Source organism: Dasypus novemcinctus, unplaced genomic scaffold, assembly GCF_030445035.2.
Source record: "Dasypus novemcinctus isolate mDasNov1 unplaced genomic scaffold, mDasNov1.1.hap2 scaffold_101, whole genome shotgun sequence".
Taxonomy (NCBI): Eukaryota; Metazoa; Chordata; class Mammalia; order Cingulata; family Dasypodidae; genus Dasypus; species Dasypus novemcinctus.
This window is the reverse complement of record NW_026688143.1, coordinates 1,964,518-2,036,606: the sequence shown is the minus strand read 5'-3', so window position 1 is coordinate 2,036,606 and position 72,089 is coordinate 1,964,518.

Here is a 72,089-nt window from a genome sequence, read left to right as displayed (position 1 = left end):
TCTTTGTCTTGAGCATTGGATAATTTGACAAGTATATGTCTTGGGGTGGGCCTGTTGGGGTTTATGATGTTTGGGGTGTGTTGTGCTTCTTGGATATGTACATCTGTCTCTTTCAGTAGATTTGGGAAGTTTTCAGCCATTATTTCCTGCAACACCCCTTCTGACCCCTTTCCCTTCTTTTCTCCTTCTGGGATGCCTATAATACGTATGTTTGTGCATTTTGCATTGTCATTCAGGTCCCTAAGTCCTAGCTGGATTTTTTCTATCTTTTTATTGATCAATTCTACCATCTGTTTGATTTCTGATGTACTGTCTTCCAAATCGCTAATTCTCTCCTCTGCCTCTTCTAATCTGCTCCTATTTCCTGCGAGTGTATTTTTGATTTCTTGAACTGTGGTGTTCATTCCCATCATGTCTGTTATCTTTTTGTATATGTCTGCAATTTTCTCTCCAAGTGTTGTCTTCATATTGTGAACCTCTTCCTTTACTTCATTAAATTTGTCTGTGATATATGTTCTGAGATCTTTAGTTACTTGTGCGAAGTTCTGCTCCCCTTCCTGGTTTTTAGTTTGTTCATTGGATTTAGACATGTTTTCCTGATTACTGGTTTGGTTTGTAGATTTTTGTTGCTGTCTTGTCATCATTTTATCTTGATGGTTTTAATCAGTTCCTTAGCTTCTTTGTCTAGTCTTGGGGATTGATTAGCTGTTGTTTTTGCGTAAGTGTTACATCTTTTCTTGTCACTTTGTTCTTCTTATTCTAATTTCTTGTTGCTGGTTGAGTTCACTTTGAAGGAAAGTATTAGGGCCAGGGAAAGGCAATTGTGTAAGAAAGAAAAATGTGTAAAGTAGTATTGGTAATAAATGTTAACAGAGCAACAATATGATATCTGGGAGTATGGATATTAGATTCACGTAAGTTGTGTAGAGTTATAGCAGTAAGTAGAGTACCTATAATGAGGTAGTCGACTGATATGGGAGGAATATGGTATGAATTAAAAAGCTAGTGTTTTCATGAGAGAGGGAAAGAAAAAAGAAAGGCAATAGTTTCAAGAGTTTATAAAAGACAGAAAACAAAACAAAGGTATTAGAAATTAAAAGTTAGACAATTTGGGGATCAAAGAAAGGGAAGTGGAATATAGGAGAGATAGTAGATGATGGAGGATATCAAGATGTGGGGGAAAGGGGATAGTGTAGGTAGCCAAAATCAATTCACACCAAAATGAGGCAATGGAGGATGAGGAAACCCAGCAAATGTGAGGTGTTCCCTGCAGCACGTGTTGTATAATTAAGATAAAATAAAATAAGAAGAAAATGAAGGACAAGAGAAAAAAAAGAGAAGAAATAAAGTAAGAAAAAGGGGGTGGGTAAAGGGTGGGGAACACGGAAGGAAAAGAGAAGAAGATATAGAACAACAACAGCAGCAACAGCAAAAAAAAAAAAAAAACCTTAAATAAATGAAAAAAAAAAAGACCTTAGGGGATACAATGGGAGGACAGACTAGGAGATAATGCAATATTTGCAACTGGGACAATAAAAAATGAAAAATAACAAAAAACAGAAAATCATATAAAAGAAAAAAGAAGAAACGCAAACGATGAGGGCTAGGACAATCAAGGACCTCAGATGGACCTCAGGGCATGGTGGATTCAGGAATGGAAAGTCTGTGATATTGCAGACTCAAGAGGTGTGAGTCTCTGGGGTGTGGGCCACCAGGGTTTAGGGGACACAGACCTGGTAACCTCACATCTGTTTAACAGGGAGCCTGGGAGCACCACATTGCAACACAGCCTTCAGGGATCCCCACAGCTGGGTGTCAGCCCTATGGGGGAGGTCACATCTGCAAACTCTGACCTATGTGTCAGAAACCTGCAATTTCCCCTCTCACAAGGGTCTCTTCTATGGCTGTATCACCAATTTGACTTCAGGACACCCCCCGCCCTGCAAGCCCCCAAACAGCCAGCTGGGGGCGCCTCTACACTTAAGCCAATTTAAGGACACTGCAGATCAGCAGCCAGGCCCAGGGGGCGGGGCTCCAGCCAGAAGCACCGATATCAGTGTCAGAAACTGAAAATCCCATGCCTCGCAAAAGATTCCCCTAATCAGCTTCCAGATGCCTCCCACCCTGCAAGCCCCCAAAACAGCCTCTGGTGACGTCTCTTCACTGTGAGTGGTCCAAAGCCACTGCAGATTGGCAGCCAGGCCCAGGGGGTGGGATTCCAGCCAGAAGCGCTATTATTCATGTCAGAAATCAAAAATTCCCCGCCTCACAAAATACTCCATCTGTGTCACCATATCAGTTTCTGAAGGCCTCCTGCCTTGCACACCCCTGAATCGCCCACTCAGGGCTTATGAATTCCCCAGCACCACAGAGCTTCCAGGAATCACCACCACAGTGTTGGTGCCACGGTGCCACCCGCCCCCAGGGGGGAGCGTCCTGTGCACAGCCCCTAACTCCGTGTTAGAGAGCCCCAATTTTATCTTTTACATGAATCTTCTCCGTTACCTTCCCATCAAATCGATGTCCAGATACCTCCTGCCCTGAAAAATCCTGAAACAGCCTGGTCCTGAAGAATTTCTAATGCTGCCCAGCTGCTCCTTTGCTGGAGAGACTATCAGGTGTACTCACTCAGCCACCATCTTGCCCCACCTCCCTATCTGTTCTACTTTCTGCTTCCTTTCGGATGTACTGTGCACCACATCATTGATCATTTCTTCTGCTTGTTCAAATCTGATGTGCTTCCAGTGTGTTTTTGATTTCTTGGGTTGTGTCATTCATCACCATCATATCCATTATCTATTTAATGTGTATTTACAATTTCTTCAGTATGTTTTCCCAGTGTCCTCTTAATATCCTTAATCTCTTCCTTCCCTTCATTAAGCTGCTCATGATACTTATTTGGACATGTCTGATTGTTGTTCCATGTTCTGCATCTCCTCCTGCATTTTAGTTTGTTCATTTCACTGGGCCATGTCTTCCTGTTTCTTATGGGTGAAAATTGGATGTTGTTTAAAGCTGTTACTTTTGTGATAACTTGGTATGTGGCCAAAAAAAGAAAACCAAAATAAATAAACAAAAGGTAAAAAAACAAAAAACCAACCAAGCTTCTTGATAGACTTTCACTGAGTGAAACTTAAAATAGGATATATCTTCATATGTGTGTACCTATTCCCAGTTTTTTTTACTAGAAAAACGTTTGGTTTACAGAACATTCATAAATTACGGGATTCCCATATACCACCCCATTATTGACACTTTGTTGAAAATCTTATGATATGCTCAAACCCCTGGTCTCCATTTAAGAAAAGTTTGCACACAGAACATTTTAAAACGTAACAATGCTTACTATTTCCCTAAAAATATTTTCCCTGTGACCAGTAGATGGCAGTAGGTGTAGTTTTTTCCCCTTCAATGTACTCAATACTGGAAATTGAGGTTTATGTAAAAGGCAGAGCTGGTTTAGGTTTTTGAATAGAATTAAAGTAGCACTACTACCCCACTTCCCCATCTGTACTTTTTTTTTTGCTTTGTTCAATGAGGACAGTTATAGTTAATTTAATAAAAGTAATGCTTTTTTCATTTTGTAAATCTTTATTATTTTTCCTATTTTGAAACAGTGAAATTGACAGAAAAGCAGTTTCAGTACAGGGACTTCATTTATCTAGGCTTATTTGAGAGTAAGTTGTCAATGTCTATTTTGTACAAATCAGGACATTTTTATACATGGCCACAATAGTCAACATCTGGAAATGAACATTGTCAAATTAATACCAGCAATTCTCTGATATCGTTCAAGTTTCAGCAGTTGTTCCAGTAATGTCCTTCTTAGCAAAAGGATGCAGTAGAGCATTATCTGTTGTATTTAGTTTTCATGTCTTAGTGTCTTTCAAACTGCTCATGTTCCACAATATTTCTAGAATTCCATGACCTTGGTACCTTGGAGAATACAGCCCAGCTATTTGTAGAATACCCCCCAATTTGAGATACTGTTTCTTATATTAGATCAAGGTATGCATCTCTGACAGGAAAATAACAAAGTGATGCTGTATTCTTATCATTGCCTCCTGTCAGGGAGCACCTGGGTTCAATTTGTCCCATTAGTGGTGATGTTTGCTTCCATCATTCGATTGCATTGGTGTCTGCCAGGCTCCCCCTTTATTCTTTTCCTTTTTATAATTAAGAATTTTGTGGGGAGTTAGAGACTGTAGCAGTTTGATATTATTGATGAATTCCAAAAAGAAATATTGCATTATGTTTGTAAACTCATCTTTTCCTTTGGGCATATTAGATTATATTGGATTCATAGGTTTCCTTGATTACATAATTATGTAAGCCTCTTGTGCCAGTAGGGTGTTGAGGGACTCACAGATAAAAGGCATGGCAAAGGACCGAGTTGAGGACTTTTAATGTTGGAGTTTGATGCTGAAGCTGGAGCCCCAGGGAGAGAGGCAAAGCCTAGAGAGCCTCATCATCTACAGCTGAGCTTGTGGAGCTAACACAGGAGCTGAGCCCAGAGGAACCTAGGAAGGCTGAGCCCTTGCAGACTTCGGCAGCCATCTTGCTCCAACATGTGAAAATAGACTTTGGTGAAGGAAGTGATTTATGCCTAATGGCCTGGTAACTGTAAGCTCCTACCCCAGATAAATACCTGTTATAAAAATGAACCAATTTCTGGTATTTTGCATCAGCACCCCTTTGACTGACTAATACAGAGACCATGCAAATATCCTCTTCTTCATCAAACTTTCAAATTACCCATTCATTTATTTCTTTTGGTGTGGATTCATGAATTCCTATTATATGCAAGTGGTTATCATTGTATATTTTGATTCTCAAAATGTTTCAGATTTGATCAGTGGAATCCACTTCAAACTGTCTTCCATGTCCTCTTGATAGAATTCCTTCATTAATTTATGGCAAAACCAAGTCTTCAAGGCTCAGGAAGTACTTTCCCTGCCGCAGCCTGGAACCAGCTATTTTTCCAAAAGGGATGTGTGCTTTTAGTGGAGATTGGTATTGAGATACCAAGATCTAGGTGATAGGGAGCTCAGTGCTATTTGGTTGTCACTGTTTACAGTTCTCAGTAGACAGAGCTAAGGAATATATGAATATTTATACTGTGTATGTATATATCTGTATGTATATATGTAAGTGGGTAAGTTTACATCTATATTTATTTCTATATCTATATATATTGAAAACCACAAATTCACCCAAAACCACCTACTTAATTAGCAGGTCCCAGTAAAAAGTGATAGCAGGACCCTTGTTGTAAAAGGAGGAAAAATTGACATTAAAGATTTTAAAATATAAGGCTTTTTTTCCTTCTCCCACAGTATCTCTACTTTTCATGGTATGTTTTACTTACTACTTAATACCATTCTAACTAAAGAAAATTTTAAAATTTAATTACCATGAGTTGTACTGTTGCTCTTTATATCATGCAGTGTCACTTATAAATACAAATACAAAAGCATTTATCTTGTATGTGGAATCACGAAAATTACACAATTCTTGGTTCAAAGCTGTATTTCCCTATGCATATGTTTAGTTCTTACCAGAATAGTGGGATCCTAAACAAAACTACTCAACTGTTTATTTTTAAAGATTTATTTTTATTTCTCCCCACCCCCTTGTTTGCACTTGCTGTGTCTGTTTAGTTTGTTCTCATCTTCCTTTCAGGAGTCATGGGAACTGAACCCAGGACCTCCCATGTGGGAGGGATGTGCCTCATCACTTGAGTCATGTCTACTCCCACCTTTGTTGTGTCTCTCATTATGTTTACCCTCATTATGTCTCTTGTTGCATCATCTCATTGCATCAGCTCACCAAGCCAGCCCATCACATCAGCTCACTGTCTTGGTTGCCTTCTTTAGGAAACGATCCAGGACCTCCCATGTGGTAGGTGAGAACTCAGTTGTTTGAGCTACATCTGCTTCTCTCAACGCTTTTCATTTTATTTATTAACATATATATTTTTATTAGATAAGTTGTGAGTTTGCAAAACAATCATGCATGAATGTGCAGAATTCCTATACATCACATCTCGATCAACAACTTACATTGTTGTGGAGTATTTGTTATACATTATGAAGGAACATCATCAGATTTTTACTACTATGATCCATAGTGTACATTTGGTATATTTTTTCTATATATCACATTAGCACAAGCTATTAGTATTGTATATTTGTTATAGTTCATGAGACAACCCTCACATATTTGTAGTGTTAACCACAGTCCACCTTCCACTACATGGTTCACTGTGTAATATAGTCCCATGCCTTGAACAGTATATCCAAAATATACATTCAGTGGCTCTCAATGTCATCACATAGTTGTGCATTCATCACCTCAGTAAATTTTTGAGCATTTTCCATAGTTCAAAAGAAAATTCCCATACCACCCCTGTTATTGAACCAGATATAATACCTACATCACAATGATGCAAGAATATTACAATATTGCTGCTAACTATAGTCCATAATTTACATAAATTGTCTTACCACTATATAATTGTGATGTACCTTTGTTCTAGTTCATAGGAGAACTTTTTGTATTTGTATGATTAACCAAAATCCTCATCTACCTCTGGGTTCACTATGATTTCAGACCCTAGATTATTCTCTGCACATCTTTCAATTGACATTTACATCCCTAGACTACCCCCCTTTTAACCACAATCCCTTTTATAAACTGGCTGTATGAGTTATACTCTCTATAATGTGTTACCATTGACCCTATCAATTTCCACACTTTTACAGGCAAACTAATTACAAGTCTACATCCATTAAGCATCCGTACCCCTTGTTAACCCCCATCCTATCTCCTATTAATGTATACTCTAGTTTTTAACTCCCTGTGTTTATTTTTTATATTTAGTTCATATTAGTAATACCATACAATATGTATCCTTCTGTGTCTGGCTGATTTCACTCAGTATAATGTCCTCAAGTTTCATCCATATTTCCATGTCTCCCAAGTTCATTTCTTCTTAGTATTCCATCATATGAATATATGACATTTTGTTTATCCATTCTTTGGTTGATGGACACTTGAGTTGTTTCCATCTTTTGGCAATTGTGAATCATGCTGCTGTGAACATCGGTGGGCAATTGTCTGTTTGCATCACAGTTTTCAGTTCTTCTGGGTATATTCTTAGTAGAGGAATTGCTGGATCATATGGCAGTTGCATATTTAGCTTCCTAAGGAACTGCCAAACTGTCTTCCACAGAGGCTGCACCATTTTACAATTCCACCAACAGTGAAGGCGTGTTCCTATTTCTCCACATCCTCTCCAGTGCTTATTGTTTTCTCTCTCTTTTAGTAATGGCCATTCTACGAGGTGTGAGATTGTATCTCATTGTAGTTTTGATTTTTATTTCCCTAATAGCTAGTGATATGGAACATTTTTTTCATGTGCTTTTTTGCATTTGTATTTCCTCTTTCAAGTAATGGCCATTTAAGTCTTTTGTTCATTTTTAAATTGGATTCCTTGCTGTTTTATTTTTGAGTTGTAATATCTTTTTATATAGCATTGAAATGAAACCCTTAATGGATATTTGGTTTCCAAATATTTTCTCCCGTTGAGTGGGCTGCCTTTTCACCTTCTTAACAAAATCTTTGGAAACACAAATTGTTTTGCATTTTGATATGTACACATTCAAACACTTCCCCCTTTGCTTAATCAGGAAGGGCTAGAAGGAAAGGAGCTATTAGTTGCCCTATCTTTCCCTTCCCTTTTTTAAAAAAGATTTATTCCTCTCCCCTTCCCCCCCAACCCCCTTGTTGTCTGCTCTCTGTGTCCATTTGCTGTGTGTTCTTCTGTCGCTGCTTCTATCCTTATTAGCAGCACCGGGAATCTGTGTTTCTTTTTTTGTTGCATCATCTTGCTGTGTCAGCTCTCTGTGTGTGCGACACCATTCCTGGTCAGGCTGCAATTTCTTTTGTACTGGGCGGCTCTCCTTATGGGGCATGCTCCTTGCACATGGGCCTCCCCTATGCTGGGGACACCCCTGTGTGACAGGGCACTCCTTGGGTGCATCAGTGCTGCACATGGGCCAGCTCCACACAGGTCAAGGAGGCCCAGGGTTTGAACTGCAGACCTCCCTTGTGGTAGGCAGATGCCCTATCCATTGGGCCAAGTCCGCTTCCTCCCTTTCCTTTTGTCATTTTCGCTGTAAGAGGTTGCTTACAGGAGGAAGAAAGGATTTGATAGGAATCCTTGGTGGTTTTGTATTTCTTTGAAGGCCAATTTTCTACCTTCTGCTTTGGAAGTAGCTCTAGTTTGAAAGAAAAGCATGGCCTTTCAGAGCAGAGACTTGCTGAACCTCCACCCATCATAGACTCATTGTAATTTTGTGCTCATGGGATGTTGTGAATGCGACATGCTAATGGGGTGGCAAAGAATAATGGCAGACTTGCATAATGTGTGTATCTCTTTGGCTCCACTACACCGTTGTACTTCACAGACAAAACAGAGTGCCTGCCCTATGGAATTTGGACACATGAATAGAAAACCCTGACTGATAAACATTTGTAGTTAAGTTGTTATCACATCAAACTATTGTTGTTGAGTTAGGATGTTGAATTTAAGCCCCCTGTATCCACAAAACAATCACCTGAAAAATATACAGAGAAAGAATGGAGAAGGGACTAAAAATGGTTCACTTCATAAATCAGTATGAAATAGGCAATAATGAAAGAATTGAGGTATCAAAAAGATTGAAGACTTGCAAAGCCAAGTGGCACAGCTATATTATATTTCAGAGAAGTTTTTAAGAATCATGTAGGAATTACCATTTTCTCCCATGAAGTGTCAGTGCCATGTGCACATCCCAGACACCACCACCATGCTGAGTTAAGAGGGAGGCAGAGCACAGATTGTTGACTTGGAGAAGAAAGGGTAGAAGACTTTCTTTCTTCATGCACAGCTTCACTCTCTACTTGTAAAGACAGGAAAAAGGAGGTCTTCCAGTGAGTTTTCTGGCTTGTGGAAGGGAGACAGCTGCAACAGAGAACCTGGGCAAAACTGAAAGTAAGAAATGAAAATAGGATGAAAGCAATCTTTCCCTCAGCATTATAGATGCCAATAATGTACCTTATTATGCTTAAACAACAGAACATTTTCAGAGAGAACCACGCTATCACTTGAGTTGTGGATCACATTGAGTCAGATTGTGTAGAGTTATAGAAAAAGAATTGGATATTTCCAGTGTAGATATTCTGAGCTCTTTCAAAGCCAGATATCATTAAGGTTTTCAAACTAGAAATGTAGAAGCCACTGAGTCATTCTAGGTTATAATTTCTGATAAGGAACTAGGAAGAGCTAGAACCCACAGAAACCCAAAGTTCTGTGGGGTCCTCCATAATTTTGTGGCAAGTGTAGAGGGTTTCTGAGACCAGAAAGTGAGGAGAAACCCCTGAGGATGACCACAGCCTGGATTGGCCCGTTGCTTGGATGACCTCACAAGGAGCCATTGTGTGGGACCTGCCACCCCTATATAAGGCCCTGCAGCTTTGAGGCTCATGGTCTGCTTACCCAGGAAGCAGTTTTTGATGACCTGTAGACTAGGACTGCTCTTTGCTGGTTTATTTCTCATTTGTGGATTCATTTATTTTGTTTCTTATTTTTTCTTTGTCTTAATTCTTTTTTCCAGATTTTGTTTTCTTTATTCTTTCCTTTTTTAAAAAATTATTTTGCTGTTTTCTTTTGCCTATTTGTTGTTTTATCTTTTCCTTTGTCTCTTACTCCTGTTTATTTTTTTATTTTCGTTTTTTTTATTTTCATTTTTTTCTAGCATTTGATTTTTTTTATTAGATAAGTTATTCAGTCTTTCCTGTTGGAAAGTCTGCCTAGAGTGACCGGGTCTCCAGCCCGGCATAAACTCCAGCATGCTGTGGCCTCTTGCAGCCTTGAGGGCTAAGGGGGAAACCCACCTCAAGAACTACCAGTTCCTTAGAAGAATAGGCAAGGGTGCCTTTTCTGTGATTTTTTTTTTAGCACAGCACATCCTCACTGGCCATGAGGTAGCCATGAAAATCATACGCAAGAATGACGACCCCAGCAGCCTCTGCACATGCTCCAGAGAGGTGAACATAATGAAGAGCTTGAGCCATCCCAACATCACCCGGCTCTTTGAAATCATTGACAGCACCAAGGAGCTCTACCTCATCATGCAGTACACCCATGGAGGTGATCTCTTTCACTACCTGGTGGCCCATGGCCCTCTATTAGAAGAGGAAGCCCAAGCAGAATTTTGCCAAGTCTTATCTGCTGTCCAGTACTGTCACCAGAAGTTTATTTCACACAGAGACTTGAAAGCAGACAACCTCCTTTTGGATGCTGCTGGGAATGTGAAAGTTGCCAATTTCAGCTTGAGTAACACATTTGACATCAGCCAGAAGCCAAAAACCCTGTGCAGCACTCCCTGTTATACTGCCCCCGAAATACTTAAGGGGCACACGTACGATGGGCCATACATGGACATCTGGAGCCTGGGGGTGAGTCTGTACACCATGGTTAGAGGGAAGGTCCCATTTGTTGCACAGAGCTTCAAGCACCTGCAGGAGCAGGTGCTCAGCATGGAGCTCTACATCCCAGACCACCTGCCTGTGGACTGTAGGAATCTCCTCAAAAAGTGCCTGACAGTGGATCCCTATAAGAGGTCAAGCCTCCCAGACATAATGACTGACCCGAGGGTCAATACAGGCTATGAGCACATAAAGTTGAAGCTGTGTGTGGAGCCCCTCCCAGCTTGCCAGGACCCCCACTGGATAGCAGTGATGGTTACCATGGGCTACAAAGAGGAGGAGATACAGGCGTCCTTGAGAGATGGTAGACATAATGAAATTATCACCATCTGTCTCTTGCTGGGCCACAGCAGATGGGAGCAGGAGACCTCTACCAGTGCCCCGCAGACCCAGCCCCCTGGCAGGCCAGGAGTGGGATAAGCCCACCTCTGTGCCCTCCCACCAGAGCCTGCCCCCTGCCCCAGTCCACCCTGCAGCTCTCCTCTCCTACAGAGGACCAGCCTCAGCCAGGCCTTCATGGATGAGGGCCGGGAGAGCCAGCGCACACCAGAGACAGGAGCCTCCAAGATGTCAGCTTCACCCACAGGGCCCCTGGCCCTGCCTCATGTGCACCAGCAGCCCCGGATGGCCTGGGTGAAGCCCAGCCAGGCTGCCAGGCCCTGCCCCCAGGAGCATCAATTAGGAGGGTCCCCTGCTTGGCCCTGTGGTTACCACTCCTCCCACATCATCAGCAGTAGTAAGGAGGCTCTGAAGGAAGCACTTCTACCCGCTGTTGGCATGGGTGAAGCCATCCCTGGGGGAATACCCCAAGTCAGGGGTGAGCAGCAGAACTTGCCCCGCAGGGGGAGGCCCACCTCCCCTCCCACCAACAGCCAGGGCCCGCCGAGCACCTGGAGGCAATTCTGGACTTTTCTGAAGCATCACCTGTGCCTAGGGTGCACCTGCAAGGAGCAGCACCAGGGGAGGAACCACCAAGTGGGCCCTCAGGGGGCCCTGTCACAGTCACGGGACCCAGAGTGGAGGATGAAGGTCACAAGCTCCCTGGAGCCACATGAGATAATGGGGGAGATCTACTTATATGTATAATTTCTGGAATTATTTCTACCTTAGGTCGCTTTGCAGAAGTTGGATGAAGTTTTCATATGGTTAATAGGATGTTCATTCTGAAAGAAACAACTTAATTGTAAAAGCATTGCTTAAACTGAAATATTCAAATGGCTAAGTACAAAAAATCATTATTAAACAAAAACTGAATTGATAATTAGAAGCCACCTCAATCTGCATATTACAGTGATAATAGGGAAAAAATAATTTTAATTCCATTGGAAATCTTAAGTTTTCATAAAATAATGAGAAAAGCAGTTTTCTGTTAAAATACCTGCTAATGTAATCATGACAATTATATGTTCTAAAAAATTTGCTTTGGGATAGTTTCCAAAATCATTTTAATAACTTATGTATGTTGGGTATATACAATATGTTTTATTGTTAAGGAAAAAGATAATAATTTTGTCCAAAAATAAAACTGGTTTATCTTAAGAAACTGAAATTAGGCAAAAAATTAGGACAAGCTACAAAGTCCTGTCTAAATGGTGTTTAGTTAAGTAAAAGAAAAAACTGTACCCTCTGTTGTAACTGATAAGGTATGTTTTCTCATATTACTGAAATACTGAAAACCCTTCATCCCTCATTTTGCTCAGATATTAAAACTATTATATGTTAATTATAAAAAGTTGTGCATAGAAATAAAAGCCTTCCCCAAGCAGACTGCTTTTAAAACAATAACACAAGCTCAAGCTTGCCCTGTAAATTGGATGTAGCTGGTACCAATATTGGCTCTGGGTGGGGTTTGTGGCAAAGGCAACTTTCTAAGCAAATACCATTTGAGTTTTAGTCACTATTGCAAGAAAACAGTGCAAGACAAAAACAATGAACCATTGTGAACTACTCTTTGTGGAGAAGAGAAATCTGTGGAAGAACATCTGGAATGATAGCCAGCAGTGACAGGTAACTGTCTGTCATGTCCCTGCCCCCTCCTCTAACATCTCTCTTGGGACTGTTGAGGCAGATGCCCTCATAAACATCCAGAGCCATACCATTGAAACCCAAAAAGCAGCAGAGTGGCTCCACCAAAAAAGCAAATATCATGGATACCAGACCTTGTAGTGCCTAGGCCAGCAGTTCCAACTGCCTGTCAGTCTCCAGCAGCTCATGAACATCACCCATGAGTGCCCATCATGCTCACTCCAATGCCTGTGACAATTACCTCACTGAATGAGACATACTGGCCAAGCACAGACTCCAGTAGCAAGATGGCAAGTGGATTACATCAGTCCCCTCCCTCTCTCAGAAGGTGCAAGGTATGCTTTCAGTGCTGGAAACACTGCAATGGGACTCTTGTCACCTTATAACTGAATCCTTACAACAATGGACTAAGTCTAAATTACTAGTTAAAGTGCTAGCTGCCCCAAGCCCAAAGGGTGACATAAAAAAGTAATTAGTCATTGCCTCTCCTTCAAACTATAAACTGAGGAAAATGTAGTCATTTTGATCACTGTACTCATCTATGCAGCTCTGCTGGTTGGAAATCTTAAATCCATGAAAAAATCACTCAAAAACGCTGTTATGAAATCACATTTAATAATCTAGTCTTTTATTCCAGCTAAAATTCTATGTGTATAAGCCCATCAACGGACTTTGGCCCAGTGGTTAGGGCATCCGTCTACCACATGGGAGGTCCGTGGTTCAAGCCCCGGGCCTCCTTGACCCGTGTGGAGCTGGCCCATGTGCAGTGCTGATGCACGCAAGGAGTGCCCTGCCACACAGGGGTGTCCCCTGCGTAGGGGAGCCCCATGCGCAAGGAGTGCACCCATAAGGAGAGCCGCCCAGCGCGAAGGAAGGAGCAGCCTGCCGAGGAATGGCGCCGCCCACACTTCCCGTGCCGCTGACGACAACAGAAGCGGACAAAGAAACAAGACGCAGCAAAAAGACACAGAAAACAGACAACTGGGGGAGGGGAGGGGAATTAAATAAATAAAAATAAATCTTAAAAAAAAAAAAGCCCATCAAATCATGTAATTTCACTAGCAACCATTAATGCCATTAGTGTTCAATGCTGAATGTGTAATATTATTATTCCTTCTCCTCAGACTCTTGGAGATGATAACCTCACAGCCCACCCTAAATTTCATGGTTAATTTCTACCTTTACCATAACTCTCATTCTCCTCCCATCAGTGGGTCCACATGCAATAACTCAGTTTATCCAGACAGCCATCCAAGATGTCACCCATGATCATCATCTTGTCCAATTTATACACTGAATCATACAGCCAACAACTTAGGAATACATAAATGGCATCTTTCCACCTCATGAACAATGATATCAACCCCTGCAGGACCTGAAACCACAGCCCACCGTACAGGATGGAAGAGAACCTCTTTTCTCCACCCCTTGATAGCAGAAAGTAGGCAGATCAAGCTGATACCCCAAATCCCCTAAACCTCCCATCCCATGCAGTACCATATACCCCAATACCAAGGTCCCCCTATATATGTATATATAAACAGAGTTAGGAATGTTAGAGGTTTGAAATAACAAACTGTAGCTCAATTTCCCCTGATATGCATTGGGAAAAAGGCTAACCCATCCCCCATAAGCCTATGTGTCTAAGGGCATGGAATGTCCCCACAGGTTAAACAAAGAAACCACATGGAGACAGAAGTAAAGGGAAATGGAAACCTTCCCTACCTGCATATCAGAGGGAGATCAAGAAACCCTTTAGCCCTGTAGATCAAAGAAATATCTGCTCCTGCAGCATTCCAAGAAACCACAGCTCCCTAATCCACTATCTTTTAGTCATTATCAGGGAAAATTTTCACTTCTAGGGCTTCCTATTTGTCCTTGAACCTCACTCGGACCCTCAACCCCCTCCTACCAACTGTCATTTTCCCACCTAGGAAAGTTCTGTATAAATTCAAATCTCCCCTTCCAAGAGTGGGCTAAAGTCTCTCTTCAGAACCTCACCATGCTGGTGGGGGGTCTGAAGTCTTCTTCAGACCCCCTCCTTTGGGAGAGCTTCTTTGCCTATGGTCATATCAGTCTCTGTGTCCTGGTCAGTGCCATTTTTCTCCAACACAATTACAATGGTTTTACTGGCAGCCACAGAGAAGGAAAGGTTCCCTCCCATGCAGGCTTGGTACACAGCCAATGCATTGCTATCTCTGAAGAGAGTTGCAGTCAAGGATTCAGGCCCCCTTGCCAGGTCTGCTCTTGTGCATTTATGAACTCCTAGGGGAGGTTTCTCCACTTGGAGACCTCCCTCCTGACTGCTCAAAGCCAAGGCCTTCCTCAGGTACCACAGCTAGAATCCCTTCCCTCCTCCCATCTCCAGACTCTGCGTCTCCATCCATTTGACTCTCTCCTGAGGCACATTCCACAGGGAAATGAACAGGAGGGAGCAGCCATCTTTCCTCCCTGTGTGCTCTTACTTGTACTATCACAATAAGGGATTGGAGGCTTCACTGTCTACTTCCACTTTGACTTTGACTTTTTAAAATCTACTTTTTTCAACTGGCATTTCACAACAATCTGGTTTAGCTGTGCTCAGGGATCTCTCAGTTCAGCTCTCTCAGCTCTTGGTACCCTTAAGAGCACAAATTTCTTTCAGTTAAAAACATTCTTACAAAACACCTATCACTTTAATTCACCTCATCTGTGGAAACTATCTGAAGTAATATTTCACTTGGTGTTTTGTCCTCCTAAAATCTCAAGTTTATTAAACACAGTAGTTCTGTTGTATGTCTAATAAGTATATACGACTCTGCTCAGATATATTTCCCCAAAGCATTATCTACTCATTTTTGAAGAAAAATATACATTATAGAACTCCACATCTTAAATTCAACAATTTCTATGGATTTTATGGAAACATTTCAAGGTGTAATTTATTTTTTTAAATTTAGCTCTCATTTTCCAAATATAATCTATGTTAAATCATTTGAATTTATGTGGTGTGGATTTAAGAAATAAAATAAGAGACCACTGCAAAAGAATAAAGGGCACAATTACAAACACCCTGAGACACATGCCCTTAATACAGAGATCATGTGTGATAATACAATAAAAATACACACTTTCAATGAATGGTGTTTTGACAGAAAATCATATTGGATAAACTAAAATTTGACTCCTATTTCTAACCACAAAAAGATGCAAATTAAAGGAAAAGATATGTAAGTCAAAATTGTAATTATTTTTAGAGACTATCAAAGGACACTGTCTTCATGATACAGGGTAGGTAAGGAATTCTTAAGAAATAAAACACAAACCACAATAAAATATTGATACATTTAATTATATTATAGTTGATAATTTCTCTTCCTCAAAGAATAAAGACAAGCACAAAATTCTATGTAATGGCCTCAAAGAAGTGAGCAGCTGGAACCCAGCTAGCAGTGAAGCAGCTAAATATCTCATGCCAATGGTGACTGTGGAAGCCAGCGACAGCCTCAGGAAAGGGCAAGAGGTCGAGACTTCAGTCACCTGTCAAAAAGTTGGAAAAAGGGGTAAAGCACAACTCTTTGAAGAAATTATGGCTGGTGATCCACGGTGGAGTCTACGATGTCTCTGGCTTCCTTGCTGAGCATCCTGGTGGAGAGGAAGTTCTGCTAGAACAAGATGGTACAAATGCAAGTGAGAGCTTTGAAGATACAGGCCACACCTTTGATGCCACGGAAATGCTGAAGCAGTATTATATTGGTTATTTCCATCCGAATGACATTAAAACTGAAAATGATAGCAAGCATCTTTCAAAACATAATACATGCAAAAGTTGCTGGTCAAATTGGGTAGCATACGAACACAGGAGAGTGTTAGGAGGTGGTGGAGAGTAAAATGCCGAGAAAATAATATCAAAATATAATAAAGAGGGTTACCTGTTTAGAATGCTTGGAGGGGAGGGTCTGATGCAGGACGGGCTCCTGGGGAATGTCTAAATGCTCATTCTGCCACAGTGGGTGACACCATGGGGTAGAATCCCAAGTAGTGAGAGTGGGGGTGGACCCACAATCCTGGGGAGGACTAATGCCACCAAATAGAGGGAACTCTATCCCTCGAGAGAAAGGGTGGCTCCCAGGGCATTGGGGCAGATGAGCAAGTTAGGCCCTAAACACTATTCCATCTATCTCTGGAAGTGGCTCCTCAGGAAACGGAGGTTGACTGTCACTGTGGGCACCAAGGTGGAAGGGAAAATGGACGTTAAATGTGTGGAACCAAAGTAAATGGGGGGCAAGGGAGGAGTTTCTTGAGAGTACACAAGCATGGATATAAAACATGTAATATTACACCATAACATATAGGAGACGACAGACTGATAATGTAAACCATAATGTAAAACATAGGAGAACTAAAAATGTAAAGAACTGTGTATCCTAAAGTATGCACCATAATGTAAGCACAGATATTACCATGTTAGAAAGCTAATATCTCAGACTCTGTACATCACCTTAAGTAAATATGATGTGAATAGGGTGTAAGAGTATCGCTGTGGAAGGAAAAAGGTGTTGTGGTGGATGTATGGGAGTGCTGTATATTATATATATGCATTGCTGTGGTCTAGGACTCCTACGAAGAAACGCTGAATAATTAGGGGGGGAGAAAAAAAAAAAAGGATAGGATGTGGAATTTTTTCAAGTCAACATTCTTTATCTAAGTTCTTTATCTAACTTTATCCAAGTTCTTTATCTATCCTTTAAACCCATCGCTATATGCCATTCCCTAGTAAGGGACCATGACATTATATTGGGCTTCAAATTTCGGGGAGTTCTGGATCACAGAGTGTTTCAACAATGGCAATGGAGGGATACTGGTATGGGATACCAATAACAGGTGATATATGGCTGACAGGGAGCTGTACAGAACATATGTCCAGGGTGCATGGTAATGTTTGGATATACTCATAGTGGCAACAATTAAAAACCCAGCAGGGGGGGTACTGGGTTCCTGGCCAGTGGTGCTCTGTTGTGGTCCCTAGGGGAGCAGCGATAGTCTCCCAGGTACAGCGGCGGGGACCGGGAGGGAGTGAGGGTTCAACAGTGAGCCCCTGATGCTAATGACTATGCTTGTGAGCTGATAAACCTAAAATAAGAACAAGGCCTAGAGCAACATTGTGCCTGGGAATTTCCTCCTGTCAGCCTTCATGTTACTCAAATGTGGCCAGTCTCGAAGCCAAACTCAGCATGTAAATGCAATGCCTTCCCTCCAGCGTGGGACATGACACCCGGGGATGAGCCTCCCTGGCAACGAGGGACCACTATCAAATACCAACTGATGATGCAACTGGAAAAGGACCTTATATGGAAGGTTCAATGCGGATCAGCAGAATATCCATGTCTACATAAAATAACATGACTTTAAAATGCTGTTTGACCTAAAGTAAGGGGGAAATGGAAAGGAGAAATGAGTTTATATGGCTACGAGTTTCTAAAAAAGAGTCTGGAGGCTGGCAGAAGGATTGCCCTCATGCACAACTGAGCAGAGTCAGAGAGACAGATAAAAAGCAGATACAACCCCCAGATATTGGTTCCTATGAAGGCTAAAGAGACCCATGAGAGTTATGGTCATGGCCGATGGGGTTTACTACCAGGGCAGATGGCCCCTCTCTGGAAATGGTGTTTATGTGTGATGAATCTGGACTCAGATGGGATCTCCCTTCATAAGACTTTCATACTAATCTGCTGGAGGTGCAGTTAACGTTGGGGTTTAAGATATAGTTAGGGGATTTGAATCTCTGGACTGATAATGTGATAGCCAGGTCCTGAGCCTCAACAGACTCCAGCACCTACAATCTGATTTATTGGACTTACCACACTCAGCTAAGATGGAGTTGAAGAAGGACAATCACCACACCATGGAGCCTAGAGTGATTACAACTGAAAATGGGAGGATGGCAGCCAGCATCCATGTGGAATCTGAGCCTCCTCTTGACATAGAGGTGCAATGGACACAACCAATCCAATGTCCACATAGAAGAGGTGGCATTGGATTGGGAAAAGTGGACATGGTGGACGATGGGTATGGGGAAGGGCAGGAAGAGATGAGAGGTGGGGGCATATTTGGGACATGGAGCTGCCCTGGATGGCGCCTCGGGGGTGATCACCGGACATCGTGGATCCTCACAGGGCCCACTGGATGGAATGGAGGAGAGTATGGGCCATGATGTGGACCATTGTCTATGAGGTGCAGAGGTGCCCAAAGATGTACTTACCAAATCCAATGGATGTGTCATGATGATGGGAACGAGTGTTGTTGGGGGGGGAGAGGGGGGGTGGGGGGGTGGGGTTGAATGGGACCTCACATATATATTTTTAATGTAATATTATTACAAAGTCAATAAAAAATAAATAAATAAATAAAGAGCACACTACTTAGTGAAGTCAAGGCTATTCCCAGGAGCATTTCCAAAACAAACCAAACAAACAAACATACAAAAAAAACAAATTGGGTTTTCCCCATCGTAGGTGCTATTCTCTTAGGTTGCCTGTTTCTTTACTATACATCCCAAAGCAGATTGTCCAGAGGAGACCAGGTTGAAGTCTGGAAAACATCCACTTAGGAATGAAAACTAGAGATTTGCTTTGGGGTTGCAGCATTGCCCTCTCCTTGAATCCTTCCAGTTGTATGTACCCCTTCTAGCCAAGATGGCTGCTCAGCCATGCACCTCGGACATGGGTGCAGATTCCATCATCTATCAGAGTCTCACTCCCAAAGTATCTCTTTACTGTTCTGTGTCCTTGCCAGTGTTTATTCCCTTCACTGGTTTTTCACAAGTACCTTTACATTTCAAATGTTCTGTTTATAATTACAATTCTTATGTTCTAGTTAGATTGTCCTTCAGTCAAAATGCCTCCTTTCTAATACTTTGAATTGGAAAGTACATTAGACATTCTTAACCGGGTAGCATACTCTGGTATTGAAGGTTTTCTTTCCCATTTTCCCTTTAAGTATTTTAAATTCTGAATTCAATTATTTGACCTACTTATCTAAGGGATTTAAATGATGAAGTTAAGGTGTATACCTGCTGCTTAAAACACAAGTGCCAACCAATATTGTTGTCTATATTTGTTAAAACCAGAAAGAACTATGAGTCCACCTTCTATTTTGTGTTTCTTTCCTAGCTGCCGTAGCAAGTATCTCTTCTCACTCCCAAATCCAGCCCCTTTTCTTCCCAAGTGGTGTCAGATAAAATTATCCTTCCCTTTTATTTCTTGGCTTTGGGGAGACATAGGGATAAGGAGGGCATGAATTGGGATGACAGGGTCTGGGAAATATATTGGAAAACACTATTTAGGGGTAGCAGTTAAGAAAAACACTCAAGACTAGTCTTGGGTTTCGCAGGAGTTTCTAGCCATCAGTTCTTTCCTCCTAGTCATCTTAAATACAATGCACATTTATGTCTGTAAACCTTTACCAAGGATTTTTGCTGCTTTTCTTATTTGCTTATTGAATAGAAATTTTTTATTACTCATTTTATAAAAATAAGAGACTCCAAATTGATCAAAGTTACAGTTTTTTATTTGTTCCCCACCCAGTGCAGTAACTTTCACAGTAAAATGACATTTGAAAGGGGGAGATCATATAAGAGTATGTTTTCAATTTGGTCTGTATTTTACCTCTGTGACTTCAACATTTGATTTGTTCTATTTTCCATTGAGAAAACAATATATTTTTAAAATAAATAAATACATTCTATGTAACAATCTGAGTGAATTTATCTGCCTCAAATCATGTAGATAGGAATTATATGTATATTTATATGTAATATACATTTATATAAATGTAAATTCAAATTTAAAATCACCACCAGATTATATATGTGCATGTGTGTCTGTTATGCAAATGTTCAACATACTAGAAAAAATTTAAATATCCAACAACATAAAGCATTTTTAATTATTAGAGCAAAAAGAACTCTTGAACTTTGTTTAAGAAATTAGTGTGGTGTTGTTTTAATGTACTTAGGCTATGTTATACTTGAATGAAACCTCAATATTCAATATAGAATTAGTTTTAATTCCTGGTTAATAGCCATTTTATGTTAGCTATAGCTCTTTCCTCTGGAACCAGATCTGAACAGTTCTACCCAAGTGTCAAGAGGAGACAGTTTATGGTAAAGATAATCAAGTTCTTATATCCACACTCTTCCCTTCCTTTGTCTTTTTTTGGTCCTAAGCTTGCTACATACTTAAGTTTTATGTCAATGGAGTATTTAGAACAATCATCTTAAAGGAAGGTAGCACTAAAATATTAAGAATAACAAAAACTACTTCAAATATACTTTATAAAAATGAAAGATTTGTATAGGTACAATACAATGGACATACATTATAAACAAGAATCAAATTTTTTAATTGTTGGCCACTGAGACTAGGGTTCCTGGGATAACCCAACATTTAAAGCCAGTAATGTACTTAGGTATGAAGAAGAGTTCAATATTATTACCTTATCAATACTTAATTCTTTTAAAATTGACTCACTCAACCTGTTCACATTTCCAAGAGTTATATGTTCATTTTCTTCTGTGTAATAGGTAAATATGCATGACCCTATGCTTCCAGAGCAAGTTTGTGCCTTGTTAACTACTCTATATTTGAGAAGATTCATCTGTGAGCCACTGGCCATACTGAAAACTTAGAACACAACCATGTGATACAACCATGTGATAGAAGAGCATAAGACTGGAACTGACTTCATGAGGTGGGTTTTACCAATCTACTAGTTCACTAGTGGATTTTGTGTTTCTTCCTCAGGTGTATTTAAACTCTAAATTTCCTGATCTCTAGAATGGTGGGAGGAGGCAGGTATTTCTAAACAGGGACATACAGATCAACTAGACCTGAAGCCAGAATTGTAACATGCTAACATAATGAATTAAAAAATAAGGATTTAGGTGTAGATATAAATTCTCTTGAGATGAAATTGTAGTTCCTGTGTTATTGTAAGAATCAATGAATTGAAATCTAATTAGTGTCCAACCATCTGTTTATCTCATTAATATTTGAAATAATTAATTTTCTTATGAAATATATGTCTTCTTGTCATCTTTCCTTAAAATCTTTAATAGACATTTAGTCTAAGATAAGCACATTTTTCTCATCTTGATGAAGAAACCATCAAAATAATAAAGAAAAATTATGACTATCAGTGATGAAAACAATAGGGAGGTAGTGATGAATTGACTTTCATAAACTTTGAAATCAACATAAGAAAATTAGTGTCCAATGAATTTGGTGATAGGAGAGATGGAAACAGAATAAAAGAAAGATGTTATTTGACATGTTAAAAATCAGAAATGTATAGCCTATTGGAAAAGGAAAGAACATGCAATGCTAACACATGGTATTTGAGTTTTGTTCGGAGAAGAATCAAGTACCTTACCTCATCCTGCTAACACCAGAGCACCAAACAGACAGCCATGTGAACATTAAAACTATTTGAATGTTCCTGTTTATGGAAATAGATACTGAGTAAATTGTCAGGGGAACTAGCAGCAATTTTGGACTGATGTCTGAAAGGAAAGAATCTTGCAATATGGCATTGATGGGACACACCAAATCATGTCCTGCTCTATACCTACATATCATTAACAGAACTCACCAGTTGTTTACCTCCAAGGTGCAGAGCTCCTCAGTATCTTCCAGTCACCTCAATTATAATTGTGAACCAACATCTCAATAGAACAGACTGAAATTAAGATTTTAAATGAAAAAGAACATAAAGAAAACATTTAAAAATGACCACAGTATACTGAGGCAATTGATGAGAGAGTGTGACATTTTAATATCTCTAATTTATCTTTTCAAAGAGCTAAGGGGTAATTTTGCATTGCATCATTCTATAAAGAATATATATTACAGACTAAATGTAGCTAGAGTACTAAGGCCATTACATAGTTGTACATACAGAATTTCTAATATTAAAAGTTAATTTTGTATGTTTGAAGACATCTTGAAGAATGTTTTTCATATGTATTTATAATTAAAGTATGTTGAAAATACAGAAAAAGTAAACAATCACTCTAATCCAGAGATAAAAATTAAATTATGATTAATTATTATGAAAATCAAATACAAAGAAAAAATTTTCAGGAATTAAAAACTTAATATGCTGAGTAATATAGTATACTACTTGCTGGGCACATTAATCAAATAACACATTAAAAATATCAAGAAATGAGTAAAATACAATATCAAATAAAAATTTTTAAATGAAAGAAAAAGAATCAGAAAGTATTCAATTTTTATCAGTATCTTCTGACAATGAGAATAAAACTGAACCAAATATTCAAATATCTGGAAGGAAATAATTTGGACAGTTATTCTAAATGAGAATATGAATTTAAATATGAATTAGAGATCATGAAATATAGACATTCACATATGTGATGATTCAGAGCAGCAAAATCTAATCTTTGTAAGTTTGTTACCTAAATATAAAATTAATTGGTAATGTCTTTACCTAGGAAACAACTTTAAAGAAAACCCAGATGAGAAAAAGTTTTAAAAAGACATATGATGGATTCCTCAATTATCAAAGCATTACAATATAAGTATCATAAATATGAGTATATATTTTAGACATTGGTGAATATGAGCAAAGTTCATACTTTTACTAGGATTATGTCACAAGTGCTGTGTTCATCATTAACTTCTTTCCTCTAAATCAAATAAAACTGACCCATAATGAGACTGTTTTGCAAACTGTACAATGTGCAGCTGAATATAAATGTGCATAAGTGCCTAAGAAGTAATTATTTTCTAGATGGAACACAGAGTTAAACAGGAAGCCTTCAAGGAATTAAATTCTAAGACATAAAAGGCTAACAAATTTTTAAGGTGCTAGAAGCTTTAAAAAGACTAATCCTCTAGAAATAAAAAAAATAAAGCTTAATCTTCAGAGTACAACTTTTCTGTCTTATTTTTGGAAAAAGTGAGTCACATAGTATTAGCAAGATTGTTGTCCTGCAGGCCAGTGCTTCACTGCATTCTATACTAAGGAATCTTGTTTTTTCATCATGCAGAAGGTTGGATGAAACAAGGGCAGCACACATCTTTCATGCAGAGCTGAGGAAAGCCCTAAACATGCAAACTATATTCTGTGTTAAAGGTCAGGGTTTTTACAGGCCTTCTTTTGAACACCTCAAGGGTTCTAGCATTAGTAGAGTTCTAAGTGCTATATCCATATGGAACCCTCAATTCCATAGTTGTCTCTTAGTTCTAATCACTTTATTACTTAGACCAGGCATATGTACATGACTGAATGCAAGAAGAGGAACTCTAAAAGCATGCTGATCTAACACAAAAGACTCAATATTTTCTTCCAGGGTAGATGTATTTATTACCATGAAATTATGTAAAAAGCATAGGGATCAGTTTAGCTACTGATGTATTAGGCATGGTCTTATATAATTCCATACAGTACTTTTACTTCTAAACCATCATCATAATTTTCCAAAACACTTTGAAAATATAGAAAACCTTCTCAAGGAGAATACCTGAGTTATACAAATATAGAATAGAGTATGAAAAACTATGACAGAGATATATAGCTGATGGCCACATGTAAGCAGTAAAATATGAGACAAGATAACTCTAGATATTTTCAAGGAAAGATTCAAACCTAAAAACGTACATCAAATATAAATGACACTTCCTTAAAATTTTGTTTTTATGTATTTTTTAATCACAGATAACCCTGGTTGGAAACTCTAAAAATCTGTTGAACACTCTGCCTAGTGCAGTGTTAATCTCTCTGTTCCGGAGACTATAGATGAGGGGATTTATGAATGGGGGCACCATGGTATAGAACATGCCTGTGAGCAGACTGCTAAGAGATGCTTTATCTGCAACGGGACCTAAGACAGCAAGAAATCCAGAAATTGTAAATATAAGTAGAACTGCCAACTGTGGAGTGCAAGTTGATAAGGCTTTATTACGGGCTTCCATGGAATGCATGCTAAGGACCATTGAAAATATATTAATGTATGATATAAACAACAAAGCAGAACTTATTAATCCTATGCATAGATTTAGAGCTAGTAACACAAATTCAGAAAACTGAACATCTGAAGATGAGATCCTCAAAATTTGAGGTATATCACAGAAATATTGATAGATTACATTTGACCCTGTGAAGGGAAGTCTGAATATGGTGACTATGTGGATGGTAGAGTTGACCAACCCACTTGCCCATGAACCACCAGCTGCCTGTGTGCACGTACGTGGGGTGATGGTGAGCCCATAGTGCAGAGGGTGGCAAATGGCAACATAGCGATCATAGGACATCACCACCAGGAAGGCAAAGTCTGTGGTTCCAAAGAAGATAAACAGGAAAATTTGAGCAGCACATGCTGTGATAGAAATTGATTTATTACCTGAAAAAGAATTCACAACCACTTTGGGAACAGTAACTGAAATGTAGCAAAGATCTATCAGAGATAAATTACCTATAAAGAAATACATTGGAGAGTGTAGTCGTGGGTTGGTCACTATGACAGTAATAGTTAGAAGATTCCCAATCAATGCTCCCAGATAAATCATTAAGAACAGCAGACCTTGCACAACTTGTAGAGCCCGGGAGCTTGAGATATCCATGAGAATGAATTCTGTGATGACAGTGATGTTGCTCATATCTTCTTACATGCTATAGTCTCCCTGGGAGTCAAAGTTTAAAATTTTAAGATAATGCAAAAAAAAATGAATGAATAAATAAAGTAAATACACAATATCACAAAATAATATGCAAATTTTTACATCAAAGAAAGACTTCTAACCTGGAAATCATGATACAGGAAATAAATGGCAGATTTTAAAAATCAGTCAATACACATATTTCCATTTTCATCTTGGTCCTGTATACTCCAGCATTCACAGGATGAAATAATCTAAGAAAATAAATGTACTTACTATGAGATCAAGGTCCAGCAGCCTTTCAATCATTCAGATACATTTCCAATATTTATTTAAATACATTTTAAAACTCAGCTTAAACACATGCAGTTATTATTTTCTCATTTTCTTTAGTATCAAATGATAAATGGGACAGGCTCTCTAAGAAAACTTATATATCTACCATTGGGTTTGAACATGTGCCAGGGAAGTAGGATGACTTCTGCTATCTCCCCATCTATGACAGGAAGACCTAGAAAATTTTTCTGTAATAAAGTTAATGAATAGTTCCAAGGATCTTCTGAGAATGGTTTTATTCTAAATGAGACCACATATAATTCCTTAACTTTCCTTAATCTTACTTTCTTATAAGAAATGCAGACAAGTCCTTTCTTTCCTCTATAACAATTTTCATAACAATTATGTTTATTCAAGAATCTAATCATTCTTCATGGCAGTGTGAATCCAGAGTTCCTTTACTGTCATTCTAGTTAACCATCTCTCCTTCACATGGTATCTAAGAAAAGAATTCCAGCTGGCATTACTCTACCACAAAGCATCCTCTCACAATCACACATGAACTTCAATATTTAATGAAGGGTTAACACACTGCCAGTTTTCTCACATATATACTTTTCTAGGTTGCAGTAATCTCCTCATTCATAAATAATTGTGCTTACTTTAACTTACTTAATTGTGCTTTCCTGGGGCATTTCAAAGCTTATTGATATCTTATTTCCTATTATTATTTTAATGATAAAACTAGCTATTACAAAGTGGATTTTTGGCCTTATTTAATTTTCATTTGTGGAAAACCTAGATTTAAAGATTATAAATATAAAAATATGGAATTTGTATTTTACTATTTTATTTATATATATACAATCCCTTTGTCTCTACAAAGATACTTTACAATTTTAACAATGATTTTAATAAATTATAATAATAATAGCATTGACTTGCTTATGTTGGTTATATCCAGATGAATTTCTATTGCATTGCAAAATATTTTGTCCAATTGATTGATATAATATCCATCCTATTGTATGTGTTTTCTTACAATGTCCCCATTTTTCATTACATTAGGCAGGTAATTTTATTAGCTACCAAAATTTTACTCAGTGCTTAAGGTGATAAAATTCACCAGTAGTGTATATTACTGAATTAACCCACACTTACAACTATTGTTTGATTTTTAATATTTGCTTTATCAGAATCACGTGTTAACATTTCATCATTAAAGTATCCTTTCTATCTTCCATCTCTTCAGATTGCATCTTTCTTCCTAGTCTAGAAATTCTTAAGTTTCACTATGCTAAATTTGCCATGCATCTTCTTCAAAATGTATCATGATGATTAAATGAATACATTTGGCCTCAAAGAGAATTGAGGGTTTTCCACCTATTTTTCTATAACCTCTTGGATATTTAGAAAGTATTTTCTTCACAGTTTTAAAATGTGGGCAATAATATATAGAGGGAGTTGCTAATTCCTTGTCTATTGTTAAAAAGTGATAAACAGTATCATATTAAAATGATCAGCATACAGCAATGACACATTGTAAAATCAAGCAAATAGGTATCAGAAATTGTTCAATGTAAAAAGTACATTGGAAATCTTATCAATTATTGGATGTTGTAACATTATTGAACTATTTTTATTTAGACTGATAGATTTACAAGAAATTCTACCATAACTTTTGTTTACCTATAAATTCCTTAGCTCTTATTTATGATCTAGCTCTAGAACTATCATATTCTTTTTGTTTCCAATACTTCAATTTCAGTGAATTTTGGTATCAATATATTTCCAATCTTTTAAGTCAAACTGTATATTCACAAACAGACCTTCTGCTATCATTTTAAAACATGAATAACATTTAAGTCAGAAAAAATCCAGCCTACCTTATAAGCAAAAATATAATATGTCATATGGGAAGTAAGTTATAGTTAAGTATGCAAATGATCTTGAAGCATGGCAGGCTGTTTCAGAGAATTATTCATTAGTAATATCAAAGAAATTAATCAATCAAATATAATATACAGATAAACCTGAAAGGTGAGGCAAGTGATCCTCCCTAACATGGCTATAACTTTTGAAATATTTAAATAATTTTAAAAATTCATGATCCTGTCACATCCTTCAACAATAAAATTCATTGAGTCTCTTCTCAGTGAGATATGCTCCTAATAACCAGTCTACTTCTGGATTGTTTATAAACACATATTTTTTCTTTAGAATGGATACATATATGTCTTACCTCTCATGAGCCCTGGTTAACTGTCAAGGTTAACCTCAAAAGGCCTGATTTCCTGTAATTGCTGCTTGGTAAGGAACCTTCCTTATACACTGGAGATTAATTAACTTTGCATTGGTGTTTCTTTGAAAAATATTGTAATTTTTTGTTAAACATAGAAGAAATATTCAATAATGTTTTTCTAATTCACAGGAGGTTCAATACATTTTTAATTTTGTATCAGCTTGTAAAAGTAATTTATTTACATACATAAAATTCATAAAATTGTGTTACCACTAATAAAATACACATTCTGAAGATTTTTGGACTGGTATTATGGCACTGAGGAAATTCATATACAGTTTAAATTTAACTAAAAAATTAAAAACCAATAATTGGCCAGCAGCTACTAAACTAAAAATAAATGAGTAAGTAAAGGCAACATTTAAGAATAGATTTGCGGGGAGGAGTGGGTTGGGGGGGTATATGGGGACCTCATATTTTTTTAATGTAATATTAAAAAAATAAATACAAAAAAGAATACATTTTTAATATAGTTTTTAAAATTTTGTAAACATATACTTCATGAATAGGATTTAAAAGGTAAAGAAGTAAAAAAAAGAGGTTTAGCAAAGAATGAGACTCACAAAAACTGGAGTAAATAGACCCTTGCACATGAGGTGTGAGCAGTAAAATTAGGTTGCACTTAGACTGTCAATTTTTACCCTTCAAAAGACTTTTTTAGAAAAGGAGACAACTGAGAGTTATTGTGAAATTTTCATTAATGACTGCCAATCTGAAAAGAAGCATAATTTGGGAGAGGCTAAGAATCTCCAAAGAAATCTTAGAAAAGAAGTCTCAAAAACCTCTACTTACCACTACAAGATATCAATTTAATTATAAACTTCTTCAGGGAAGTTTTAAACAGTCAAATATTTTGAAGCAGAAATCTTTTCATTTTGAAAAGTTCTTTAACATCTGAATTGTCAAATAAGTTTTTCTTTCAAACTTTTGCAACAAGATTTTTAGGTTGAAGATGATGAAGAAAATGTGGCTCCACACAAAAGAAATGTTTACAAAAATATGGTTATAAAAGGAAAGGAGTATATTAATAGCACTTTCAGAAAACCAATGGTAATCTGGGATTCTAAACCAAAGTTCAACAAATCCACAAATGGTGGTTTCTTAAATCATTTCAATTTATATTCTACAACCACATATGAAGTTTTCATATACTGTTGTATTTAATTCCATTGATATTTTTAGGCATTTGAGTGGGTCCTTTACACATGCATGATTTTAGACATAAAGTTTCATCTGGAAAATGTTGTCTCACAGAGTGTTGTACATCATCCAATATGATATAATTCTGTACATAATACCAAAAACAATTCAAATTTATAAATATTACCAAAAATCCTATCAGAAAAGTCTTTAAGTTTTGGGAAACTTTAATTCTTATGTGAAGGTCACTAATTCTCTAAAACACGAAATCATGTGAAAATCATTTTTTTACATTTATGCATATTTTTTAGGATTTTCTTATCATTTTTTTCTTTATTAGAGAAGGGTGTTCACAGAACAATCATTCATAAAATATAGACCTCCATATACCACCCTTAAATTAATGCCTTGCACTGGAATATAATATTTGTTGCAATTGATAGCACATTTTTATAATTATAGTATTTTTTTTCTTTTTCTTCTCTCTCTTATTTAAATGTTACATTAAAAAATATGAGGTCCCCCTATACTCCCACCCCCCTCACCCCACTCCTCCAACATCAACAACCTCTTTCATCATCATGGGAAATTCATTGCATTTGGTGAATATATTTTGGTGCACTGCTGCAACACATGGATAATGGTTTATATGTAATTTACACTCTCCCCCAGTCCACCCAGTGGGCCATGGCAGGACATACAATGTCTAGCACCTTTCCCTGCAGTACCACCCAGGACAACTCCAAGTCCTGAATATGCCCCCACATCATATCTCTTCTTCCCTCTCCCTACCCTCAGCAGCTACCATGGCCACTTTCTCCACATCAGTGCTACAATTTCTTCCACTACTAATCACAGTAGTTCCATAGTAGAATATCTGTAAGCCCCCTCTAATCCATACTCTATTCCTCCATCCTGTGGACCCTGGGATGGATATGTCCACTCCCCCTCTATATCAAGACAGAGCTTAGATTCCACATGGATGATGGATGTAATTCTCCTGCTTGCATTTGTGGGCACTCTTGGCTCCCTGGTGTGGTGGTTGACCTTCTTCATCTCCCTGTCAGAAGGCCAGGATAAGTCCAATAAACCAGGGGATAGGAGTTGCAAGTCTGCTGAGGCTAAGGGCCTGGCTGTTACATGGACAGTCCAGAGATTCAGGTCTCCTGAGTATACAGATCCAGTAAAAGTAACAGAACAGTTATGTGTAGAAAGGTCACATCTGAGTCCAACTCCATCACACTCAGGAATACAAACTCCAAAGTAGAGCCAACTGACATGGCACTGAACTCCAGAGCCACCTGCCATGACCATAGAACCTGTGGGTCTCTGTAGCCCTCAGGGGAATCTGTACCTGGACTTGTATCTACTTTGGCTGTCTCTGGGACCCTGCTGAGGTGTGCATAAGCATTACCCCTCTGATGACCTTCTGACTCTTTTTTGGAGACTCATAGCCATATAAACTCATTTGTCCTTTCCATTTCCCCCTTTTATTCAAAGTCAAAAAAGCAGTTTTTAATACCTGATATTACATGCAGGCTGAGATATTCTGCTGGTCTAGCTGTAGTATCAACTGTAGTCCATGGTCTAATTTAGAGATTGCTGTTTAGTGTAGTTCCATGGATTTTTATAATTATTATTCTGTTACCATCCATACAGGCTAACATTTCCTCTTTTAATCAAATATAGATATATATTTCAGTGTTTGTAATTAATTTCACAATGTCATGCTACTGTTACCACCATCCATTACCAAAACATTCCCATCATTCCAGGTAAGTACCTTGTACATTTAAAACCTTAATGTCACCTTCTCTGTCTCCACCTCATCATTTAATAACATATATACTAGATTTTGTCTCTACAAGTTTGTTTATTCTAGTTGTTCAAATCAATGAAATCAAACAATATTTGTCCTTTTGTATTTGGCTTATTTCATTTATGATGATTTCTTCCATGATCAGCCCTGTTGTCATGTGTATCAGGAGTTCACTGTTTCCTACAGCTGAGTAATATTCCATTGTATGTATTTACCATATTTGCTTTACTCATTCATCAATTGATGGACACTGGGTTGCTTCAATCTTTTGGAAATTACAAATAATGCTGCTATGAATATGAGGTTAGTAATAGCTGTTTCAGGCCCTGCTTTCAATTATTTTAAATATATAACAAGTAGAAGGATTTCTGGGTCATACAGTAATTCTACACTTAGCTTTCTGAGGAACTGCCTGATTTTTTCCACAGCAGCTGCACCATTTTACATCCCCACCAGCAATGAGTATTTATATCTTTTATTCATATATCTCCCTGCTTATAATTTTCTGATTTCATTTTTTTAATGGTAGTTGTTCTAATATATCTGAAATGGTATCTCATTGTGGTTTTAATTTGTATTTACCTGATAACTAATGATGTTGTGCATGTCTTCATGTACTTTCTGTTCAAGGTTTTTGCCCATTTATTTATTTTTTATTGGTTTCTTTCTCTTTTTGTTAAATTATAGGATCTCTTTATATTTTCTTGATATTAATCTTTATCAGATATGTGCATTCCAAATACTTTTCTCATTGTGTATGTTGTCATTTTATTTTCAGGGTAAAGTCATTTGAGGATTAAATTTTTTAAAAATTTATGAGGTAGTATTAATTTAAATTTTCTTTTGTTATTTGTGCTTCAGATATAAAGTCAAAGAAACCATTGCCTAGCCAATGTCCTCAAGAAGCTTCCCTACATTTTCTTTTCAGAGGAGTTTGATAGTTCTGGCTCTTTTATTTAGGTTTTTTATCCATTAGACTTTATATTCTCATAAAGTCTGAAGTACAGATACTTTTTTTTCCCTGTAAATAGAAATGCTGTTTTTCTGGCACCATTTGTTGAGGAAACATTTCTATAACATTTGAGTGGTCTTTGTCCCCTTGTCAAAAATCAGCTGGTCATAAAAGTGAGGTTGGATTGCTAAGGTCTCAAACTACCCTGCTCTTAACACTGTGTATTGTACATTGTGATAGTTCATGAGAGAACCTTCTCATATTTGTACGTTAACTACAGTTCATCATCCACCATGGGGTTCTCTGTGTTATGCAGTCTCATGCTTTGAGTAATTCATCCAAAGTGGACAATCAGTGGCTCTTTTTCATCACAGAGTTCTGCTGTCATTTCTAGAACACTTTCATTACTCCAAAAAGAAAAATCCCATATGCTGTATCATCTCCTATTGTTAACCCTTGGCATTGATATAGTACCTTCTCTGCCACTGATGCAAGTATATTAAAATATCACCACTAATAACTGCAGCCCATAAGTTACATTTGTTGCATTTTCCAATGTCTCACCATATTCCTAATACCTTGTAATACAGACAAACATTGATTCTACTTCATAAAAGATCATTCTTTCATAGGTACTATTAACCACAATCCTTATCTACCACCAAGTTCACTATGTTACAAGGACCTACTTTATCTCTAACTTTCTTTCAGGTGACATTTATGTCACTAACCTACTCTATCAGTCACAATCACATTTATAAATCAGCAATGATAGTTATACTCACTATAATGTCCTTCCACCTACTCTATATATTTGCACACATTAAAGTCAACCTTATTAAATATTGTACATATTTAAGCATCAGTGTCCCTTTCAAAACCTTCATTCTATCTCTTACTAATCTATACTCTAGATTTTAACTCCTTGAGTTTAATAATTGCATTTATTTCATATTAATGGAACCATACAATATTTCTCCATTGATGTCTGACTTATTTCACTGAGCATAATGTCTTCAAGGTTTCTGCTGTCAAATACTTAATAAATTCATTTATTCATAAAGCTGAATAGTATTCCTTCATATGTATATAACACACTTTTAAATCCATTCAACAGTTGATGGACACTTGGGTTTTTTCCCCCATCTTTTAGGTACTGTGAATAAATCTACAATGAACATTGGTACAAAAATATGAGTTTTTATCCTTGCTTTTAGTTCATCTGAATATATTCCTAGTAGCAGGATAGCTGGATCATAAACCAGGTGTATAGATAGCTTCCTGAGTAACTGCCAAACAGTCTTCCACAAAAGCTACACCATTCTACATTCTGACCCACAGTGAAGGAATATTCCTCTTTCCCCAAATCTTCTCCAGCACTTATAGTTTTCCAAATTTTAAAAAGGTGTGAAATATCTCATTGTAATTTTGATCCACATTTCCCTAATAGCTATGACATTGATATTTTTTTCCTGTGCTTTTTGTTTATTTATATTTCCTCACTGGAAAAAATGTCTATTCAAGTCTTTTGACATGTGTTTAATTGGGTCACTTGTCTTTCTATTATTGAGTTATGTGATTTCTTTATATAATATGGATAACAATCCCTTGGCAGATATGTGGTTTCCAAATATTTTCTGCCATTGATTAGCCTGCCTTTTTACCTTCTTGAGAAAGTCTTTTAAAGTTCAAAATTGTTTAATTTTGAGGCATTCCCATTTATCTATTTCCTTCTTTCAGTGATCATGTTTTGTGCATATGGTTTATATAGATCTTAGAAGAAATAGAAGCCTTCAGCAAACCTATCACAAGTAGGGAGATTGAAATAGTCATCAAACCCTATCCAAAGTGAAAAACCCAGGACCAGATTGCTTTACAAGTGAATTCTGCCAATCATTGAAAGAAGATCTATTACCAATCTTGATCAAAATCTTCCAAAAAAGCAGTCAAAATAGCTGCCAAACTCCTTCTATGTGCCAACATCAACCTAATAAAAAAGCCTAATAAGGATAAAATGAAGAAAATTATAGACCAATTTCTCTAATGAATGTAGATGTAAAAACTCTTCAACAAAATACTTGCTAATTAAATCCAAAAGCACATTAAAAGAATTATACATCATGAGCAAGTGGCTTTTATCAGAAGTATGCAAGAGAATCAATCATTGTATTATGTCACAACACTAAACTGAAGAGTAGAAATGACATGACTATTTTGATTGCATGGAAAAGACCTTTGACAAAATCAAATATCTTTTCTTGATAAAAATACCCTGAAAGGTAGGAATAGAAGGATATTTTCTCAACACTATACTGTGCTACATGAAAAATCCACAGTTAACATTGTACTCAATGGAGAAAGACAGGAAATGTTCTTGCTATCAGGAAGATAACAAGGATGTCCACTCCCACCATTTTTTGATATGGTGCTAAAAATTCTAAATACAGCAATTAGGCAAGAAAGAGAAATAAAAGGAATCCAAATAGGAAAGGAAGAAGAAAAACTTTCACTGTTTGCTGATGACATGTTCCTATATCTAGAAAATCATGAAAAATCCACAAAAAGTCACTGGAGCTAATAGATAAGTTCAGCAAATTGTCAGCATACAAGATTAATATGCAAAAATCAGTTTCATTTTTATACACTACTAATGAGAAATCTGAGGTGGGAGTCAGGAAAAATATCCCATATAAATAGTGACTAAAATAATATAATATTTATGAATAAACTTAACTGAAGATAGAAAAGATTTGTATTCAGAAAACTTCATCTCTTCCTCCCATTCCCCACACCCAGCAGCCACCATGGCCACTTTTTCCACACCAATGACACATTTTCTTCAATTACTAACAACTCATGTGTCTTCTAGTCTGTGAATACAGAATGTCTTTCCATTTATTTAGATCATCTTTGGTATTTCAGCAAAGTGTAGTAGTTTTTAAAATAAAAGTCCTTTAAGTGCTTGGTTAAGTTTATTCCTATATCCTTGATTTCTAGTCACCATTGTAAATGGAAATTTTTCTTGACTTAATCCTCAGATTGCTCATAAATAATGTACACAAACACTTTTGATTGACTTTTGTGTATTACTCTTGTGTCCCATCCTATTGAAGTACTCATTTATTAATGCTAGTAGCAATGTTGCAAAATTTTCAGGACTTTCTAGCTGTAGGATCATGTCTTCAATGAAAAGCAGAAGTTTTACTTGTTCTTTCTCTATTTGGATGCTTTTTATTTCTTTTTTTTTTTTTTTTTTTGCCAGATTTCTCTAACTAGAACTTCACGCACAATAATGAATGATAGGAAAGAGAGTGAGCATCTTTGTCTTATTCTTAATATCAGTGGGAAAGCTTTCAGTCTTTCACCATTGGATACATTACCTGTGGGTTTTTCACATATGCACTTAATCATGTTGAGAAATATTCCTTCTATTCCTATCTTTCAGAGTGTTTTTATCAAGAAAGGATGTTGGATTTTGTCAAATGCCTTTTCTGCCTCAATAGAAATGGTCATGTGATTTTTCCTTCTCAAAATATTTTACATGATGTACTATATTAATTTTCTCATGTTGATCCACACTTGCATGCCTGGGATAACAACCTTTTGATAATGATGTATAATTCTTTTAATATGATATTGTATTTGGTTAGCAAGCATTTTGTTGAGGATTGTTTCATCTGTATTCATTACATTACATGTACATTACAGTACATGGTCTGTAATTTCCTTTTTTGTAGGATCTTTACCTGGATTTGGTATTAGGTAATGTTGGCTACATAAAATGTGTTTGTAAGCATTCCCTCTTGTTCAAATTTTTGGAAAGTTTTGAGAAAGATTGGTATCAAATCTTTGAATGATAGGTAGAATTTCCCTTTGAAGCCAGTTGGTATTGAGCTGGTAGTGAGCTTCTCATTTTGGGGAGGTTTTTGATGAATATTTCAGTCTAATTACTTGTGATTGTTTTGGTAAGTTCTCTATTTCTTTTAGGGTCTGTGTAATTTGTTCATGTTTTTCTAAGGAATTTGTGCATTTCTTCTATGTTGTCTGAATTGCTGTGGTTGTTTTTGTTATTCTTATGATGTCTCTTATTCCTATGGGATCAGCAGTAATGAGCTTCCTCTCCATTTCAGATTTTATTTATTTGCAATTTCTCTCTCTTTTTTCTTTGTCAGTCAAGCTAAGGGTTTATCAATTTTATTGATCTTTTTGAAGAATTATCTTTGGTTTTGTTGATCTCTTTTTTAATTTTCTTCTCAATTTCATTTATTTCTCTTCTACTCTTTCTTATTTCTTTCTTTCTATTTGCTTTTGAATTAGTTTTCTGTTCATCTTCTACTTCCTCCAGGTATTCACTTAGGTCCTTTATTAGAACTTGTTCTTCTTTTTTAATGTAGGTATTAAGGACAATAAATATTACTCTCAGCATTGCCTTCACAGTATCCCATGTTTTGATATGTTGTTTTCTCCTTTCATTCACCCAGGATATTTATTGTTTTCTCTTGTCATTTGTTTCACCCATTAATTGTTTAAGCATGTATTGTTTAACATCCATATCATTATGAGTTTTCCCTTTATTTCCTATTATCACTTTCTACATTCATTCTATTATTGTCAAAGAAAGTGCTTTTTATAGTTTCAATCTTTTAAATTCATTGAGAAGAGCCATGAGCACTTGGAAATAATGTATATCCTGCTGTTTTGGGGTGCAATATTCTATATGTGTCTGTTAGGTGTAGCTCATTTATCATATTATTTGAAATCTCTTTTGTCCTGTTGATACTGTGTCCAGATGTTCTATCCAATGATGAGAGTCATGTATTGAAACCTCCAGTTATTACTGCAACAACAACTGTTTCTCCCTTTGGAGATTTCCCTTTGGTTTTGCCAATATTTGCCACAATATTTTTGGGCACACTGGTTATTTGCATAAATGTTTATTATTTTTATTTTTTCTTGGTGAATTGTCCATATCATTAATATGTAAAGTCCTTCTACATCTCTTTTAGTAGTTTTGAATTCAAATTTTATTTTGCCCTGTATTAGCCCAACTACTCTGGATCTTTCTGTTTACTGATGTGTAGGATATATTTTTCCAAACTTTCACTTTCATCCTATGTGTATCAATGCATCTAAGGTTAGTCTAATGTAGGAAGCACATAGATGATTATACATACATACATACATACATATATATGTGTGTGTATATATAGCCATTCTCCCCCACCAGTCAAAAGACTGGTTCAGTCCATTAACATTCAATGTTACAACTATAATGGCATTACTTTAATATGTTTTATTCTTCAGTTTTCAATTGTCACATCTTATTATTATCTGTTTATCATTTTATTTATCTTTACAAATAAGCATTTCTAATTCTCCTGTCTTTTCCTTTCTGGGTACAGCACTCTCTTCTGTGTTTCTTATAAGTTTTGTGTCTTGGAACCAGACTCTTTCAGCTTCTATTAATCTATGAGGATTTTAACGTTACCTTTGTTTTTGAAGGACAGTTTGCCTGGTGTAGAATTCTTCGCTGGCAGTTTTTATTAGCATGCATATCATACCACTGCCTTCTCTTCTCCATGGTTTCTGATGAAAAATCAGGTCTTAGTCTCATTGAGTGTCTCTTATGTATGATGAACTGATTTCTCATTGCTTTCATAATTCTACCACTGGCACTTGACATTTTGAATAGTATGTGTCTTGGAGACTCAACCTCAGTTACACCTCACTGTCATAACCTGGGTCACACCTCACTGTCATAATCCTATCAAAAACCCTAAAGAAATCTAATAAAAGATCACTTTGATTTTCCTTTTCCAGTCTTTCACCTCATATCTGATGGGTTTTCCCTTTCTCCTTCTTCAAAATAGTATTTACTCTTCTTGGCCTTTTACTCATTGATTAGGACTCTCTCCCATCCTTTGTGCTATTGACTTTATGTGATTTACTTGTAAAGATATTATAAATTCTACAGTGTTTGGTATTGTTTTTTACTTAATCTGTCAATTAAATTTTAAAAGCCTACTATTCACCAGAGGGGGGAAAAAAGCAAACAAGCAAGAAAAATCTATTTTATATTTATTATTTTCAGAAATCTTCATTTCTTTTTGAAAACCTCAGTTTCTGTTTGGTATCATTTTCCTTCAATCTGAAAATCCTATTTCATATGACAATATTTCCCATTCAACTCATAATGTATTAATTAAACCTAATTATTTTTAGCACTTCTCTTGTTACAAGGTGAAAGAACATATCCTTTGTGATTTTGCAAAGATAGTTTGAGAATAAGATGTGATTTAGAGTTTGATTTTGAAAAGGCAAAATGTCAATATTCATCATGTTTACACATTTTGTTCAATAGGAAAATAGATCACTTGAAACAATATTTAGTTCCCTATTTCACCAAAGTGAGAATAAAAGATTTAAAAACTGATTAGGAAGTAGCATAAATTTATAACAAAAAAGAAAGAACAAGCAAATCTTAGTTCTTTTAAAAGTGGGAAGACTTGTTTTCTAAAATAGTAAAGGATGATAAGGTCAATATAAATATCAATAAGGATATTCTTTTATTTTTCATTGTGTTTTTTAAAAACCATTTTTATTGATACATATTAGTAAAGCATACAGCCCATCCAAAGTGTATAATCACTAGTATTTGGTATAATCACATAGCGTGTACTCAACATTTCATTTATTATTATAGCATTTTCATTGTTCCAGTGATAATACAAATAAACAAAAAACAGATGAAAATAAAAACTTCTGCCCCTTAAAAATCACCTCTCAATCTCTCTCTGCTTTCCCTACTTACATAGATTTGTTTTTTCTGTTTCTCTCTTTCTGATTTATTTGCATTTATATTTTGTATAGATGGAGTCAAACAATATGTAGTGCCTTTTGTCTAATTTCTTTCACTTAATGTATTTCCTTTTTTTACCCTTAAAGGAAGATTATTAATATATTACTATATGGTACTGCCTATATTTTACTTTGGTTGTATTTTTGTCTGATATTAACATCTTGCAACATTAATGTATGTTTGCTCAGTTTCAAAGAAAAAGTCTTATATATGCAATATTATCCATATTCATATTTCACATGAGGTTTTTAAAATAAAATTTCACTGAAGTATATCATTCATATATGAACATACATAAACAATAAATATACAGTAAAATTTGTGAATTTATAAAACAATCATGCATATAATCATAAAAGTCTCCCATACCACCAACAACTTGCATGTCGTGAAATATTTGTTAGGAATTATGAAAGAGCATTGTCAAAACATTACTATGGGAAGTGGATGTGGCTTAACGGATAGAGCTTCTGCCTACCATATAAGAGGTCTGCAGTTTGATGCTGAGGCCTCCTGGACAGTGTGGTGAGTTGGACCATGCAGAATATTGCTGTGCATAAGGAGTGTTTCCCCCCACAGGGATGTCCCTGTGCAGCAGTACAGTCCACCCAGGATTGGTGCCACCCACACAGCTGATGCAACAAGATGACACAGCAAAAAGAGACAGAGAAGAGACAATATGAAATTTAGAAAACTAGGAAGCTGAGGTGATGCAAGAGAATGATTGCCTCTCTCCCACTCTGGAAGGTCCCAGGATGGGTTCCCAAAGCCACCTAATGAGAATACAACAGACACAGAAGAGCATACAGCAAATGGACAGAGAGAGCAGACAACCATGGGGGAAGGGGAATAAATTTAAAAAAGAAATATTAATAGGAACTGTAGCCCAAAACTTACATTTGTTGTATTTTCCCCCAACCCACCCAATTATTAATACCCTATATTAGTATTTTATGTTTACTGTTGTTCAGGAGAAAACTTTCCCTTATTTGTCTTGTTACAACAGTCCATCATCCACCATTGGATTCCTTGTTTTATACAGTCTCATGCTTTATACGATCCATTGAAATTGACACTCAGTGATTCTCATTTTCATCATGGAGTTGTGCAATCATCAGCTTAGTCAATTTTAGAACGTTTTCATTATTCCAAAAGGTAAAATCCCATATACTCCTATATCCCCTATTGTTATTCCTTAGTATTGAAAAAATAACTTCTTGGCATTGTTGCGAACTATTCCAATATTGCTATTGACTATTGTCCATAGTTACATGGGTTGTAATTTTCCTATGCATCACCATATTCTTAGCACTTTGTAAAAGAAAAGCATTCTTTTTTTTTTATTGACTTTGTAATAATATTACATTTAAAAAATATATATATATGAGGTCCCATTCAACCCCACCAACCCTACCCCACCTCTCCCCCCCCCCAGCAACACTCATTCCTATCATCATGACACATCCATTGCACTTGGTAAGCACATTCCTGGGCACCTCTGCACCTCATGGTCAATGGTCCACATCATGGCCCATACTCTCCCCATTCCATCCAGTGGGCCCTGTGAGGATTTACAATGTCTGGTGACTGCCCCTGAAGCACCATCCAGGGCAGCTCCATGTCCCAAAGATGCCTCCACTTCTCATCTCCTCCCACCTTTCCCCATACCCATCAGCCACCATGTCCACTTTTCCCAATCCAATGCCACCTTTTCTATGTGGACACTGGATTGGTTGTGTCCATTGCACCTCTATGTCAAGAGGAGGCTCAGATTCCACATGGATGCTGGATGCAATCCTCCCACTTTCAGTTGTAATCACTCTAGGCTCCATGGTGTGGTGGTTGTCCCTCTTCATCTTAGCTGAGTGTGGTCAGTCCAATGAATCAAACTGTAGGTGCTGGAGTCTGCTGAGGCTCAGGACCTGGCCATCACACTGTCAGTCCAGAGATTCAAATCCCCCAAATATATCCCAAACCCCAACACCAACTGCACCTCCAGCACATTAGCATGAAATTCCCATGAAGAGAGATCCCATCTGAGTCCAGATTCATCACACATAAACACCATTTCCAAAGAGGGGCCATCTGACCTGGTATTTAACTCCATCGGCCATGACCATAACTCCCACGGGTCTCTTTAGCCCTCAAAGGAACCAATATCTGGGGGTTGTATCTGCTCTATCTGTCTCTCAGACCCCGCTCAGTTGTGCACAAGGGCAATCCTTCTGGCAGCCTCCAGACTCTTTTTTAGAGACTCGTAGCCATATAAACTCATTTCTCCTTTCCATTTCCCCCTTACTTTAGGTCAAACAGCATTTTAAAGTCATGTTATTTTATGTAGACATGGATATTCTGCTGATCCGCATTGAACCTTCCATATAAGGTCCTTTTCCAGTTGCATCATCAGTTGGTAGTTGATAGTGGTCCCTCGGTGCCAGGGAGGCTCATTCCCGGGTGTCATGTCCCACGCTGGGGGGAAGGCATTGCATTTACATGCCGAGTTTGGCTTCGAGACTGGCCACATTTGAGTAACATGAAGGCTGACAGGAGGAAATTCCCAGGCACAATGCTGCTCTAGGCCTTGTTATTTCAGGCCCATCAGCTCACAAGCATAGTCATTAGCATCAGGAGCTCACTGTTGAACCCCCACTCCCCCCCAGTCCCCACCGCTGCACCTGGGACACTGTCGCTGCTCCCCTAGGGACCATAACAGAGCACCACTGGCCAGGAACCCAGTACCCCCCCTGCTGTGGTTTTTAATTGTTGCCACTATGAGTATATCCGAACATTACCATGCACCCTGGACATATGTTCTGTATAGCTCCCTGTCAGCCGTATATCACCTGTCAATGGTATCCCATACCAGTATCCCTCCATTGCCATTGTTGAACCACTCTGTGATCCAGAACTCCCTGAAATTTGAAGCCCAATATAATGTCAGGGTCCCTTACTAGGAAATGGCATATAGCGATGGGTTTAAAGGTTAGATAAAGAATACGTGTTGACTTGGAAAAATTTCTACATCCTATCTTTTTCTTTTCTTTTCTTTTCTCTTTTTTTTCCCCCTAATTATTGAGCTTCTCTTCACAGGAGTCCTAGACCACAGCAATGCATATATATAATGTACAGCACTCCCATACATCCACCACAAAACCTTTTCCCTTCCACATCGATACTCTTACACCCTATTCACATCATATTTACTTAACGTGATGTACAGAGTCTGAGACAATAGCTTTCTAACAAGGTAACATCTGTGCTTACATTGTGGTGCATACTTTAGGATACACAGTTTTTTACATTCTTAGTTATCCTATGTTTTACATTATGGTTTACATTATCAGTCTGTCATCTCCTATATGTTATGGTGTAATATTACATATTTTATATCCATCCTTGTGTACTCTCACGAAACTCCTCTCTTACCCCCCATTTACCTTGGTTCCACACATTTAACGTCCATTTTCCTTTCCACCTTGGTGCCCACAGTGACAGCCAACCTCCGTTTCCCGAGGAGCCACTTCCAGAGATAGATGGAATAGTGTTCAGGGCCTAACTTGCTCAACTGCCCCAATGCCCTGGGAGCCACCCTTTCTCTCGAGGGATACAGTTCCCTCTATTTGATGGCATTAGTCCTCTCCAGGATGTGGGTCCACCCCCACTCTCACTACTTGGGTTTCTACCCCATGGTGTCACCCACTCTGGCAGAATGAGCATTTAGACAGGTGGAGAGTAAAATGCTGAGAAAATCATATCAAAATATAATAAAGAGGGTTACCTGTTTAGAATGCTCGGAGGGGAGGGTCTGATGCAGGACGGGCTCCTGGGGAATGTCTAAATGCTCATTCTGAGCATTCTTATATTATTAACCACAATCTTCATCCACCACTGAAATCACTGCTATACATACCCTAGATTATTCCCTAGTTTCCTTTCAATTGACATTCACTCCACATATTACCCCTTTCAGCCACAATCACATTTATAAATCAGCTGTTTTAATTATACTCATTATCATGTGTTTCTATCAACTCTATTCATTTCTAAACTTTTACATTTAACCTTATTAATAATGCTGCATACATTAAGCATCATTTCCCAATCTCAACCCACCTTCTATTTCCCAGTAACTTATAATTTAAAAGTTACCTCCATGAACTTACTTATAATATTTAGTTCATATTGATGAGATCATACATTTGTCCTTTTGTGTCTGTCTTATTTCACTCACCATAAAATCCTCTATGTTTATTCATATTGTCATATACATCCTGATTTCATTTCTACTTACAGGTGAATACTATTCCATTGTGTGTATATGCCACATTTGTTATCCATTCATCAGTTGATGGACACTAGGGGCTGGTTCTATATTTTAACAATTGTCAATAATGCTGGTATGAACATGAGTGCAAACATTGGTTTGCATCTTTGCTTTCAGTTCTTTTGAAGGTTTATATAGTAGCGGGATTGCTGGTTCATGCAAAGTCCTATATTCAGCTTCTTAAGGTATTGCCACACTGCCTTCCACAGAGGCTGCACCATTGTCCATTCCCATCAACAGTGAAGGGGTGTTTCTGTTTCTCCACTTCCTTTCCAGCACTTGACGTTTTTCTGTTTTTGTTTCTGTTTTATATAATGGACATTCTATAAGGTGCAAAGTTGTATTTTCTTGTATTTTTTAGCTGCATTACCCTAATAGTGAGTTTGAGCATTTTTTTCTGATGATTTTTGCTTATATTTCATCTTTGGAGAAATGTCTGTTCAAATCTTTTGGCCATTTTTAAATTGGGTAGCTTGCCCTATTATCATTGAGTTGTCTGAGCTCTTTATATAACATAGATATCAAATCCTTATTGGATATGTGGTTTCCAAATATTTTCTCCCATTGAGTAGGTTGACTTTTTACTTTCTTGACAAACTCTTTTGAAAATCAAAAATGCTTCCTTTTGAGGAGGTCCTATTTATTTTTTCTTTTGTTGCTTGCATTTTGGGCATATGGTTTAAGAAACTACTGCCTATCACAAGATCTTGAAGATGTTTTCCTACATTTTCTTCTAGGAGTTTCATAGTTATAGCTTTTATAATTAGGTCTTTGGTCCATTTTAAGTTACTTTATATATAAAGTGTGAGACAGAAGACCTCTTTCTTTCTTTTGGATAGAGATATCCAGTTCTTCCAATATTTGTTAAGTAGACTGTTCTGGACAAGCTGGGTGGGTTTAATAGGTTGTCAAAAACCACCATACCATAGATGTGAGGGTCTGTTTCTGAGTTCTCAATTCAGTTCCATTGGTCCATCTATCTATCTTTATGCCAGTACCATGCTGTTTTTAGCACTGTAGCTAAGTAATATGCTTTAAAGTCTGGAAGTACTTCTACTTCAACTTTCTATTTTTAGACTTTTTTGTGTGTGTATTCAGGGCCCCTTACCCTTCCAAATAAATTTGATACTTGGCTTTCCATTCCTGCAAAAAAAGGCTTTTGGGATTTTTATTGGGATTGCATTGAATCTGAAAATCAGTTTGGGTAGAATTGATGTTTTAACAATCTTCCATCTTCTAGTCCATGAAAATGAAATGTCCTTCCATTTATTTAAGTCTTTGTCAGTTTCTTTCAGCAATGTTTGTAATCTTCTGAATGCAGGTCTTTTATGTCCTTGTTTGTTTCTTCCTAAGTATTTGATTCTTTTAGTCACTAGCATTAATGGAATTTTTTTCTCTGATTTTCTCCTCAGATTTCTCATTTGTAGATTGTAGAAACACTATTGATTTTTGCATATTAATCTTTTATCCCACTGCTTTGCTGAACTTGTCTACCAGTAATAGTACCTTTGTTGTGGATTTTTCTGGATTTTCTAGATAGAAGATCATGTCATCAGTGAATAGTGAAAGTTTATTTCTTCCCTTCATATTTGGGTGCCTTTTATTTCTTTGTCTAGCCTAATTGCTCTAGCTAGAACTTCTAGCACAATATTGAATAATAGTGGTTGACATCCTTCTCTTGTTCCTGACCTCAATGTGAAATCTTTCAGTCTTTCACAATTGAAGACAATGCAAGCTGTAGGGTTTTCATATATGCACTTTACCATATTGAGAAAGCTTTCCTCTATTCCTATCTTTTGGAGTGTTTTCGTCAAGAAATAATGCTATATTTTTCAAATGCCTTTTCTGCATCAATTGAGAGGATCATGTGATTTTTCTTCACTTTATCAATGTGCTTTATTGCACTAATTGATTTTCTGGTGTTGAATCGCCTTTGCATAACCTGGGATAAAATCCACTTGATTGTGGTGTATAATATTTTTAATGTGCTTTTGGATTCTTTTTGCAAGTGATTTGTTGAGAATTTTTGCATCTTATGTTCATTAGAGATATTGGTCTGTAATTTTTCTTTTTCATAGTATCTTTATCTGTTTTTGGTATTAGGGTGATGTTCATAGAATGAGTTTGTAGCATTCTTTCCTGTTCAGTTTTTTGGAAGAGCTTGACAAAGATCAGTATTAGTTCATCTTTGAGTGATTGCTAGAATTCACCCATGAAGCCATCTAGTTCTGGGCTTTTCGTCTTTCAGAGGTATATTAGTCAGCCAAAGGGGTCCTGATGCAAAATACCAGAAACTGGTTGGTTTTTATAAAGGATATTTACTTGGGGTAGGAGCTTACAGATACCAGACCATAAAGCATAAGTTACTTCCCTCACCAAGTCTATTTGGAGTGATGGCTGAAGACGTCCACAAGGGTTCAGACTTCCTGGGTTCCTATGTTCCTGGGGCTTGCTTTTCTCTGGGTTCAAGATTTCTTCCTTCCTGGTGCTGGCTTCTCTTTCATCTGGGTGCTAACTTCCTGGGTCTTCAGCATCAAACTCTAACATCAGAAATCCTCAACTCTCTTCTTTTCCATGCCTTTTATCTGTGAGTCCCCACTGACCAAGTGGTGGGGATGCAGCACCCTAATCATAACTCAATCATGCCCAGATACAGATCAGATTACAAGCATAATCCAGTATCTATTTTTGGAATTCATAACCATATCAAACTGCTACAGGAGGTTTTGGATGACCCTTTCAGTCTCTTCACTTGTGGTTGGTTTGTTGAGGTCTTCCATTTCTTCTAAAATCAGTGTAGGTAGTTCATGTGTTTCCAGGAATTTGTCCATCTCATCTATGTTTTCTTTTTTTTTTTTTTTTTTTTTTTTAGCATACACTTGTTCATAATATCCTCTTATGATCTGTTATTTCTACAGGGACAGTAGTAATATCCCCCCTCTTGTATCTGATTTTATTTATATGTGTCATTTCTCTTTTTTTCTTTGTTAGTCTAGATAAGGGTCTGTGGATTTTGTCAATCTTCTCAAAAACCAACTTTTGGTATTACTGATACTCCCTATTGCTTTTTTTTGTTCTTGATTTCCTTGATTTCTGCTTTGATCTTTACCATTTCTTTCCTGTAACGTCCCCCCTCTCATATCTGATTTTATTTATATGTGTCATCTCTTTTTTTGTTAGTCTAGATAAGGGTCTGTGGATTTTGATCTTCTCAAAAACCTACTTTTGATATTGTTGATTCTCCCTATCATTTTGTTGTTGTTGTTCTTGATTTCTTTGATTTCTGCTCTTATCTTTACTGTTTCTTTCCTTTTGATCAGTTTGAGATTAGCTTGCTGTTCTTTTTCTAGTTCTTCCAGGTGTGCAATTAGATTACCAATTGTAGCTCTTTCTTCTTTTTTAATGTAAGCATTAAACACTTTGAATTTCTCTCTGAGCACTGCCTTTCCATTATCCCATAGGTTTTATGTTGTGTTCTTGTTTTCACTCATCTCAAGATATTTGCTGAACTCTCTTGCAATTTCTTCTTTGACTCACTAGTTGCTGAGTTGTTTAATCTCCATATATTTATGAATTTTCCATTTTCTGTCCATTATTTCTTTCCAGCATCATTCCATTATAATTAGAGAAAGTGTTTTGTATAATTGCAATCTTTTAAAATTTATTAAGACTTGTCTTGTGACCCAACATATGGTCTATCTTGGAGAAGGATCCATGAGCACTTGAAAAGAATGTATTATATATCCTGCTGGTTTGGAATGTAATGCTCTATAAATGTCTGTTAGGGCTAGTTCATTTATCACATTATTCAAGTGCTCTTTTTCTTTATTCTCTGTCCAGATGTTCTATCCAGTACTAAAAGTGATGTATTGAAGTCTCCAACTATTATTGTAGAGACATCTATTTGCCTGCTTTCCCAGTGTGTGCCTCATGTATCTTGGGGCTGTGAGGTTATGTGCATAAATGTTTAGAATAGTTATTTCTTCTTGTTGAATTACCTCTTTTATTAATATATAATGACCTTATTCATCCCTTAGAACAGCTTGGCATTTGAAATTTATTTTGTATTTTAGTCTTTCTACTCCAGCTCTTTTTTGGTTACTATAATGTTTGCATGGAGTATCATTTTCCTACCTTTCACTTTTAACCTGGTTGTGCCTTACATCTGAGGTGAGTCTCTTATAGACAATATAAATGGCATATAATTTAAAATTCATTCTATCGGTCTGTGTCTTTTGATTGTGGAGTTCAAGCCATTAGCATTCAATGTTATAATGTTAATTTAATTCAATGTTTAAAGGCATTTCAGTCATCACATACTCTAGTCTATTTGTTTACTATTTCAAATATTCTTATTTCTACACTCTTTTCCAAGTCTCTCACCCTTGTTTTTTCCTTTGAGACTGCTGCAATCCCTTTAGTATCTCTTGTACTTCTATCTTTTTTGGTAACATATTCTATCATTTTTTGTTTGTCTGTGGAGACTTTGAAGTCCCCTTCACTTCTTTTATTTTTAAAGATTTATTTATTTATTTATTTCTCTCCCCTTCCCCCCCCCCCCACTCTGGTTGTCTGTTCTCTGTGTCTATTTGCTGCATATTGTTTCTTTGTCAGCTTCTGTTGTCAGTGGCATGGGAATCTGTGTTTATTTTTGTTGCATCATCTTATCTTGTGTCAGTTCTCCGTGTGTGTGGCATCATTCCTAGGCAGGCTGCACTTTCTTTCATGCTGGGAAGCTCTCCTTACAGGGTGCAATCCTTGCTCATGGGGCTCCCTTACATGGGGGACACCCCTGCATGGCAGGGCACTCCTTGCGCACATCAGCACTGCACATGGGCCAGCTCCACACGGGTCAAGGAGGCCTGGGGTTTGAACCACGGACCTCCCATGTGGTAGGTGGATGCCCTAACCACTGGGCCAACTCTGCTGTCCCTCCCCTTCATTTCTGAAGGACAGCTTTACTGGATACAAAATTCTTGGCTAGCAGTTTTTCTCTTTCAATACCTTAAATACATCTTACCACTTTCTTCTCTCCTCCATGGTTTCTGATGAGAGGTTAGCACTTAATCTTACCAAGTTTCCCTTGTATATGTTGCTTTGCTTTTCTCTTGCTGCTTTCAAAATCCCTTTATCTCTGATATTTGTCATTCTGAATAGTAGGTGTCCTGGGGTAGGTCTGTTTGGGTTTATTCTGTTTGGGGTGCATTTGCCTTGTTGGACATTGATATTTATGTCTTTCATAAGGGCATGAAATTTTTCAGTCATTCTTTTCTCAAATATTCTTTCTGCCTCTTTTCCATTTTCTTCTCCTTCTGGAATGTCAATAATGCATATATTTTTGCTTTTCATGTTGCCATTCACTTTCCTGAGACCCTGTTCCATTTTTTCCATTCTCTTTCTGTTTTCCTGTCTTTTCCTTTTCAGATGTTTTGTCTTCAAAACCACTAACTCTATCTTCAAGCATTCAAATCTGTTGTTATGTGCCTCTAATTATTTTAATCTCATCCATCATGTCTTTCATTCCTGTCAGGTCAGTTACTTTTCCTTGCAGACTTTCCAAATCTTCTCTATGCTCACTCAGGGTCTTCTTAATATCCTTTATCTCTGTATTTTCTTTAAATTCTTTAAACAGATTTAGGAAAGTTGTGTAATCATCATTAATTGTCTTAAATCTGGAACCTTTTCAGGATATTTGGATTTTTCCTATGGCTGTGCCATCTCTTCTTGTATCTTAGTATGTCTTGTAATTTTTTGTGGCTATCTAGGCATCTGATATGTTGGTGAATTTACTCTAACAGGCTATTTCTCTTTCCTATCATTACTTTTACACACTCTTTGATATTTTTTAAAAATATTTATTTATTATTATTATTTTTTAATTACATTAAGAAAAATATATGAGGTCCCATTCAACCCCACCGCCCCCGCCCCCCACTCCCCCCACAGCAACACTCTGTCCCATCATCGTGATACATCCATTGCATCTGGTAAGTTCATCTCTGAGCATCACTGCACCCCATAGTCAATGGTCCACATCATAGCCCAGACTCTCTCACGTTCCATCCAGTGGGCCCTGGGGGGATCTAGAGTGTCCCGTAATTGTCCGTGAAGCACTATCCAGGACAACTCCACGTCCCGAAAATGCCTCCACATCTCATCTCTTCCTCCCGTTCCCCACACCCAGCAGCCCCCATGGCTACCGTTCCCACACCCATTTCACATTTTCTCTGTGGACATTGGATTGGTTGTGTCCATTGCACACCTATGTCAAGTGAGGGCTTAGATTCCACATGGGTACTGGATGCACTCTTCCCGCTTCTACTTGTAGACACTCTAGGCTCCATGTTGTGGTGGTTGACCTTCTTCAACTCCATGTTAGCTGAGTGGAGTAAGTCCAATAAGTCAAAGTGTAGGAGCTGAAGTCTGTTGAGGCTCTGGGCCTGGGTGTCATATTATCAGTCCAGAGATTCAAATCCCCTACATATATCTTAAACCCAGCACCAACTACAATTCCAATAAAGTAGCATGCAAGTCTTGTGAAAAGAGATCCCCTCTGAGTCCATTTCCATCACGCAGAAACACCAGCTCCAAAGAAGGGCCATCTGTCATGGCAGTGAACCCCTTCTGCCCTGACCATAGAACCCGTGGGTCTCTTTATTCCTCAAAAGAACCAATACCTGGGGTTGTATCTACCTTATCTGTCTCTTAGACTCTGTTCAGTTGTACATAGGGGTATTCCTTCTGACAACCTCCAGACTCTTTTTTTAGAGACTCACAGCCTTATAATCTCATTTCTCCTTTCCATTTCCCCCTTACATTAGGTCAAACCGCTTCCTGAAGTCATGTTATTATATGTAGACAGGTATATTCTGCTGTTCCGCATTGAATCTTTAATTCAAGGTCATTTTCTAGTTGCTTCTTCAGCTGGTATGTGGTAGTGATCCCTCGGTGCCAGGGAGGCTCATCCCCGGGTGTTGTGTCCCACGCTGGGGGGAATGCATCACATCTACACGCTGAGTTTGGCTGTGAGAATGGCCACATTTGAGTAACATGAAGGCTGTCAGGAGGAAACCCCCAGGCACAATGCTACTCTAGGCCTTGTTCTTATTGCAGGTGCATAGGCTCAAAAGTGTAGCCATTAGTATCAAGAGCCCACTGTTGGGCCCTCCTTCCTTCCTGGTTCTTGCCGTTGCACCTGGAGGATTGCCGCTGCTCTCCCAGGGCCCACAACAGTGATCCCCTGGCCAGGAGCCCAGTACCCCCCCCAGCTGTTGTTTTTAATTGTTTCCACTATGAGTATATATAGACATTACCATATACCCTGGGCATATGCCCTGTATAACTCCCTGTCAACCATATATATCCTGTCAATAACATCCCATATCAGTATTCCTCCGCTGCCATTGTTGAACCACTCTGTGATCCAAAACTTCCCGTAAAGTGAATCCCAACATAATGTCAGCTTCAGAAGAGTCTTAGATCACCAAAATTCATATATACAATATACAGTATTTCCCCAGATCCACCATAAAACCTTTTCCCTTCCACAGCAATAATCTTTTAACTTATTCATATCATATTTCCTGAAACTGATGTACAGATTCCGAAACTATAGTTTTCAAACAAGGTAACATTTGTGCTTACTATGTGGTCCATACTTTAGGTTGTACAGTTTTCTAAATTTTTTAGTTATCCTATGTTTTGTCTTATGGTTTTCATTATTAGTCTGTCGTCCCCTATATGTTTTTGGTGTAATATTAGCTGTTTTATATTCATCCTCGTGTACTCTCACATAACTCCTCTTTTGCCCCCTTATTTACCTTTGTTCTATCCATTGCACGTCCATTTTCCCCCTCCCCTTGGGGCCCACAACGCCTGCCAATCTAATGCCCTGGGAGCCGTCCTTTCTCACGAGAGATACAGTTCTCTCTATTTGACGGCATTAGTCTTCCCCAGGATATGGGTCCACCCCACCCAATGGTAGAACCCACCTTGGCAAAATGAGCCTTCAGCTATTCCCTCCGGAGTCCGTCCCCCATCAGACCATACCCCCTGAGCGTCCTAACCAGGTGACCCTCCTACTTATACTTTGATACGTTTTACTCAACATTTAGTTCTCAACGAACTTCTGGCACTCTCCCATGTTTGTATGTTGTCCCTCCCTCCCACCTATTTCTTGGACCATATTACCCCTCTTCCCATCCCCAGCCCCCCTCAAACCCAGAAAACCCCACCCAAAGGTAACCCCTTGCCCCCATTTTGTCCCTTCTTTGTGCTCATACTTACCCCCAGCTCATCACAGATTCCACCCCTACAGACATTAACTCACATCCTTCCTCCACCCCCCGATTTCCAGTAAGCCACTTTTCCAGACTCTAGCTCTCTGAGGCAGTTAACTTATTTCATATCATTGAGGTCATATAGTATTTGTCCTTCAATGCCTGGGTTGCTTCACTTAACATAAGATTCTCAAGGTTCATCCATGTTATCACGTGCGATTGTAGTGTATTGGTTCTTACAGCTGAGTAGTATTCCATTGTGTGTATATACCACATTTTATTGATCCACTCATCTGTTGATGGACTTTTGGATTGATTCCAACTTTTGGTGATGGTGAACAATGCTGCTATGAACATTGGTGTACATATATCGGTTTGTGTCCTTGTTTTCAGATCTGATGGGTATATACCCAGCAGTGGTATTGCTGGGTCATATGGCAAATCTATGGATAATTTTTTGAGAAACTGCCAAACTGTCCTCCAGAATGGTTGGATCCTTCTGCATTCCCACCAGCAATGGATGAGTGGTCCCCTTTCTTCACATCCTCTCCAGCATTTGTATTCTACTGTTTTTTTCATGGCTGCCAATCTTATGGGAGTAAAATGGTATCACATTGTAGTTTTGATTTGCATTTCCCTGATAGCTAGGGATTTGGAGCATTTTTTCATGTGCTTTTTAGCCATTTGTATTTCTTCTTTGGAGAAGTGTCTGTTTAAATCTTTTTCCCATTTTTTAAATGGGTTGTTTATCTTTTTGTTTTTGAGATATATGAGTTCTTTATATATGCAAGTTATAAGTCTCTTATCAGATATATGGTTGCCAAATATTTTCTCCCATTGTGTGGGTTCCCTTTTTACTTTCTTGACAAACTCCTTTGAGGTGCAGAAGGCTTTAATTTTGAGGTAGTCCCATTTATCTATTTGTTCTTTTGCTGCTCGTGCTTTTGGTGTGATATTCATGAAGCCATTTCCTATTACAAGGTCCTGTAGATGTTTCCCTACACTGCTTTCTAAGGTCTTTATGGTCTTGGCTCTTATATTTAGGTCTTTGATCCATCTTGAGTTGATCTTTGTATAAGGTGTGAGATGGTAATCCTCTTTCATTCTTCTACATATGGCTATCCAGTTCTCCAGGCACCATTTGTTGAATAGGCCATTCTCTCCCAGTTGAGAGGGTTTGGTGGCTTTATCGAATATTATATGGCTATATACATGAGGTTCTATATCTGAACTTTCAATTCGATTCCATTGGTCTGTGTGTCTCTCCTTATGCCAGTACCATGCTGTTTTCACTACTGTAGCTTTGTAGTATGTTTTGAAGTCAGGAAGTGTGATTCCTCCTATTTCGTTTTTCTTTTTCAATATGTCTTTGGCTATTCGGGGCCTCTTTTTATTCCAAATAAATTTCATAGTTAGTTTTTCTAGTTCCTTAAAGAAGGCTGTGTTGATTTTTATTGGGATTGCATTGAATGTGTAGATCAGTTTTGGTAGGATAGACATCTTAATAATATTCAGTCTTCCTATCCATGAACAGGGAATATTCTTCCATTTATTTAGGTCTTCTTTGATTTCCTTGAACAATCTTGTATAGTTCTCGATGTATAAGTTTTTTACCTCTTTAGTTAAATTTATTCCTAAGTATTTGATTTTTTTATTTACTATTGTGAATGCTATTTGTTTCTTGATTTCCTCCTGATCTTGCTCATTATTGGTGTATAGAAATGCTACTGATTTTTGCGCATTGATCTTATAACCTGCGACTTTGCTAAACTCATTTATGAGTTCTAGGAGCTTTGTTGAAGATCTCTCAGGGTTTTCTATATATAGGATCATGTCATCTGCAAATAATGAAATTTTGACTTCTTCCCTTCCAATTTGAATGCCTTTTATATCTGGTTCTTGTCTCAGTGCTCGAGCCAGTACTTCCAAGACAATGTTAAATAGGAGCGGAGACAATAGGCATCCTTGTCTTGTTCCTGATTTTAGAGGGAAGGATTTCAGGATTTCGCCATTGTAAACAATGTTGGCTTTAGGTTTTTCATATATACTCTTTATCATGTTCAAAAAGTTTCCTTGTATTCTGATCTTTTGGAGTGTTTTTATCAGGAAGGGGTGCTGTATTTTGTCAAATGCCTTTTCTGCATCTATAGATATAATCATGTGTTTTTTTTCTCTCAATCTGTTTATATGGTGTATTACATTGATTGATTTTCTTATGTTGAACCATCCTTGCATACCTGGGATAAATCCCACTTGGTCATGGTGTATAATTCGTTTAATGTGTTGTTGAATACGATTAGCAAGTATTTTATTAAGTATTTTTGCATCTAGGTTCATTAGAGAAATTGGTCTGTAATTTTCCTTTCTTGTGGTGTCTTTGTTTGGCTTTGGTACTAGGGTAATGTTGGCATCATAGAAGGAATTAGGCAGTGTTCCTTCTGTTTCAATTTTTTGGAATAGTTTCAACAGGATTGGTGTTAGTTCTTTCCAGAATGTTTTGTAGAATTCACCTGTGAAGCCATCTGGCCCTGGGCTCTTCTTAGTTGGGAGATTTTTAATGACTGATTCTATATCTTTGCTTGTGATTGGTTTGTTAAGATCATCAATTTCTTCTTTCGTCAGTATGGGCTGCTTATGTATTTCTAGGAATTTGTCCATTTCCTCTAAATTGTCATTTTTGTTGGAATATAGTTTTTCAAAGTATCCTCTTATGATACTCTTTATTTCTGTGGGGTCAGTGGTGATATCACCTTTCTCATTTCTTATTTTGTGTATTTGCATCTTTTCTCTTTTTTTCTTTGTTAGTCTCGCTAAAGGTTTGTCAATTTTGTTGATCTTCTCAAAAAACCAGCTCTTGGTCTTGTTTATTTTTTCAAGTGCTTTCTTATTTTCTATTTCATTTAGTTCTGCTCTTATCTTTGTTATTTCCTTCCTTCTTCTTCCTGTTGGGTTACTTTGTTGTTGTTTTTCTAATTCCTTCAAATGTGCAGTTAATTCTTCAATTTCTGCTCTTTCTTCTTTTTTGATATATGAATTTATGGCTATAAATTTCCCTCTCAGTACCGCTTTTGCTGCATCCCATAAATTTTGGTATGTTGTGTTATCATTATCATTTGTTTCAAGGTAGTCATTGATTTCTTTTGAGATTTCCTCTTTGACCCACTGTTTTTCTAAGAGTGTGCTGTTTAATTTCCAAATTGTCGTGTGAAGTCTGGGTCTCTGTCCCTTGCAAATTTCCAGCTTGACTCCACTGTGGTCAGAGATATTGTTTTGTATGATTTCGATCTTTCTAAATTCATTAAGCCTTTCTTTGTGGCCTAGCATATGGTCAATCTTGGAGAATGTTCCATGTGCGCTTGAGAAAAATGTATATCCTGCTGTGTTTGGGTGTAATGATCTATATATGTCTATTAGATCCAGCTCTTCCAATATACTGTTCAAATGTTTTGTTTCTTTAGTGATTCTCTTTTGAGATGTTCTGTCCAGAGTTGATAGTGGTGTATTAAAGTCCCCCACTATAATTGTAGATGCATCTATTCTTTCACTTAGTTTTTCCGGTGTTTGCCTCACATATTTAGAGGCGCCCTTGTTAGGAGCATAAATATTTATGATTGTTCGATCTTCTTGACAAATTGTCCCTTTCACTAAAATATAGTATCCTTCTTTGTCTCTCACAATTGTTTCGCATTTAAAGTCTATTTTGTCTGATATTAATATAGCTACTCCTGCCTTTTTTTGGTTGTAGTTTGCTTGTATGATTGTTTTCCAGCCATTCACTTTCAACCTCCATGAGTCTCTGGGTCTAAGATGTGTCTCTTGTAGGCAGCATATAGATGGGTCATATTTCCTTATCCAGTGTCCCAGTCTGAATCTTTTGAAAGGTGAGTTTAATCCATTGACATTCAGTGTTATTATGTTTAGAGAGTTATTTATGGTAGCCATATTTTGGTTGGATTTGTGTTTGTTATATTTTGTTTGTATTATTTTATTTTCCCCTTCTATTTTTGTCTTTCTTGTTGCTTTTACACTCTCCTCCATCTCTGACTGTCCTGTTTTTTCCTTTCTTCCTGCAGAATTCCCTTAAGAATTTCTTGAAGGGGAGGTTTCTTGTTGATATACTCTTTCAGTTTCTGTTTATCTGTGAATATTTTGAACTCTCCATCATTTTTGAATGCTAGTTTAGCTGGATAGAGTATTCTTGGTTGGAGATTTTTTTCCTTTAGTACCTTGACTATATCATACCACTGCCTTCTTGCCTCCATCGTTTCAGATGAGAAATCAGCACTTAATCTTATGGAGTTTCCCTTGTATGTGATGGTTTTCTTTTCTCTTGCTGCTTTTAGAATTTTTTCTTTGTCTTGAGCATTGGATAATTTGACAAGTATATGTTGGGGTGGGCCTGTTGGGGTTTATGACCAGTGGAGTGCGCTGTGCTTCTTGGATATATACATCTGTCTCTTTCAGTAGATTTGGGAAGTTTTCATTCATTATTTCCTGCAACACTCCTTCTGACCCCTTTCCCTTCTCTTCTCCTTCTGGAATGCCTATAATACGTATGTTTGAGCGTTTTGCGTTATCATTCAGGTCCCTAAGTCCTATCTGGATTTTTTCTACCTTTTTATTGACCACTTCTACTATCTGTTTGATTTCCAATGCACTGTCTTCCCCATCACTAATTCTCTGCTCTGCCTCTTGTAGTCTGCTGATATTTGCTGCAAGTGTATTTTTGATTTCTTGAATTGTGGTGTTCATTTCCATCATATCTGTTATTTTTTTGCGCATGTCTGCAATTTCCCCTCCAAGTGTTGTCTTCACGCTGTTAACCTCTTTCATTACTTCATCAAATTTGCCGGTGATAAATGTTCTGAGATCTTTCATTGCTTGTGCGAAGTCCTGCCTCCCTTCCTGATTTTCAGTTTGTTGATTGGATTTAGCCATGCTTTCCTGATTACTGGTTTGGTTTGTAGATTTTTGTTGCTGTCTTGTCAATATTTTTTCTTGATGGGTTTAATCAGTTCCTTAGCTTCTTTGTCTAGTCTTGGAGATTAATTAGCTGTTGTTTTTGCATAAGTGTTATATCTTCTCTTTGTCACTTTGTTCTTCTTATTCCAATTTCTTATTGCTAGTTAAGCTCACTTTAAAGGAAAGTATTAGTGCTGGGGAAAGTCAATTGTGTAAGGAAGGAAAAAGTGTGAAGTAGTATTGGTGATATATGTTTACAAAGCAACAATATGAGTTCTGGGAGGATGGAGGTTAGATCATGTAAATTGTGTAGAGTTATAGTAGTAGGATAGTACCTATAATGAGGTAGACGACTGAATATGGGAGGCAATGTGGTACGTACTAAGAGGCTATTGTTTTCGTGAGAGAGGGAAAGAGAAAAGAAAGGTAATAGTTTCAGGGACGAATATCAGATGGAAAACTAAACAAAGGTATTAGAAATTAAGAGTTAGACACTTTGTGGATCAAAGAAAGGAAGATGGAATATAGGAGAGATAGCAGATGGTGGAGGATATCAAGTTGTAGGGGAAAGGGTAGATAGGCTAAATCTATTCACAGAGAAATGAGGCAGTGGAGGGTGAGGAAACCAGCAAATGTGAGGTATTTCCTGTAGGACCTATTGTATTGTTAAGGTAAAATAGTATAAGAAGAATATTGGGGACAAGAAAGAGAGGATTAAAAAAAAAAGAACAACAAGAACAACAACAACAACAAAAATAAATAAATAAATTTAAAAAAAAAAACAAAGAACAGAAACCCCGCCGCCAGGCTCGGCTGGCCTCGGCTGGGCTCGGCTGGGCTCAGGTCCTCCACCTGCCGCCCACCGCGGCTCGGCTGGGCTCGGCTTCCCCTCCCGCCGCGGCTCAGCTGGGCTTGGCTGGGCTCGGCTTTCCCGTCCGCCGCCCGGTGTGGCGCAGCGCGGCTCGGCTCTCCCGCTCGCCGCCTGGTGCGGCACGGCTGGGCTTTGCTGAGCTCAGCTGGGCTCGGCCCCCCCCGCCCGCCGCAGCTCAGGCAGGCTCGGCCGGACTCGGCTTCCCCGCCCACCGCCCGCCGCTGCGGCGCAGCGCGGCTCGGCTCTCCCGCCCGCCGCCCGCCGCGGTGCTAGCTGCCTCGGCTCCGCCTACCCAAGGAGGGAGTCCTCCACACGTAGCTGGGATCTCCGTGTATATTTCACAGATGGATCCTCTCTGTTACCTTCCCTCCAAATCGATGTCCAGACACCTCCGGACCAGGAAAAATCCCGAAACAGCGGTCCCAAAGAGTCTCCGACGCCTCCCAGCCGATTCCCCCCAGGAGCTAGTAACCGGGAAGTTCACTCAGCCGCCATCTTGCCTCCCCCCTCCTGAAAAGTCCCAAATTATATCTTATAGACCAGTCCTTTCCATTACCTTCCCACCAAATCGATGTCCAGACACTTCCTGCCCTGAAAAAGCCTGGTCCCGGAGAACCTCCAGTGGTGCCCAGCTGCCTCTTCCCAGGAGAGATGGCAAGGCAAGCTCACTCAGCCACCATCTTGCCGGAAGTCCCCTGAGCTCCACTCTTTGATATTTAGTTCAACTTATCCTAAGTCTTTAACATTGTCTAGCTTAAGTTACCAAAAACCATGCCAGGGACTCACTATAGGGATGCAAACTTTCTCCCAGGGATGGGGTTGAGAGAGTTCTAAAAGCAGTTTCTGTCCATGTAATTTCCAGATTGGTCAGCAGATGATGCTTTTTTGCACATGTTTCCACAGACATGTTATCTCTCTAGGGTTTCCTTTGTTTTCATCCTGGCCAGAGCCAAGATTCAAAGAGGACTTGGCTGTGGAAGAATTCACAAAGAAAAGCCCCCTGACTTTCCCTCCATTTTCCCTTGTAACACCTGGCAAGGAGGAAGACATCTGCTACCTTCTCAGTCAGCTTCAATGTGCCTGGGGTTTTACCACCACTGAATATCTTGGGTGGAGGAAGGGAGCACTTCCCAGTGGCCAGTAGGTTTAGTGTAATAGCTCACAGTTTGTTTTTCACCTTCTACCTCTCTCTGTCCCTTACCCTCCTGGGAGTTATGAAGTACTGTCCAAGTCTGCTGACCCCCAAAGCAAGTTCCTCTGGCATCCTTAGGCTCTTCCTCCATTGTTTTTGTGAGAGCACTGAGCCTTATCTGCTATTCTGATGCCATGTTCTCACAACTCCTTTAATGTATTTTTTATCTCATGAGCTTTATTTTCTATTCAGGTTCTTAAATTCTTCTTTGTGCTTGTTCAGTGTCTTCTTGATTTCTTTTATTTCTTCATCCATATTGTCTTCCAACTCATGGATTTGATTTAGGAGATTTGTATGAATCTCATTGCTTAGTTGTCTCAAATCCTGTGTCTCATCTAGGGCTTGGATGTATTCCTTTCCTTGCACCATATCTTCTATTTTCTTAGTGTCACTTATAAATTTTTTGCTGATGTCTAGGGCTCTGATTATGATGGTGAGTTTACTCTGATGCCCCATTTGTCTTTCTTGCATAGCAATTTAGTGGTGGGAGGCTGTGTGTTACTGCCATTCTTTGACTCTTGGTTCAACCTGTTCTAGCTCTTTAGAATTATCACTGTTTATTTGATCAGATCTGGGCCATGGACCCATTAATGGGTTGCAGACCCACTTCCAAAGGCCTTGAAGAGGGAGGCTGTAACAGCTCAAAAAAGCCTGTCATGTATTTACTTCTAATTTCCTTTCATGCACTTCCTTGGTCTGCCAGCAGATGGTGGTCTTAGCTGATCTCTCAGTTCAAACCCTGGTTTTAATGTGTTAGCTGCAACACCAACCACAACAGAGTGGCAGAGGATCCTTCCTCAAGGCTATTCAGAGTCTCACAAATCAAGCTTTCTCAGAAGTTCTTCTACAACCTTTGCTGGCAACACCCTCCCTTTTCCCTGTTTGGAAATATTCTACTCCCTTCTGTGTCCTCAACAACCAGTCCTGGTCAGTAGGGATGGTGTTTCTGAGAGTTAGATATCCATCATCCCCTATGCAAACAATGGTGCAGCCCCACACAGGAAGGGCTCCTGGAACACAGACCAAAATTTTGGTCAGAAGCTGAATTAGCCTTAGCTTGCATCCTTCTCTCTCTCCTTTCCTGGGGAGGGAAGCCCCTGAGGCCTACCTTTCATACTTAAGTTACCAAAAGATCTTGGAAACTGTCTTCAAGTTGACATCCTAAAAATCATAATTTTTCTTAATATAAAGTTTGTCAGAATAATAAATTAATTTGGTTAAATGCAAATTAACATTTTTCATCATTGTAAGGATCTAGTAGATACAATGCCAGTTTATCAGTAAGCTGAATGTGTTTAGGGAAAGCATACCTAAGCAGAATTAAATTTTGTCTATATTGTACTTGTCCTTAACTCAGAAGGCATAGTTTTTTAACAGTATTAAACTAATCTCATGGATCGAAGGTGTATCAAAATTACATGAACTTGAGTGTTTTTTTAAGCATTTAGATGTAGTTCTAATGAATACTCTTTCACTGGAAATATTCAAGGGTTGGTTTCCTTAAGATTTCAGGAATATTCAATCTTAAATGCTTAATTATCTTTAAGGCAATTTGAGTACAGCTCTTTTAAGAAGTTTTATGTTAACTTGTAATACCATCAGAAGGTATTATATATCAAACAAATGTACAGACAGACACAAATAGAGAGCTTATAGCTTCAATCACAAATTTTTCATCTACTAAGATGTAAGAACACAGATATACAGAGATATAAAACTCACTAGTTTATATGCAATTTTAGAGACTCACAATTTCTCAGTAGACTCTGAGTACCTATTGAAATTGGCATCCAATTTGGCCTAATATGGGAGCTCTGTTTCTTAAATGCAGTCTCTCAGTTGAGTAAATTTGCCTCTTTGGAACATTCCCTATATTCACTTTTACAACTCTGGATTGTCTTTAATGGGATTTTGCTATTTGGTTAGATAAGCACAGCTTTTAGCCCCATAATTTTTGAACATGTAGTTGCCAAAGTGCAAGAGATTTTAGAGCATGAGGGTCTCATCTTTTATCATTTCACTTACCTGTGCACAGAACAAAGAAGCCAACAGCAGCAAAATTGAAACTGCAAAATGAACCAAAGACTAGGGACTCAGACTCAAAATTTGTGTCTATTTGTCAATAAGATTAACCCATTAACCTGGACAAAGCACTTTAAAAAAAGTTAATAGATTTTATTTTTAGAACAGTTGTAGATTTACAGAAAAATGAGTAATTGTATAGAGAGTTCCCACATATCCCCTAATTGCCATTCATTCTCCCCTTTTATCAACATCTTATATTACTATTGTACATTGCTACAATTGATGAAGTATTAATATTGAAGAAGTATTAATAACTAAAGTTCTTAGTTTCCTTAAGGTTCAAGCTTTGTGTTGTACAATTTTATGGGTTTTGACAATTAATAATGTCATGCACCAGTTATTTCTGACATTATAGTATAGAATAGTTTCACTAGCACCCCAATCAGTTATGCTTCACTTTTTCATCTATTTTTTTTTCTCCAATAATGTGTTTAACTTTCTAGCATTTTAGGTTGCTGGGTAAAATACAGGACATCCAGTTTAATTTGCATTTCTTATACATAATGAACAATTTTTTTTTTTAAAGATTTATTTATTTATTTAATTTCCCCCCCTCCCCCGGTTGTCTGTTTTCTGTGTCTTTTTGCTGCATCTTGTTTCTTTGTCCACTTCTGTTGTCGTCAGCGGCACGGGAAGTGTGGGCGGCGCCATTCCTGGGCAGGCTGCTCTTTCTTTTCACGCTGGGCGGCTCTCCTCACGGGCGCACTCCTTGCGCGTGGGGCTCCCCCACGCGGGGGCACCCTTGCGTGGCACGGCACTCCTTGCGCGCATCAGCACTGCACATGGCCAGCTCCACATGGTCAAGGAGGCCTGGGGTTTGAACCGCGGACCTCCCATATGGTAGACGGACGCCCTAACCACTGGGCCAAAGTCCGTTTCCCTCTGAACAATTTTTTATAACTATGTTCTATGGGAGCATATAATCAAATAACAGAAAATATAGTATGCTTTATATTATAAACCATTATATGAACAATCATATTGTTATTTATGTTATTAGAATACAATACTATAAGATATTTTATGCAATATTATAATAAAATATGCTTTGCATCTAACAGATTTAATTCATTATTTTTCAGAAATTCAAATATTGTTTTATTTGCTAAAGCTGACAACCTTGATAGCAAGGGAATTTTCAATCACATGCTAAAATAGAGAACAGTGGTAGAAAACCGTATGTCTCTATCACCTAATATGGATTTGTCATAATTTTGCACCAATTATCTTCCATTTAAGTTTGGTGGCTAACATTATATAACTCCCCTGATAACCCTGGGAGGAGGGGGATAAAGGGGGAAGATCCTTTAATTAGGTTGTCTCCAAGTTTGGGACTAAGGTACATATTCACGAAATAATTAGTGAAGAATTAAGTGATCTAGTGTGTGATATGGACTGTAAGGTCCACAACAGTTTAAATAAGGGGGGGGGTAAGTATTGGCTGGAGTGATCTTGGGTGAGGTGAGGTGGGAGTGGAGATTGTGTTAAATCTTGTAAAGTTTGTAAAAGTAAAGAAGAGCTGAGAGAATTCCCAGGTAAGTAACCAGCAGAACTAGGTTTTAATCACTCTGGCTCTATACAAGTCTCTCACAATTTGAAAGTACTCACCCTGCTGCTTCACATTTTCATCGTCAGGACCCTGAATAGCTGTGTCTCATCAGGCTGTTATAAATCAAGCACTATCACAAATCACTACTTCAAGATCGATCAGCTCTTGAACCAGTCAGCGTGATGGCTGTTCAAACTTCTCTGGGTGACTCATTGGTTAGCCTTTGGAATATGCTGTCTTCAGTGTCATTGGGTGTTCAATATTTCCTTGACTGAAAGTAGATTGGGGATGAATTATAATTAATTAGAGAAAGCAAGATTCTATTCAATTGGTCACCTTTATGTCAATACTTTTGAAAAGACATGGCATTTTTTTTTTTAACTTTTGACTTTTTTTTTAAGATTTATTTATTTAATTCCCCCTCCCCCGGTTGTCTGTTCTCTGTGTCTATTTGCTGCGTCTTGTTTCTTTGTCCGCTTTTGTTGTTGTCAGCGACACGGGAAGTGTGGGCGGTGCCATTCCTGGGCAGGCTGCACTTTCTTTCGTGCTGGGCGGCTCTCCTTAAGGGTGCACTCCTTGTGCGTGGGGCTCCCCTATGCGGGGGACACCCTTGCGTGGTGCGGCACTCCTTGTGCGCATCAGCACTGCGCATGGGCCAGCTCCACACGGGGTCAAGGAGGCCTGGGTTTGAACCGCGGACCTCCCATGTGGTAGACAGACGCCCTAACCACTGGGCCAAGTCCATTTCCTGAGATGTGGTGTTTTCACCTATGTCAAAGAGTTAAGGAAAGTATAGGATGATACTATATCTCAACTCTTGAATTTAACTGAACAGTGAAAGTGGTCTGTTTTTCAATGTGAGTGACAATAACAGAAAATATAGGGTCTTATACATTTAACAGTTTTTCACTTTTTCATTCCTCTGAATTATAAATGCAACCTCAAGTACTAAGGAGGCAGACTTCAAAAATATTTTATTGAAATATAGTACCAAATTATATTTAGATAAAGACCAAGAAACATTAAATGAACAGTGCCCCCAGATACCAACTTCAAGCTTCCTTCCAGTCACTCAACCCCCTGCAGCTCCAAGGACAATCACTATTCTGATTCGTAGCAGCACAGAATAATTTTGTCCAGTTTTTTACTTTATTTAAATAGAATCACACAATACATACTCTCTTTTGTGTTTTGTGTCTTCCTTCTATCATTTGACATTACAGTTGTAAAATTCAAGGGTTGCTAGTATTTAAATAACTTTTGTTATTACATAAGTAATATATACTCAACATTAAAATTTTTTTAATATACCATAATTTTAAATTATATTTTAAATTGTATGTCTGTACCCAATTTATTTAAACAAGATTTTAAGCTTTTCTAGAGATGCTATCTAAAAAGAAAAGTTGCTGGCACTTTCTGAGATTATTTTTACTACTTTTTTTAAACTTTTATTTTTTAAAGATACTTAGATTACATAAATGTTACATAAAAAATGTAGTGATTTGCATATGCCCCACTCCCTACTCCTTCCCCACTTTCCAACTTCAACAACATCCTTCATCAGTGTGGTACATTTGCTAAAATTGATGAACACATATTGGAGCATTGACACTAAGTGTGGATTTTAGTTTACATTACAAAGTTTTTTGTGTTTTTTTAACATTTTTTATTTATTTCTCTCCCCTTCCCCATCCCAATTGTCTGCTCTCTGTCCATTTGCTGTGTGTTCTGTATCCACTTACAAACTTGTCAGTGGCACTGGGACTCTGTATCTTTTTGTTGCATCATCTTGCTGGCCTCGGCTCTCCATGTGTGGGGCACTACTCCTGGGCAGGCTGAGATTTTTTCATTGGGGTGGCTCTCCTTTAGGGGTGCATTCCTTGCCTGGGGGGCTCCCCTATGTGGGGAACATTCCTGTGTGGCTCAGCACTCCTTGCATGCATCAGTACTGCACATGGGCCAGATCACTCTCTCCTGCACAACTTTGTAATTTATGACAAGGTATATAATGGCTTGTATGTGTCATTGCAATGTCATTCAGGACAATTCCAATTTTCCAAAAGTGCCCCATATTATACCTATTTTTCCCCTCTCCCTCCCCTCAGAACCTCTGGTTGCCATCGCTTCATCAATTACAGAGTTCTTGCATTGCTGGAATAACAATAAGCCTATAGTAGAATAACACTAACTCTATACTAGTACATCATTCATTCCACAATCATGAGGATTCTGGAATGGTGATACCCACACCACCTCTAATTGAGAGGGCACATAAATCATAGGGCTGACATCTGTGACATCTGCCTATAGTGTCTTAATGTCTCCAGAGCCCCTTTCTGAGATTTTTATTAATTGTTTCATCCTGACCATTTTTTTTTATTATATATTCACTTTCTCAAAACTTAATCCTTAGACAGTTCCAGGTGCATTATAATCTTTCCTGCATGTATAAGAGAGATATTTAAGAATAAGACACAGGTAACTTTATTTTCCAGCTGGTATACTTACTGGTAGGTGATGGCCCCTAGGTAAGTAGTTGTGTCATCCTGCCCCTGTAAGGATATATCTTATGTGTCAGAGCAACAGTCCTGGACCCTCTCAGAAGACTTGGTGTGCATCCAGACAAGAGATGAAGAGCTTAGTTTTTACTGCTTCCATTCACCCTGTTATGAGCATGGTTCCAATTCATAACCATCCATCCATCTCATAAATGATCAAGAATCACCATAACCTCCAGCTTAAGCAAGACACCATTTGAATTTGTGGTTTAAACACCAGGTTTATGCACAGTTTATTGTCAGAGAAAGTTATATACCAAAAACTCTACAATCTTTACCCTGAGCTGAATCTCAGCATTTCCTTTAGATAAAGACTTTTGAAAGAGAACATATAAGATTCATTCTATGACACTCAATCTAGCATCTTGGGCTACAACTTTACCTTATGATGGAGTCATTCTCTGTTTTCCAAGATGACCCAAGCCCATTTCTTTCCTTCTCTCTTCATTTTTGCAAACATCATCATCCCAATGCCTGGATCCCCTTTAATTAAATTAGTCCATTTGGCCAGGAAGGAGTAGTTACTTTGTTTAGATGTAAGGTCCAGTACAATATCTTACCCTCAGTCCTGTCATTTCTGGTTCCTCTCACTTTAAGAAGTGCTCCAATGAATTTCATCCTGGTTCACACCTTTCCTTTGGCTAATTTAGAAATCTCCTTCAAACTCTATAGCCTAAGTAGCCAAAATTAGCTGACAATGTCGGATGAACTGTGGGTAACATTTCTTCAACCATGCAATTTCTGATCATGTTCTGTTCAGTCCCTCTCGCTTATTTCTTGAGCCACCTCATCCCTTCTGCCTAAGTGGCTTACTATGGTCAACTAAAAACCATTCTTTCAGAGAATTCATCTTATAGCTGAATAAGATGAATGGCAAATCTCCAGTCCAAAATATAACTATAAAGTGGGCAGAATTGAACAAAGCAATCATTTTTATCAGAGAATAGATCAAGGGCATAAAACCATCTTAGCAGTGTTTATTCTTCTTAGAAGTTGGATTTTTGACATCTGACCTAGGATTGCTCCCATTCCTTTCCCTGACAAAAGTCAATGTGGAGGTTCTGATAGGGATAGGGCAGGACAACCCATGAGTACCAGCATCTGCTCTGCCACAGTCAAAGGGTGCTTATTCAATTTGGAGCCAGGGATGTGCCCATACATAGCATCATTGTTAGTGGAAGTGACAGTCTAAGAGGCAGGTGACTTAGAAGGGCCAAGGACTCAAATACCCTGAGATCATAGGGTAGAAGCAAGGTTATTAGCTTGCTGAGACTATATGCATAAGCAGTGAGCTAGAGAGGGCTCAATACAGCCACAGCCTTGGCTGATTCTGAGACTGTACAAGTGTGAGTAGGAGATCTGAAAGAGATGAGCAGAAAGGAAAAGCTGGGACAGACTTTGAAATGGTCTCAACCCTGAATGATCCCCCACACCACAGACCTATTGGCAGAGCATAGAAACTTTACAGGCTTTGAGTAGTGAGATCAACCTCTCTGCAATTATTAGCCTACTCTAGCCTACCCAGACAGGTACAGTGCCTAGGAAGCCAGGCTTAAAAATATAAATAAGAAGACCTATATAGACATTCATAGAGTCATAGATACACACATACATATAAGCAAGAATTTTATATTTTACATACCTGTTTATATAGGCATATAAGTGTATACACCCATACATACTGAGTAGAGACAGCAGCAGTTGTACCCTGCCAGGGAGACAGATTTCACAGATGTATCCCAAGCAAGTTACTAAACATAAAATGAATGAACAAAGAAGCAATACTAGAGCACCAGGAGAAGCATCAACAATGACCTTCAGAGGGAAAGTCAGAATTCAGAGTTGCTACAGAAAATCACCTAAAATGATCAATTTTCAGAACCAGGAATGTGACCCATGCACAGGAAAAAAGGGCAGTCAATAGAAACTGGATTTAGCAGTCAAAGGCTTCAATATTATAAGTATATTCAAAGAACTAAAGTTAATCATGTTTAAAAAATGAAAGAATAAATGCAATGAAGCAACAAAGAGGAATTCTCAAGAAGGAGATAGAGAGTATAAAAAGGAAAGAAGTGGAAATTCTAGCATTGAACATAATATGAAAGTTTCTCTAGAGCTCAATAACAGTTTCAAGATGACAATAAAGAATCAATGTTCTTGAAAACAGATCAGTAGACATTATCTACTCTGAAGATCAGGGGGATAAAGACAGCAGAAAAATGAACAAGTCAGAAACCTGTGAGACAACTCGAATGTAAACAAAGTTCAGAAATCTGTGATCTTATATGATCATAAAGGGTTGTCTTCAGCAGAGTCACTTTCCCATTCACTCAAAGGTTCAAATTCAGAGACTGACATTATCTCCAAGTGAGATGGTAGAATCCTAAGTGTGTGTTAAGAGATCATTTATATCTCTAAGTCCACTCTAATCCATATTTTATTCCTCCATTCTGTGGACCCTGGGATGGTGATGCCCACTCTACCTCTAGATCAAGAGGGGGCTTAGATTCCACATGGATGATGGAGGCAATTCCTCTACTTGCAGTTGTCAGCACTCTAGATTCCCTGGTGTGGTGTTTGACCTTCTTCTCCTCTATTAGCTGACCTGGATAAGTCCAATGAAATAGAGAGTAAGAGTCACAACTCTGCTGAGGTTCAGGGCCCAGCTGGCACACGGACAGTCCAGAGACTCAAGTCCCCTGAGTATGCACCATCTCTAACACCAACCACAGGTTGAATAAACGTGACAGAAGAGGCTTGTGTAGGAAGGTCACATCCGAGTCCAGCTCCATCACTCTCAGGAGTACAAATTCCAAAGTAGGGCCCTCTGACATGGCACAGAACTCCAAATCCATCTGTCATGAACATATAGCTTTTGGATCTCCATAACCTTCAGGAGAACCAGCACCTAGGGTTGTATTTACTTTGGCTCTCTCTGGGTCCCTGCTGAGGTGTGCATAAGTGTGACCCCTCTGATGACCTCCCAACTCTTTTATGAAGACCCTTAGCCATATAAACTCATTTGCCTTTGCCATTTCCCCCTTTTATTCAAGGTCAAAAAGCAGTTTTTAACACTTGATCCAACAAGTAGGCTGAGATATTCTGCTGGTCTGAGTTGAACCTTTTATTCAAGGTCTCTTTCTAGTTGCATCATCAGTTAGTGATTGGTAGTAATCCCTTGGCACCAGGGAGGCTCATCCCCAGGAATCATGTCCCACACTGGGGGGAAGGCAATGCATTTACATGCTGAGTTTGGCTTAGAGAGTGGCCACATTTGAGCAAAAAGGAGGCTCTCAGGAGGTAACTCTTAGGTACCCTGCAGCTCTAGGCCTAGTTCATATTTCAGGCACACAGGCTCATAAGCATAGTCATCAGTATCAAGTGCTCATTACTAAAATCTATAAAACTATTGTGACTAGTAATAGAAGAAATTGTAGCACTGATATGGAGAAAGTGGCCACAGTATTGCTGAGGGCAGCAAGAGGGAAGAAGAGATGTGATGTGGGGGTATTTTGGGGACTTTGAGTTGTCCTAAATGATATTGCAGGGTCAGATGCTGGACTTTATATATCCTGCCATAACCCACTGAATGTACTGGGTGAGTGTGAACTACTTATCTGTGTGGTGCAGCAGAGCTCTAAAATGTGTTCACCGAATGAGAGGCAAGATGGTGGCTGCATGAGCTTGCCTGGTAGTGTCTCTGCAGGGGGCGGCTGGGCAGCATTGAAGGCTCTTTAGGACCGCGCTGTTTCGGGGATTTTTGCTGGTTGGAAGGTGTCTGGACGTCAATTCAGTGGGAAGGTAACAGAGAGGATACGTCTATAATATATAAATGGAGGTCCCAGCTGGGCGCGGGAAGTTCCCTCCTTGGGTGGGCGGAGCCGCGGTAGCGGGCGCTCTTGCAGCTCCGGAGCCGAGGTGGCCGGGGGTTTTTGTTTTTTTTTTCCTCTTTCTGGAGGCTTTGCGGTGCTGAGAAATTTGCGGATACTGGGCTGGCTGGTGAGGGATTGTTGGGACAAGACTCCTTAGCAGATTGATTTGGGGAGACAGACGGTGTTTTCTTGTGAAGTGGGGGACGTTTTGGTCGCCGGACAGGGGGGGAAGTGCTTCCGCCTGGAGCCCCATCCCCACAGGTCCGGCTGCAGATCTGCAATGGAATTGGATTTTGAGCAATAAGGGGACACAATTGGGAGACTGTTGTAGGGTGCAGTGAGGGAGGAGGACACGTCTGGAAGCTGATTGGGGAATATTTTGCGAAGTTTGGGATTTCGGATCTTAGAGTCTGTTTTCCGCATTTCCAGCTGAAGCCCACCCCACCCGGTGGGGCTTGGGATCTGGGTCATTGAACTGGCCGTGGTGTAGAGGCACCCTCAAGTGGCCGTTGCATGGGAGCACAGGGAGCGAGCTGTCCAAAGGCTGATACCCTGAGGTGTAGGTGAATTTCAGGGATCAGACATTCAATATAGAATTCGCGGATCTGGCTTCCCCCACGGGGCTGGCACCCAGCTACGGGGATCCCTGAGGGCTGTGTTGCACTGCGGGGCTCCTAAGCTTTCCGTGGACCAGATTTGAGGTTGCCAGGTCTGGGTCCCCTGGACTCTGGCGGTCCACACCCCAGACTCACACCTCTTGAGTCTTCAGTGTCTCAGACTTTCCACCCCTGAATCCATCACGCTCTGGGGTCTACCTGGGATCCTTGAGTGCTCTGGACCTTAACGTTTGTGTTTTATCTATATTGGTTCATATTGTTTTGTTTTTATTTTCACTTTATCTTATTTTTTACTCTTTTTGATGCCCTGATTGCTAATATTGCATTATCCCCTAGTCTTTTCTCCTAGCGTGTCCCCCAAAGTCCTTTTTTTTTATACAGTTATTTAGGGGTTTTTTTGGTTGTTGTTTTAGATAGTGTTGCAAATGTGACACGTGTATACCTGTATCACTCTTCCCCCTATCTGTTCCCCACCGTTTGCTTATCCTCTTTTTCTTTCTTCCTTTCTTCTTGTCTTTCTTTTTTTCTTTATTATAATTAGTTTTTTTTTCGGTTTTCTCTTTCCCTCTTGTCCCTCATTTTCCACTTATTTTATTTTAATTCAAGTACACAATAGGTGCTACAGGGAACACCTCACATTTGCTGGGTTTTCCCATCCTCCACTGCCTCATTTTTGTGTGAACTGATTTAGGTTACCTACACTATCCCCCTTCCCCTGCATCTTGATATCCACTATCATCAACTGTCTCTACTATATTCCACCCCCCACCTCCCATTCTTTGATCCACAAAGTGTCTAACTCTTAATTTCTAATACCTTTGTTCTGTTTTCTGTCTGTTATCCACTCTTGAAACTATTACCTTTCTTTTCTTTCTCCCTCTCTCATGAAAACAATAGCTTTGTAGTTCATACCATATTCTGCCCATATTCAGTCATCTACTTCATAAAAGGTACTCTACCTACAGCTATAACTCTATACAATCTACATGAATCTAACCTCCATCCTCCCAGATCTCATATTCTTGCTTTGTTAACATACATTACTAATACTACTTTACACTTTTCCCTTGCTGACACAATTGCCTTTCCCCAACACTAATACTTTCTTCTAAAGTGAACTCAACCAACAACAAGTAACTTGAATAAGAAGAAAAAAGTGACAAAAAGAAGATATAACACCTATGCAAAAATAACAACTAATTAACCTCCAAAAGCAGACAAAGAAGCTAAGGAACTGATTAAATTCGTCAAAATAAAGAGATGACCAGAAAGCAACAAAAATCTACAAACCAAACCAATAATCAGGAAAACATGACTGAATCCAATCAACAAACCAATAATCACGAAGGGGAGCAAAACTTGGCACAAGCAATGAAAGAACTCAGAACATTTATCACCGACAAATTTGATGCAGTAATGAAAGAGGTTAAAACATGAAGATATCACTTGGAGGGGAAATTGCAGACATACGCAAAAACATAACAGATATGATGGGAATGAAAACCACAGTTCAAGAAATCAAAAATACACTTGCAGCAAATATCAGCAGACTAGAAGAGACAGAGCAGAGAATTAGTGATGTGGAAGACAGTACATCAGAAATCAAACAGATAGTAGAAGGGGTCGATAAAAAGATAGAAAAAATCCAATTAGGATTTAGGGACCTGAATGACAATGCAAAACGCTCAAACATACGTATTATAGGCATTCCAGAAGGTGAAGAGAAGGGAAAGGGGTCAGAAGGAGTGTTGCAGGAAATAATGGCTGAAAACTTCCCAAATCTACTGAAAGAGACAGATGTACATATCCAAGAAGCACAGCGCACTCCACAAGTCATAAACCCCAACAGGCCCACCCCAAGACATATACTTATCATATTATCCAAAGCTCAAGACAAAGAGAAAATCCTAAAAGCAGCAAGAGAAAAGAAAACCATCACATACAAGGGAAGCTCAATTAGATTAAGTGCTGATTTCTCTTCTGAAACCATGGAGGCAAGAAGACAGTGGTATGATATAGTCAAGGTACTAAAGGAAAAAAACTTCCAACCAAGAATACTCTATCCAGCTAAACTAGCATTCAAACATGAAGGAGAGTTCAAAATATTCACAGACAAACAGAAACTGAAAGAGTATACCAACAAGAAACCTCCCCTTCAAGAAATTCTAAAGGGAGTTCTGCAGGAAGAAAGGAAAAAACAGGAAAGGCAAAGTTGGAGGAGAGTATAAGACCAACAACAACAACAAAAAAGACAACAAAAAAATATATATACAAACAAAATATGACAAACACAAATCCAATCAAAATATGGCTAACACAAATAATTCCTTGATAGTAATAACACTGAATGTCAACGGATGAAACTCACCTATCAAAAGATTCAGACTGGGACATTGGATAAGGAAATATGACCCATCCATATGCTGTCTACAAGAGACACATCTTAGACCCAGAGACGCATGGAGATTGAAAGTGAATGGCTGGAAAACAATCATACAAGCTAACAATAACCAAAAAAAGGCAGGAGTAGCTATATTAATATCAGACAAAATAGACTTTAAATGTGAAACAATTGTGAGAGACAAAGAAGGATACTACATTTTAGTGAAAGGGAAAATCTGTCAAGAAGATCGAACAATCATAAATATCTATGCCCCTAACAAGGGTGCCTCTAAATACGTCAGGCAAACACTGGAAAAACTAAGTGAAAGAATAGATACATCTACACTTATAGTGGGGGATTTTAATACACCACTATCAACTCTGGACAGAACATCTCAAAAGAGAATCACCAAAGAAACAAAACATCTGAATAGTATATTAGAGGAGCTCGATCTAATAGACATATATAGATCGCTACACCCAAACACAGCAGGATATACATTTTTCTCAAGTGCACATGGATCATTCTCCAAGATAGATTATATGCTAGGCCACAAAGAAAGGCTGAACGAATTCAGAAAGATTGAAATCATACAAAACATTATCTCTGACCACAGCGGAGTCAAGCTGGAGATTTGCAAGGGACAGAAGCCCAGATTTCACACCACGATTTGGAAATTAAACAGCACACTCTTAGAAAAACAGTGGGTCAAAGAGGAAATCTCAAAAGAAATCAATGACTACCTTGAAACAAATGATAATGATAACACAATATACCAAAATTTATGGGATGCAGCAAAAGCAGTACTGAGAGGGAAGTTTATAGC